The following is a 72089-nucleotide window of genomic DNA, read 5'->3' as shown; positions in this document are numbered from 1 at the left end:
AGTCGTTAAGAACACATAAAGGTATGTAAGGCTAGTCCCTTTCTTTCAAAAAGGCATGACTCTTATATTACCATCTCTTATATGTTTCCATGACCTTCTTACATCCCCCAAAAGCTGAAAGTTTATGATTCTTAAGAGTTTCTTATGAGCTAAAGATGATAATGATGATGCTATTATGAACTTGATGATCTTATTCTCATGATCCCGTTGATTTCATTTCTTGTTGAAGTCTCACCTCATGATATTATCTCCTTCAAGGTGAGACATAGCAATGATGATTATTCCATAATGTGATCGGAGGTTACAGACCTTACGTCACTCCGATAGAGTTATGGCTTTTACTTGAGCTCCCATGAATTCTTTATGTTATGTATATGATGATAATTACACCATCCCTAGTTGGCCGGGCAGACACCACTACGATAAGCGTAGTGGGCAGCTATAATGATAATTACACCGTGCCTAGTTGATCGGGCAGACACCACTAGTGGGCTGCATGATGAGAATTACCCCGGACGCGGGCTAAAGCTGATCACACGGTACCTATATGGTCGGGCAGTTTATCCATGTACATATGATATGATGTTGTTTAATATAAAAGTTAGCATGCATGACTCCGCCTTAAGAGGCAATCAGTTACAGGTTGTCTCTTCATCTTATGCTCTCTTATTTCCTTATTATGTTGTTATACATACTTTACATACTCAATACATTGTTTGTACTGACGTCCTTTCTTTTATGGACGCTGCGTTTATGCCCGCAGGTAGACAGGGAGACGACACCGATGCCTAGGAGCTTTATCAGCAGCTATACAGGAGCACTCCACTACTTCGGAGTTGCTGCTCATTGGTATATTCTTTTGTGTACATATTTGTGGCATGGCGGGGTCCTGTCCCGTCCTTTTGATTTCAGTACTCGGGAACATACCAGACCAAACTTCAGGAATCATAGTTGGATGACCCGAATAACACTTCCACGCTTCTTAGGGACCTCCAATTAGTGGATTTGTACCAAAGAAATATTTTTGGAATGGTTCAATTTGGACTTGGAAATTCTTGGTCTTGGCCGAATGGGGTGCTTGTTGTTCTTCAACTTCTCCTTTTTTTTTCTAAGTGTATGGAATGAAAAGATGACTACTTAGTCATCTTTTGAGCTTATATTGAGTATTTCACAAGTGTCCATGGCCCACACATGGGTTGGACCAATTAAATTTGGCCACCAAAATGTGTGGGCACCACTCCAAGCCACATGGCCAACATGGCTCATTTTCATGATTTTCAACTTTCACATATTCCACTTTTGGTCCCAAATTTTCTCAAATGTTCCATGCCAACAAATTAATGAACAAATTATGTCCCAAACCAAAATCGAAGGTCAAAAGTCCCGACATTGTATCCCGGAATGATTTTGTCTCTAACCTATCATAGTCAATCCGGGTTGTCTCAATGTACGAAAATACGTGATATAACATCCTTCCCCCCTTTAGGACATTCGTCCTCGAATGTTCAACTAGGCTTATAAAGCCGTATAAAGATCTCGGGGGAAGTTCCTTTTATTACCATAGCCTCGTTGTACCGTATCTACCAGTCATATTCCTTCTTTCCTTCTTTATCTCGTTGTCAGTTTCTCAAATCATCTTTTTATCTTAACTCGAACTCTTTTATTGTTCCTTTGCTTAGATCTCGCCTTTCAACTTCCCGGTCACACATTATGTTGCAATCCTTACATCTTGCACTTGCATTTCTCGCATCCGCTTCCCCCCTTTAGGGGTGTGCTTATATCATTACCCGAGTATATTTGCCTTATGTCCGCATTTTCCCATTCTAAGTAGGCGGTACTTTGATCCCGACGTTCTGACTCCCTGACCTTCCATCTAGTCATTTTCTTCCCTTTTCCACATGTCATTGCATTTGAACTGTCCAAACTTGACCTGTAATAAACACAATATCAGCTTGCTTTGTAGCATTTGTGCCATCTATACACTGTTGCTCACTTGAGCTTCGTTACTCTGTCCAACTAATGTCTTCCCTATATCGCTACGTTGGTTGCCGGAATACACATATCTGCTAATAAAACCAAGTATGAGACATTACACACATACGCAGACATGTAGTCGCTATCGTCTCACTTACAAAATATTTCCAACACTATTCGAACTCACCCCAATTCCAAAATTGTAATACATCTTCTTCCTCTTTACCGGTCTAATCTGCCTCGTTCTACGTGACCACTGAAGGTTCCGACCCACTCCGCACACTCTAACTCCCTTTGGATTATTCTAGCTTCTCATTTGCCCCTCTCGTTCGAATTTGTGAGATTTTCAGAAAACTTCCCGTGGGTCACCCATCCCAAAATTTCTCTCACTCAAAGACGCTTAACCTCGGAATTCGATGAAATACGGTGCTTTAATATTAGTCCGATAGCGTTCACGTCACCGCATGACCTTCAAAGACACAACCCGGAATAATTTGAAGTCTTAACGCTTTTCAAAACGTTCTTACGACACAATTACCGTTTTACCCTTCTCGATCCCCCGCGTTCACCTTTCGCTTACGAATACGATTACCTTCCGTCCTCGACTTCCAGATTCACTATAATGGTAAACATACCTTAATTTATGAATACTCGGGTATCGGTCCTTAAATTTCTGCTTACGGCTATTAAATATCAACCATACAAACAACACACATATATAGAACAATTTCTAATAAGTACTCATATACCTGTAGACGAGCTGTCTCCAACCTGATCTGGTGGGCTATAGGGCGAAATATACTCCTCCTCGTCATCCCCCTCGTCTGAATCCGAGGGATATAGGTAGTCCGGCGACTCCTGATTCACCGATGGCCAGGATAAAGGGCTAGAATAAGGTGTAACGCTCACTGAGGAAGCTGGCCGAACATAGTGCTCCACCATAGAAGCGACTGGCACGATGTCGGGAAGCTCCTCTCCCGGTGCCCCCGCCCCATACTCGGACGGATCCGCATCATGCCCTTCTCCCCGGGGGTCCTCCTTGCCGGGGGTCGCGGACTCCGAGGAATCGTCGCGGGGATCCTCCGAGGGACCGCCCCGACAGAACAACCGGGGCTCCTCCCACCGGGCCCCACCTCCTCTCAAACACTCGGGGGATCGTGGCGGGATCCTCCGAGGGGTCCGTCTCGAGAGTAACCGGGGCTCCTCCCCGCCGGGCCCCGAGCCCGAGGTCCCCGAGGATACTCTAGGGGCCTTATTAGCACCCCCACTGTCCGAAGCTGGTCTCTTCATCTCCTCGTCAACCGTACCGCCCGGCAGAAAAGGGGTCGAGGATCCGCCCTAGACTCTGGCTCTATCGCACGATCTAGGATCAGAAAGAAAGATAACATCCTAAATGCCCCGTAGCCTCCTGTTTATAGATGTGGTGCACAACACATCGATAAACAAGACTCTACTGGACACGGTCTGTAGACATTCCGAGGACGAACTGCTCTGATACCACTTCTGTCACGACCTAACCCCGTAGGCCGTGACTAGTGCCCGAGCTGGGCACCCATACGCGCTCATTAACCAAATTTGGCATACAAACGACTTATACCTATATAAATATCAAACGTGGCTCCAAACAAACGCATACAAACATATGTACCGTATGTGCCGTAAGGCGTCATAATATACATAACATGTCAAAACATATATACACGCACCGACAAGGCGGCCACGGCGGATGGGCCGCCCAAACACAACTCACACTACGCATCCGAACAAAACTGTACATAACCCACATCTATGTCTACGTACTCTAGTACGTAACAACGTAATCGTATGACGGGACAGGGCCCCGCCGTACCCTGAACAAACATAAACATATACATCGAAAGAGTATGTACCCAAAATATCGGCTCCAGAACAAAGGGAGCACTCCGAACAGCAGAATGAAAATCCTACGCCGGTGGATCACCAAAACGCGTATCTGTACCTGCGGGCATGAAACGGCCCGAAGAAAGGGGTCGCACGGGAATATGTACTGAGTATGCAAAGCAGAAGTACAGGAACGAAGTCATAATCGAAGTAAGGTATACAGAACGTGAGCATAACAACCTAAATACCAAAGTGCTTATCCGAAATGCATATCATACATAGGCAGAACAGGAGACAAATACAACCATCAGAATGTCCAAAATGCTTAGCTTTATTTCGAAAAACATTTCTGTCTCACATACACGGAAAATAAAACATATCATATAAACTGACATTAACCGAATGCCGAGGAACGTACGGCCCGATCCATAATCAATATAATAACCATAAACATACCGTAGCGCATCGTAACATCATGATCGATCATATGTGATGCCATTATCCGATGTGGGATTTGCCTAAACCAATGTGGGATTGGCCTAAACCAGTGTGGAATTTTGCCTCATCGCTGGGTTTGCCCCACCATTGGGTTTGCCCCACCACCGGCTCTGATTCCAACAAATCACATATTCCAGAATCCATACATATAACATATAACGTAGCATACATACACAAAGACCCGACCGAAAGGGCTCTTGCGCATCGGACACGTCATAACAGCATAATATATATACGGTTCCCGGCCAAAAGGGGCGCGGCGAACTGGACCCATCATACATCAGAATATAGCATAGTGCACACAATAACATAACCGGCCCGAGACTTGGCAAAAAAGTAACCACAGAATGCATGAACAGAATCGTAAGTAACCAAGTACAGTTTTTAAAACATTTTCGAAGACTCAATGGGTTAATCAAAATGAACCGCCTTTTATAAGCCAAAATAATAGTCGAATCAGATTTTTCCTTCCGAACATCACTCGGGAACATACCAGACCAAACTTCAGGAATCATAGTTGCGTACCGAAATTTATGTGCATAAGATCATTATCACAAACTTAAAAGTACGTAAACTGAGCATACTTGAAATCGGGATAGTAGTCATATTATATCCTCTCAAAAGTCGTCAGAAGTACATAAAAGAGGGTCGCGGGACCCACGAGCGGGTGTCGGCCCGAGCTGGGCCCGCCTATGGAAAACATAGTCCTCATACATCATGGAATCATTTTTGAGCATATCGAAGCGATCCGGTTCTGTCTGTGAAAGTTACGAACTTTCGTAGTTTTCGGAATCATTTAGGAGCAAAACTCTTTTTTTAAAAACCAAACTTTTATGCAACTTTTGAAACTTATTCATACAAAGGACATAGGGCCAATATTTCATCATATCATGCATACGAAGGCCAAGAAACAAATAATAATCACAGACATTGTCGGATCGCGAGAGTAGAATTTCCTCGAGGCTCGTATCATAGCCTATTTACGACTAAGGCATGCCAAAAGAAAGAAAGGTTGCGCTTTACATACCTCGATCGCTTTCAACGCTAATCTAACTCAAGCTAGTCCAACTCAAACTTATGTCTCGGGCTGCCCAAAGTCTACACAACAAGTCATAATATGTCAAACATTAGCTAGAGATATTTAGGCATTTAATTCCAATTTAGCCCTTAATTCTACGTAATTTGGGCAGCATTTCCCCTGTAAATAGGCCACCCCGAGAATTTAACTCGGCCAAAATCAACAACAACAACAACAACAACCAACCTAGCAACATCAATAACCAATCCGAAAGGCAATATAACATTAACAACTCTCTTTTATACCATTCGACAACATTCATAATATTCGATTCAACGGCTTACATTCAAGCCAACATCAACGCTTATACATTCAAATACCAATCCGAATCCATACTAACAACATTCAAGAACATCTTAAACAATTCATACAACATTTCCAACAATCCAAAAATTGCTCCAATTTACCCGAAAACTGTCTCCAAACCCGAGAACACAACTATGGCCTATTTCTAACTTCCGAATCATGATTCGTATCAACAATCTACACTATAATGATATCATTCTCATAAATATACAAATTACATAAAATTCGTATAAATTTCCAAATCATCCCATAACTAACATAACACTACTTAGAGTCATTAAACTTGCATTTTTCCTCCTAGAATCCATAACGACGACAACGGAAATACTAACGACAATTCGTTCATTCTCAATCCACCCAAAGGGGGCCTATTCGGCCAACACCACTTTCACACATAAAGATGATTTTCATTCTTTTCTTCACACTACAACAATTAACATACTACATAGAACTTAATTCATCACTTAAACACAAAACAACATACACACACCTCACACGGCCAAACCTCCTACACATGGCCTCAATTCCAACTTACTATATTTCATGATTTTCATCCATTTTAACATACTACAACATGCACACAACCTTCATAACACATAAAACATGATTAATTCTTACCTTTCTTCTTCAACTTCCCAAATAGGTTAGGGTTTGCAAGGATGAAAACGGATGGTTGGATGACCCGAATAACACTTCCACGCTACTTAGGGACCTCCAATTAGTGGATTTGTACCAAAGAAATATTTTTGGAATGGTTCAATTTGGACTTGGAAATTCTTGGTCTTGGCCGAATGGGGTGCTTGTTGTTCTTCAACTTCTCCCTTTTTTTTTCTAAGTGTATGGAATGAAAAGATGACTACTTAGTCATCTTTTGAGCTTATATTGAGTATTGCACAAGTGTCCATGGCCCACACATGGGTTGGACCAATTAAATTTGGCCACCAAAATGTGTGGGCACCACTCCAAGCCACATGGCCAACATGGCTCATTTTCATGATTTTCAACTTTCACATATTCCACTTTTGGTCCCAAATTTTCTCAAATGTTCCATGCCAACAAATTCATGAACAAATTATGTCCCAAACCAAAATCGAAGGTCAAAAGTCCCGACATTGTATCCCGGAATGGTTTTGTCTCTAACCTATCATAGTCAATCCGGGTTGTCTCAATGTACGAAAATGCGGGATATAACAACGTATCTCACACATACCAAAACTCTTTTGTCTATCTGATGTAACTTATCTCGTCATGCTCTTTTCTCTCCTTTATTAGTCCCCTGATTATCACATCTTATAATCTATTATAGAAAACTTGATGTCCTTTCTTAATTGTCACTTATAAATAGCAATATCATTAACAATGACTCTACTCTTAATTTCCCTCGCCTCTATTCCAGTATAGCATCGCTATCCATTACAATATTCCTCGAGTTATTTGTTCTCAATGTCATTTTGTTCGAGGCCTTCATGAATGATTTACCGTACAGTCTCAGATACCCGCTCAATTCTTGTTCATTTATTCACTAGCTATTAGACTCCTTTCTGCATAACTCCCACTTCCTGTTTTAGAGTCTATATCTATCACATCTTAAGATTCATCGTTTCAATCAGAGATATCGGTATTTTCCTCACTCGCTTCCCCCCTTTAAGGGTCTTACTTCTACCATTATATAATCTGTTTCCTCACTTTCAACTCTTGATTTCATATGTATCCCTTACTATACTATATCTTGTCCATGCCGTTTTCCATAATTTATAGCCACGATAATTCATATATAAAGTCTTAACATACTCATCTTGCAGTTTTGTAATCAAGTAGTACAACCGACATAGCAATCCCAACAAGGATGTATTTTACTTAGCTCAACCGTCAGTTATGAGTCAATGTCTACATCCACTCCAATAACTTCTGTCTCATAGGGATACTCAGCTAGTAGTCTATCTAGCTATCCGTACCATCCATGTAATGTCACGTATCCCATCCTTCGATGCCCAGAGTTCACTCATAGCATCATCTTTCCCTTCTCTTCCCATCTCAGGTTATTCCTCTCTTCCTTATAATCGACCTATAGTAACCGTAAAATGCATTTTCCCTTAAACCCGCTATTTTTGTGTTCAAGGATCTAAGTCTCATGCGCCACTAATACCCCTTATTGCCTCATACTCTTTTACTCTTGTGTTACGCTCAACATTGATTCCGAAACCAATCGTAATCATGTCGTATTCGTTGTTGCTAATAGCCTTACTCCATCGCTTTATCATCGTACGGTAAACTCGTAATTCATGGCCACATTTTTCTCTCTAACTTATTCCTTTATACACTTTACTCGTTCTGTCTTAATGGAGGATATTCGTAGGAGATGCGTCTTCCTTTTCTCATAACAGGACTATTTTCTTAAGCACGCGTACTTCGTATATTTCCTCTTCCTTCCATACCCGTACTTATTCCTCTACATTCTTTCCTCTTCAATTTGCCTTATTACCTCCCTTTTTATAATCAGTCCTTTATTCCTCGAACAAGGAATCCTACTCTTAACTCAGTATTGCTTTGTCCTTTAGAATATATTGCCCTTATACACTCCATTCTCAATCACTCATTGCTGGCCTTCTCTCCTCTTCGCGATAATTCTGTCTACGGTTCCCGCAATTTCTTTTAAATTCCTGGGAAAATTTCAGCAGGGTTTCTCTTGTAAACATAACCATCCCAAACCTGCACATAGCCCAAAAGAAAACACGTCCCATGCCTTAATAGGACATATATCTGGACACACACAATACACAACTCAGCAACACAAGATCACTTACCATTAAAGGATATAAATAATAGAGCTTGTCTCATAAGTTGTGCCTGCACACTCGGTCTAGAATTCCAATATATATTTATACCTTCACAATATTATATATATATCCCACACTGTCAATCAGCTTACTTGTAAATCACGATTCCGGCTATCATTAGGTCACTAACAAATATAGTCATCTCAATTGATTGGGTTGGCTCAATTTTTATGTATACATATATATTTTCACAATCATCACATCGGGAATAATATATGACGGCGTAGGACCCGAATCAATCGGCGCATACATATCATAAGAGATTATTGAAAATATACCTGGGACAATATCGGAGGGATACTCAAGATTCTGTCGCCCAGCTAATGCATAAGTATGGCGCTGGGATCCACTAAGACTGGACATTTCCCTTTGATCTCTATCACCTCCTGCTATTATCAGCGGCCTCCGCCTAGGAGGGCGTACTGATGATGAAGAGCCAGCTACCACTCCCATAGACCGGACCTTATCTTTACCACGTAGCGATAGACAATCGCGCCTAAAATGGCCTGGCCGAGCACAGGCATAACAAACATCCGAACCCAAGCGGCACGGTCCCCAATGTAACTTCCTGTATTGACTACATCGCGGTACATGTGATCTTATCTGGCTTGAATCACCCCTAACCCGAGAACTGGGGACTCTGAGACTCTTGGGCAGACTCGAATTAGTAGATCCATCAAACCTGGGTCCAGGAAACTGTGGAGGAGCGCTAGTTGTTGAACGAATTGAGTGCTTGGAAAATTGCTGTCTCGGAGCGCCCCTGAACTCATGATCAAACCCTGAAGAATTAACTCTTTTTCTCAGACCCCTGTTACCGTGGCCCACATCCTGCTACTGAGCTTGAGCGGCCACTAACTGAGTCAATAAAAGAATGGCCTGTCTCATCTCTTGGCTCGAGGCATCTGAAGGAGGGACTGGAGGTGTGAGAGCTAAAGTTGAGGCTCCCCTCTGATCCTCTAAAATGGGTGAGGTACGAGATGACCGAGATAGGGCCTTATTTTGGGGTTCACTCTCCCCCATATCCGTAGATAGCCCCTGTTCAAGCCCTTCTGCAATCACTGCCTTGCCCTTCTGGGCTGCAGTAGCTTTTTCTTTCATCAACTTTGCTGAAATCATAAACGCACCATTAGGGAGGGGAAAATCTTATAACATGGCTCTATAGCACGATCTAGTAAGAAAAAAGATGGTCATTTTTCCTAGATGCCCTGTAGCCTCCTGTTTATTAGCGTGGCGCGCAACATACCATAGACAAGACTCTACTAGACACAGCTCGTAGACACTTCCTAGGACTGAACTGCTCTGATACCACTTTTGTCACAACCTGGCTACGGGCCGTGATAGGTATCCGGGGCTAACCACCGAACACCGCTCATTCTGTTAGTCATCCGCTCTCATTCATAATATATATACTCATAATCATAGAAAACTATTATCATTCGAAACATATTTACTTTTACAAACACAAGCTACTTTCGGCTATCAAAATAACATATCTACATGCATATACATGAAAGACTGTGGGACTATACTACCCACACTGCGTATCTACGAGCCTCTACTAGAGTACTAGACATATGGACGGGACAGGACCCCGTCTTGCCCAAAATATATATATACATATATACCAAAAGAATAACCAATGGCACCTCCGGAAAAGTGGAGTGCTCTCAATCAGCTAATAGCTCCTATGGATCGGCACCGTCTCCCTGCCTACCTGTGGGCATGAACACAGCGTCCAAAGAAATCGTACGTCGCATTTAATATTGTACCGAGTATGTAAGGCGTGAACGAAATGAACATAATAGAGAATTCATAAGACATAAGATGAAGGCATAACCTTTGAATAGATACATTTTATACACATATCATACGTAGCATATCATATGAATCACCATAGCGTATACATCATCATACCATTCATACATCATCATCGTTAACCCGCGTCCGGGTAACCATCATATGCAGCCCACTAGTGGTGATCGTGTCCGGCCTTCCAGGCGCGGTGGAATCATAGCAGCCCGCCGTAGCGGTGACATGTCCGGCCCTGTAGGCACGGTGGAATCACAAGCAGCCCGCCTTTGCGGTGACATGTCTAGCCAACTAGGCGCGGTGGAATCGCATTTTCGTATACTCATCATCATACATTTCATAGGTATATTATAAGCTAAACATCATCATACATATCATAGACTTATCATTATTAATTATCTTATAGGCATATCATGACTTTATCATAACTTAGCATCGTTACATATATATATATCATCAAAACATACATTAGGGCTTGAAGGCGACTATAGCTATATCGGGGTGACATAAGGTGGTAACCCCCGATTACGTTATGGAGTAATCATAGTCATTATATCTCACCTTGGAGGGACTACATTTTAAGGTGAGTGTACATAAGGAAAATATCAATAATTCGTAGTTAACACCATTAGCCTTGTAGGTAAATCATATCGTAAACTCTAGAATCTTTAGACTTAAGCTTATCCTCATCATTATCGTACTCATAGTTTTCTTGAAGATAGGAAATTCATGAAGAAGGAGGAAAATCATGCATAGGATTCATGCCTTAGGAAGAAAGGTTGAGCCTTACATACCTTTGTCGTTTAACTACTCTATTGCTTGCTCATTCTCCTTTAATGCACTCGTTTATACCTTCAAGGGAATTCGTATCGACATTAGCTAAACAATCATAAGAACGTACTTACTAACGCTAGAGAAAATTGGGCAGCATTTTATTTGTTTATACAACTTCCTCCATATTCCATATCAACTCCCAAACATTCATAATAACAATTACCATATCGTATACAATAATCATCATTCACTTGCATTTTTCACATTTCACGATTCCACTCCAATTCTCCATAATCATGACCAAAGTCCATTATCGCGTTCTTTCTCATACAATACTTATTCCATGTTCTAAATTTCATTTATAACGTATTTATAATCTCAACATATCCATTTTCATGATTCATTTCAACTACTACTCAACTTTGACACTATTCACCCATTTATGACCCATTCTCTGTACTCTTCTACAATCCGAGTGTTTCAACCTATAAATACTTCAAACAACATGGAAAGGTCATGAAACTCACCTTAGATGATGTAGGAATAAGCCTTGAATGGTAATACACCTCTTGCACCAAAACCCTATTTCACCTTTCTTGGGATTTCTTGACTTGGATGACTTTAATGGGTTTCACACTCTTGATTATTGTTGGTTTGATGAAGTTGATCATCAATTTCCTTTGGATTCTTGTGGGTGAAGTATATGGAATGTTCTAGAGGATTCTTGACTTGTGTGGAATGAAAATGAAATGAAAGAGAGGTCCCTTATATTAATTCAAAACCTGTCCCGACCGAGATCTACAGACCAACATACGGTCCGTATGTTTTCTACTGGCCGTATGTCTGGCCGTAGATCCGGGTCCAAGTTGAGACATGTTATACTCGGGCTGAATCTATGGTTGGACATACGGTCCGTAGATTTTATACGCGCATGTCCGGCCGTATGTTTGCCCAAGTTTTCCGAGACTTGTTCTCGTCGACTCGTTTGATCTCCGATCCTTATGGAACCTTCTTAACACTTGTTTAACACCTCAATACCAATCTAAGGGATGTTATAACTCTTCCTCAAAGCATCATTAAAACATCATTAACTCGATACTCGTAAATCATGTCCGACACACGACATGTGACTTGCTTTCCTTAACAACTTCCTCTCCATATCTTGAATGTCTTTGGAATTCTTAATTAGGACCCTCAAATGCTATTTCTTTCTTATCAAAACATCGTATACATCATACTCTTCGATGGCCTATTCACTGTACGCTAACGGGGAATTTTCCAAGGTGTAACATCACATGACTCGGGCATAGTCAACCCAAAGATGGAGGAAGAAATGACAACCTTTGAGGAAGATGAATTTGGTTTTCCCAGGTCGTCCGTACTTTCGGATGATTTAGACGCAACCAAATCGACTGTGAAGGAATTAGAACAAATCATCTTGTTCGTACATCTGCCGGATAGAAAGGTATACCTGGGCACAGAGCTAACCCCGGAGCTTAGGCATAAATTAATTAAATTTCTTCAAGCTAATGCTGATTGTTTTGCATGGTCCCATTTAAGCATGACAGGTATTCCACCGGAGGCGACGACTCACAAGCTAAGTCTTGATCAAAATTTCTCCCCGATGAAGCAGAAAAGGAGACCAATGTCCGAATTTTAGTATAAGTTCGTCAAAGAGGAGGTAACAAAGCTTTTAAAATAGGTTCCATCTAGGAAGTCAGATACCCGGATTAGTTAGCTAATGTAGTGGTTGTACCTAAGAAAGGCAATAAATCTAGGATGTGCGTAAATTATAAAGATTTAAATAAATCATGCCCGAAGGATTCATTTCCTTTACCAGACATTGATCTAATGATGGATGCGACGGCAGGGCATGAAATGCTAGAGAGAACTTTCTTTGTAACAAGATATGGCACATATTGCTACAGTGTTATGCCATTCAGACTAAAAAATGCTGGGGCAACTTATCAACTCCTAGTTAACCGGATGCTCGAGTAACAAATAGGAAAAACAATGGAATTTTATATTGATGATATGCTCATTAATTCTTCGGAAACAGAGGACCATTTGAAGAATTTGCAGCAAACCTTGGACATACATTACAAATACAACATGAAGTTGAATCCCGAAAAATATGCCTTCGAAGTAGGCTTGGGCAAGTTATTGGGCTTCATGGTGTCAAATCAAGGAATAGAGATCAACCCGGATAAATTAAGGCCATCAAAGATATTGAGGTGGTCGATAATGTGAAACCAGTGAAAAGGTTAACCAGGATGATTGCAGCCTTGAGCAGGTTTATCTTTTGGTCTTCGGATAAAAGTTATCGGTTCTTTTCACTATTAAAAAAGAAGAATGACTTCAAGTGGACACCGGAATGTCAACAAGCTTTGGAAGAGTTGAAGCAATACTTATCGAGTCCACTTTTGCTGCAAACCCCGAAGGCAGACAAACAACTATTTTTGTTCCTGGCAGTATCCGAGGTTGCGATAAGTGGCGTTTTGGTTCGGCAAGAAAAAGGTAGGCAATACCCAATTTATTACATAAGCAGAACTTTGGGGGTGCAGAAACGCAATATCCGCATTTAGAAACTTGGCTGTAGCTTTGTTAAGTGCATCTAGAAAACTGAAACCTTATTTCCAATGTCATCCTATATGCGTAGTAACCACATCCCGTTAAAAAATGTCACGCATAAACCGGAGTTATCTTGGAGGTTAGTAAAATGGGCAATAGAAATTAGTGGTTATGATATTGAGTATAAACCCAGAACGGCTATAACGTCTCAAATTTTAGTAGACTTTACACCCGCAATGGCTCCCGAGGTGGAAAAAGAACTTTTGTTAACTTCGGGAAAAACCTCGGGGGCTTGGACCTTACACACGGACGGAGCATCGAACGTGAAAGGGTCCGGACTGGGAATCGTACTTAAGTCTCCCGCAGGTGATATTATCCGGCAGTCAATAAGGACTTTAAAATTGACTAACAATGAAGCCGAGTATGAGGCTATGATTGCAGGTTTAGAGCTAGCCAAAAGCTTGGGAGCTGAAGTCATCGAAGCAAAATGTGACTCGCTTCTAGTCGTGAACCAAGTTAACGGGGTTTTCGAAGTAAAAAATGAAAGGATGTAGAGATACTTGGAAAAAATCCAAGTGATTTTACATCGATTCAAGGAATGGACCTTGCAGCATGTACCAAAAGAACAAAATAATAAGGCTGATACATTGGCCAATTTGTGTTCGTCATTAGGAGAGAAAGAATTTCTCTCCGGTACGATCGTTCAGTTGATGAACTCTTCAGTAGAAAATAGCTAAGCCGAGGTAAACACAACGAGTTTGACTTGGGACTGGCGCAATAGGTATATTGACTATCTTCAAAATGGGAAGCTGCCATCGGATCCTAAGGAGTCCAGGGGTCTGTCAGGCCAAAGCGGTGAGATTTTTCTTGGTCATCGGATAATTATATCATTAATCTTTCTACGATCCTTTGGCTAGATATTTGGGACCTGGAGAAACAGATTATGTGATGCGTAAAGTCCATGAGGGGACTTGTGGCAATCATTCAGGAGCAAAGTCGTTGGTTCATAAGCTGATTAGGGCAGGTTATTACTAGAATTAGATGGAAGAAGTTACAAAGAATTTCATTCGGAAGTGCGACGAGTGCCAATGGCACGCTCCGATGATACACCAAACGTGGGAACTGATAGATTCGGTCCTGTCTCAATGACAATTCATGAAATGGGTAATGGATATTGTCGGACCTTTTCCTTGGGCTCCTGGTAAGGTACGATTTATTTTATTTATGATTGACTGTTTTTCTAAATGGGTTGAAGCGCATGCCTTTGAGAAAGTTAGAGAAAAGGTGGTCATTGGCTTCATTTGGGATAACATCGTCTGTCGGTTCGGTATTCCCACTGAGATAACGTGTGATAACGACTGACAGTTCATTGGCAATAAGGTTAATAATTTCCTCAACGGTTTAAAAATGAAAAAGATTTTACCAACTCCGTATCACCCAATTGCGAAGGGGAAAGCGGAATCAACGAATAAAACCATTATTCCAAATCTAAGGAAGCAGTTGAAGGAATATAATAGCAATTGGAAGGAAATTTTACCAGAAGTACTTTGGGCATATAGAACGACCAGAAAGTCAAGCACTGGTGAAATGCTATTTTCCCTAGTTTGTGGTGCAGAGGCTTTAATTCATGTGGAGGTTGGGGAGCCGACCTTATGATTCCAGCACGCAATGGACGAGTCGAATGACAAGGCTATGGCTGTAAAACTTGACTTAACGGATGAACTTCGCGAGACTGCTTTAGGCCTTTTAGCGGCACAAAAATAACGGATGGGAAGCTATTACAATCGAAGAACGAACCTTCGGCACTTCTAAGTTGGGAACTTAGTTCTACGGAAAGTTACCCTTCACACCAAAAATCCCAACGATGGGAAGTTAGGTCCGAATTGGGAAGGACCGTACAGAGTAACCGAAATAATTGGTAAAGGCTCGTACCAGCTAGAATCTGAAGATGGCCAACAGTTGCAAACAAATTAGAATGGGGAACACTTGAAAAGATATTATTACTAAGGTACGGGTCGCTAACCCTTTGTGAATTTCTTAGGTTGTTTTTCAATTGACCCTTATAGGTACGAACGACGATCAAACTTTAAAAGGTTAGAATTAGGTCTGAAAACACGTGTTGCACTCTTTTTCCCTTAGCTCGTTTTATCCCAAAGTGGGCTTTTTGGAAAAGTTTTTAACAAGGCGACAATGTACAACGCGTTGCTTTCATATCGAAGACCAGCCAAGCGCTGGGGACTGGGGAATGCCCAGCATTGACTTTTATAGTGCTTGACTTCTCATGCTTCGAACACAAACACTAGGGGACTACCATGACCTTGACAAGTTTGAGGTAGCTCAAAGGAGCCCGATAATTTTTTGCACCTACACTGGGATCCATTGTAAGGCCCAAATGATCAAATGAATCGTGCCCGACTAGTTTATTTGTTATGGCAAAAGCAGTAAAGATCTTTCCGTTGTTTTTACGAGACAAATGTTTAAAATGAGAATAATACTTTGGTTAAAATCTGTGTCAATTATACTTTTTCATAAATATTAACATTCCTGAGTAATTTTGAAGCTCACGGGCTACCCTCGACTGGGGACTATCGCCACAAAATAGACGGAACAAAATGAAGGCATTAAAGTCATAATGAGCTAAGCATAATCTGTACAGACTTTTTAGTTTAAAAAGGTTAGACATAATTAAAAATTCAACCCATATGCCCAAGGTGATTTGGAGACATCTAAATTCACAAAAGTAAGGCACTTACATATGTCATCAAAAGAAAATCACCAGTAGAAAAAAGCGTCGGTACAAAATGAACCTAAAACATTCAAGTTGGTTTGAAATTTTGTTCAGGCCAACTACTTTAAAGATTTACTCAAGGTCGAGCCTAGTAGTGGGAGAGTCAAAGTCGAAAAGAGGATTCCTTACTTATTTCTCTCATTCAAAATTGTTCATGAGACTTTCATCTCACGCGGAGGTAACGTTAGTAATGATATCCTATTAAAACTTCATCATTTTAAATCCTATTATGTATTGAAAGAAATGCTTGGAAAGCAAACACCGACGGAATAAAGTCGAACTAAAACTTCCATTTCATATAAACAAAGGCCGGGGTTGACCTTGATAGATTTACAAATAAGTCAAAAGAAAAAGAAAATATAAAGGATTTTCTAAAAGCCTATCTAATCCTCCGAAGAGAAATCAGAGCCAGAGCCTTCGGGATCATCCTCCGAGCTATCTCCGAGGAGTACTTTCAAAGCTTCATCTTCAACTACCCTCGCCTGCTTGATCTTGGCGGCAATATCCTCGATGCCCCCCTGAGCTTCTTCCAAAGTAAGCCTCCAGGAATTCCATCTTATATGCTCAACCTTCAGCATAGACCAAGCCGCGACTGTATCAACATCAGCACGGGCCAGATCTCGTTCAGCTAAAGCTCGCGCCCAGTTAGATTGTCAGTTCGACATTTTGTTGACCCAGGGCATCGAGGGTATAGGTAGAAGTTTCAAGCTCACCCCTCAGCTTTTCGTTAGCCTAGGCCTGATTCTCTGCCTTTTCTTAGGCCACCCTCAAGATCTCTTTCCCAGAGACCTTCTCAGCCTCAATCCGGGTAAAACTGTCCCCAAGGTTGATTGCCTCGACTTTGAAGGAGTCTACTTCTTGCCTCAGTTAGGCGATGGTTGCCTTGCACTCCTCGAGCTGCTTGGCAGAGGCGGAGACATCCTCAACGAGCTTCTTGATGTCCGTCTCAAGGACCTCATTTATCTCAATCATAAGCTTGAGGTCATTCTCGACTCGGAGGTTTTGTTTTTTAGCCTCATCGAGCCTAGCTCTGAGGACTGAAGGATCATCGACTTGCTACAGCTGGTCTTCTTTTTGCTGCAGGAGAAGCTTGAACTTCTCGGTCTCTCGACATTGGGAGTCTAATTGGCCCTGCAGATCATCCATCTCCCCCATGACACAAACGAAACCTTCGTTCTCAAGTATGATACACTACAAAGGGAAAATAAAGCTAAAGATCATTAGACTGTTAGAATTACTATAAGCAAATAAAACTTTTGAAAGAATGGAATGTTTACCCGGTTGGCTGCGTGCATACTCTCATTGAAAGGACATTACAAAGAGACTCTCCCCATCTTCTCTTTATTGAATTCTGACATGAGGGGTCGAACGCAGCAGGCTACCCTGACAGGCCAGGACAAGAAATTGGTATCATCGAGGATAGAGATAGTGGCTGACCTCGTCCTATTCGAATCAACGCTCGAAACCGGGAAGGTTCCCACGAGATTTGATCGCGATCTATATTCGGATTCCTTAGGGGACCTCTTCGACAGTTGTGGAATGGCAAGGTGGCCAAACCTGGAGGCACCCGCCATCACATCGAAAGCGGTAACAGCCCCTTCATCGGGGAACATACTATCGAAATCTTCCTGCATGAAAGTACGGGCTGAAGAAGAAATTGATTCGGCTTGCTTGGCTCTCTTGGCCACAAGCTCCTCATCCAAAGACGTACCATCCTCAACAATGACAGTTTCCTCTTCCGGTACAATGACCTTTAACGAAGCAGGAGTTTAGAAGGTTTTGGTGATGGGGAGTGAGACATTTTCAGTCGTGTCAACGGTAACGGGTTCTGTCAAACCAGCCATGACATTCTCTTCTATAACGTCAACCAGAGCAGGACCTGCCTCGACGGTAGCAGTGGTGGTGGCACCGGTCCTGACTTTCACTACCAGGATATCATCATTCGGGAAGTCTCTTAGACCCCGAACTTGTGAAGAGCCGCCATCGGCTTTGGAACTTTTCTTTCTTTTGTGACCTGCTGAAGGTGACTTCGGGGGCCTGGAGGATTTGGCGTTCTTCTTCTTCTTCTCAGTAATAAGCCGCACTGAGTCCGACAGTTCAAATACCAAACTTGGTGTGGGAGGGGCATCTATTAGTTCAGGCCTTGGGATTGACGAACCCTTCAGTAGACCTAAAAAAGATAATGTCACAATTAGAAAAATGATGAGCGAAGGAAGAAACACGAAGCGAAACAGGAAAAACGATGTTTACCATGATTTTTTGCTATCCACTTTTTGTTGGGTAGATCTTTCCATGTGCGTAATTGGTACAGGTATTGGCATATGATGTTCTCTGTCCAATCGAGGAAGTTCTCTATTTCGTCCAGGATCCATGCAATAGCTGAAGTGTAAGAAAGAGTTAGAGGCATAATTGAAAGCGTGTGGAGAAAATAAAAAAGTTTTATAATACTTACGTTTTGTGTTCCACCACACGGGGAATGACAAAGAACTCGTGGGGATTATCTCTGCAGTTTTAACCATAACAAAATGTTCCAACCAGCCTCGGTCTCTATTCTCATCGATGCTGGAAAGGATGGGCTATTTCCTTCGTGTATAGAGCTTTAAAACCCCCCTCCCCCCCCCACCGCTAAAGATCCATGGACTATATAGCTCGATCAGATGGTGTAAAGTTAATTTCGCATCGATGTTGTTCGCAAAAAAGCAGAGACAAATTACAGTGCGCTAGACGGACGGACCAATTTGTGCGAGGCATAAGTTGTATGTTTTGCACATATCGAGGATGACTTGGTCAATCGGAGGGTCGAGGTTGAGTGTGAAGGAATAGATATATACATTTGAGTATCTATCCCTGAAGATAGTAATGTCGTTGTCCGGACCCGGAACAATGATCTCGAAAGGCTGGACCGTCTAGCCACAATTAGTTCGGACTTGTGGGAGGTGCTTTTTCTTGATTGAGGAGGGTTAATGCTTGACTTCGTAACCCCTGTCAGACTTTAAGGACTTCTTTGGAGTGGTAGGTCTAACCTCGAGGCTAGTCGAACGTGGAGAAGCGGCCGGTGAAGCGTTTCTAGAAGAGGATCTGGAATTCGTTGCCGTTTTCATATGAAGATTTGGATGAAAATATGAAGATCTGGGATGAAGATATGAATATCTGGGATGAAGATTTGAAATGAATATTTGAAGAATGGGTTAGAGGTTCGAAGATTGGGATGAACATATAAAGATCGGCAGATGAAGGTTTGAAGGCAGGAAAGAACGAAGTGGAAGATTTGGAGAAAGCTCGAGGAGTAATTGATCAAGTGGTAAATAGTGAAAAGTGGAAAATTGACCTTTTATAGAGGAGGAGTAATAATGGCAAGACGTTCCGAATTCAAGAACTGAAGGGGCGGACCAATCAGGAAGATACATGTGTCCGAAGTCAAAAAGATGTAACGTGAAAGGGCATCAGGTTTCCCGCCTATTTTCGAAAAGAAGCTTACAAGAGAAGATACCGAGGTTATCATTCCACTTCCCTTCACTCTGATAAACTCTGATCCAAGAAGTGTGGGGACTATCTGCCTATGGTAAAAATTCTAGTAAAAAAGTAATGACCTTCCAACGAGAGGTCGGAGCAAAATAGGAATGTGGACTTCAAAATGTGACGTTGGTTCGAGTTCGGTGATTCGGATGAAATGAAGCTGGAAAGGTCATTATTTCGTTAGGACGAAGTGATGCCGGTTAGCATGAACGCGAGAAGTCTGTGACGGGTCAGATTTCTTGCTGCCAATTCCACCGTTCGTTAAGCTACAGCCATTGCGGCACCGCTAGTAGCAGTAATTGGCGTATTTTACAACATTTTGTGTGAAAATTAGGGTTTAACCCTTGTACTATAAATAGGGGTAAACCCTCTCATTAGGATGAGCTGATTTCTACTCTCCCACTTTGTAAAATCTCTCATTCACGTCATAAAGTTCAATAACAATTAGGCTTGGACACATAGCTAACGCTCTGTACCGGAACAATTACAGCGGCAAACAATAACAGATTCAGGCTATTTCTATTCTTGCTCTTTATATATAAATTGATTGTTAGACATTTTTCCTTGCGTTAATAACAGATTAAATCACGTATCCTTTAAAATGCGTATATATATATATACACACACACACACACACACACACACACACACACACACACGCACACACACACACACACATAAAGAACCCTCACACAAACCCTCAAATACATAAACAAAACAAAAAAATAAGCATGGACTCCTCTTCCTCTGCCAAAGAATCCCAAGCTAATTCTACAACCGTTAAGAGTGGACATGAAAACAGTCCATCATTTTAACTATGTATGACTAATTCATACATCAAACATGATGATTTGATATGATAACAATGGCCTTAAAGTTAATTCCTTTGCATTCTTCACTAACTTGCATCATTCTTTACTATTTTATTTGGTACAAGTCATAATGTTCCACGTTATATTTTGAAAAACATATATGATCGTCTTCGTTGAACAGTGCGGATTGCAATTCTGTATGCCATGGCAAAAGGTGGGTTGCAAATTTGAGGATTGGTCATCGGAGAAAACTTAGGGATGGCTGGAAACTTTTTTTCCTTGACAATCATGCTAAGAAGAGATGTGTCCTTAAATTTGACTTTCTTGATGTTACAAAAGATGTGGCTATCTTTAGAGTTGAAGTGGAAAGACAAGGAACAACTGATAATCTGAATAAGGTTGATTAGTGCTTGTGTTGAGATTGCTGACTTTTCAACTATTTGGTGAAATTTTTATTATACTTGCAATTGTTAGATTATAACCAGATTTGGATGTTTAAACCACTTCCCTCAAACTCTACATTGTGCAATTTATATTTTTATATTCTTTTCTCGATATGTCGAAGAGGTACTTAATACATTGTCCTTTTGAGTTCCTATTCCCTTCTACGAGTGGTGCGAGTGGAGGGATTATTTTTAAATTGTTCAATATTTGTGATATATTTAAACTTTATACGAGTGACATTAAGCTTATTCTTGATAAATTTTGTATTCATGGATATGGAATTCACATGCAACACACGTGCTCAATTATTATGTCACGACCCAATTGGTGAATCGTGATGGCACATACACTGTCCCCCCAGGTAGGTGAACCATTCCCAAATCATTTATAAGAATTATGCAGAAATAGACAATAATTTAGCTAACAGATTCGAATCATATAGATAATAAAACAACCCCAAAATCTGGTCTGGACTGGTACAAGAGCCACTATTACATAGATACAAGTCTAATAAGAAGTACAAATCTAAAATATCAATTCTATCTCAGAAATACAAAGTAGACAGTTAAATATAAGGAAGAGTCAACGGATTGCGGATCTAGCCAAAGCTCACCCTGGAATCTCTGTCAAGTAGACTCGGATCACTCTTGACGATATGAGCTATAGCTAGTAACCAACTCTGCACTCAAAAGAAGAGTACAGAAAGAGTAGCATCAGTACAAACAACACGTATTGGGTAAGCATCATAGGCCGACTAAGATTAGTTCACGCATACAAGCTTAAAATCAACAAGATAAGCAGGTAAGCACATAATACTTTAACCAAGTCGCAGAATATCCCACAACTGAATCACCACCTAAAATGAAGCTTCTAAACCACAAGTCCATCTTATCGCAATAATCTCAATCGATAATCACAACCCAAGTTCTGACCTAGGCAGAGTCACTACCCAGTGATCTAACCCAGTCCATAATCCGATCCATGCCACCATAATAATACGAACCAACCATACCAAATCAGAAATAAAGAGTCATATGATGATGCATGATAATATGTAATGATGTGAAATGCACTGGACAAATACCTCAAACCTGTACACACATGCTAATGTCCACACCCTCACCCTCTGTTAAATGTTCCTTTAGTATATATCAAGATAGGCCACATCCTCACCCCCTGTAAGATGTGCCTTTTAAACATATAATGTATGCAAGATGAGTATTCAAGATATGGTTCAAGTCTAGAACCCCAATATGAAACACCAAGTCAAAAGTAAGCATGATAAATCAATGAAATCAAATGCCAATGAAAATGCAAGTCGCAATGCCATAAGCCATATCAGGACTTAGCTAAAGCATGTCAACCATGGAATAAATCATACAGCCCATCTTAATCGTCATAAAGAGTCTTTGACACTCTTTACTTCCAAATATAGCACGTACGCCTCACAACTAAGTCTTGTGTCACCAAGTGCTCCACTTTCTCATTTATCATCATCAGTACCAAGTCATAATTCGATATCAACATACATGTGAAATGAGAATGTATACCATGCATGATGTCATCCTAATTATACAACACAATTCAGGCCAAATCTCATTATCCTTCCTTTCTTCGATGATAAATGATATAACGAGAGACAAATGAGTGCAACACGTATCACAACACAACAAATTAAGTAACAAGCCTAATCACAATAACAGGGCAACAAGCCACAATCAACAACACGAGTACATATTAACTCCTTCCTCCTCATATCAGAACAAATATATATCCTATTTAATATATAAAGTAAAGGCAACAAGCCCACATAATCAGAAGTCATACCAACCTAGGTAATATCCAACCAGAAATTTTTTCCGAAGACCTATTCATGCTATCTCCCATCAATCCTACAAAATATATGTGTTTCGCTAATCAAAGTCTAACTAAAGTAAGTCATAACTTACCTTGATGCCGAACAGGTGCCAAGAGCTAATCCACTTGAGCCGTGCCTTTTCTTATTTGGAGATCCTTGAAATAGTTAACATCTATCAAGTATGAATTCTACATTAGAATATGAATCTAGGGCTCAACTTGCCTCTCTTAATAAACCTCATAACACCCTTCATGGATGAAACCTTCAATAGATCCTGATCACCAATAGCAAACTTCAAAGCCCGAACATTCCGGTCCGCATACATCTTTTGTCGGCTCTGAGCCGTCGAGCCTGAATAACTCTCACTCTATCAAGGGGCTCTCTCAATAGATCTGTGCTCCTAGGTCGAGCCTCGAACCTATCGAATCAACCAATTGGAGATCTACACCTCCTACCATATAAGGCCTCAAAAGGCGCCATACCAATGCTAGAATGATTGCTGTTATTGTATGCAAACTCCACCAAGGGCAGGTGCTGATCCCAATGACCACCAAAATAAATAACACATGCTCTCAACATGTCTTCGAGCACCTGAATGGTCCGCTCGGACTGGCCATCGGTCTGGGGATGGAAAGTTGTACTAAAGTATAATCGGGTACCCAACTCATCTTGGAATGCTCTCCAGAATCGGGAAGTGAAGATAGTAGCCCGATCAGATACAACAAAAATAGGGATCCCATGTAATCTCACAATATCCCGAATATACATCTTGGCTAATTTCTCCACGGTATAAGAAACCTAAAACATAACAAAGTGAGCGGACTTAGTCAATCGATCCACTATCACCCAAATAGAATCAAACTTGCCAAGGGTCTTCGAAAGACCCGTGACAAAATCCATAGTAATCCTCTCCCACTTTCACTCGAGAATGGGCATCCTCTGAAACACCCCACCGGGTCGCTGGTGCTCATACTTTACCTGTTGACAATTTCCACACTTAGCCCCAAAATCAACTATATCCCTCTTCATACGGCGCCACCAATAGTGTTGTCTCAAGTCACGGTACATCTTAGTCACTCCCGGATGAATGGAATAGCGAGAGATGTGGGCCTCAGATAAGGTTAACTGAATCAGATCACCAACATAAGGAATGCACACGCGTCCCCTAATCCTCAGAATCGATCACGACCTCCTTAGCCTCCCCTCTCGACACCCTATCTTAGATCTTGCTCAACTGAGGATCCTTAAACTGATAAGCCTTGGTCCGATCCAATAACGATGATCTCGCCTCTATACAAGCCAAAATCCTGCCCAAGGTCGAGATGTCGAGACGGACAAAACTGTTGGCCAGAGTCTGAACCTCCATGGCCAACAGACGCTCGGAAACAACCAATCGAGCTAAACTCCCCATACTCACTGCCTCGCGACTCAAAGCATCAGCCACCATATTGGCTTTACCAGGGTGATACAGAATAAAGATGTCATAATCCTTCAGGAGTTCCATCCATTGACGCTGCCTAGAATTAAGATCTCTCTCAGTAAACACATGCTGAAGGCTATGGTGATCGGTAAAAATTTCACAATAGACACCGTACAAGTAATGCCTCCAAAGCTTCAAGGCGAAGACTACGGCCAATAACTCCAAATCATGGGTAGGGCAATTCTTCTCGTGAACTTTTAACTGAAGAGAAGCATAAGCTATCACTCTAGCCTCCTACATCAACACCACACCCAAACCCATACGGGAAGCATCACAATAGACCGCGAAGTCCTTTTCCTCCACAGGTAAGGCTAGGATCGGGGCTGTGATCAAAAGAAGCTTGAGCTTTTGAAATCTCTCCTCACAATCATCCGTCCACTGGAAGGGAATATCCTTTTGAGTCAATCTGGTCAAGGATGAAGCAGTGGCAGCAAAACCTGTAACACCCCGTAAAGTTGAACTAGGTTGAATGTGTAAAAATCTAGTGTTAACATCATATTTTATCTATATGAATTCATTCTTGATGAATTTGAGTGGAAGATGGTCGTTTTGAAGTCAAAGCAACAATTGAAGTTCTTAAGGTCTTCTAAATTCATCTAAATCTGAGACAATCTGTACTTATGGCCAGTTTTAGGCTATTTGTGTTGGGAATTTGAGAAAACTTATAAATTTAAAGTTGTAGGCCTCTGAAATACCTTTTCAACCATATAAAGTAGGGCTCAAATGGAGCTATGTACAGGGAGTTATGATCGTTTTACTGAGCAAATATCGATTGTCAGAAAAATGTGCTGGGCGTGCGTCGCGGACCCAGCATGGAAAAATTCAGCTGCAGACCAAAAAAACATGATCAGGTGCTGAGCTTGCGACGCGGACTCAGCAAGGAGCGGGGAATATTTTCTGGTTCCGAATTTTCTTTAAGTCCTACTTCGTTGTGTTATTTCCCACTTCGTTTCAAATCAATATTTCTGAGGAAAAGAACCCTAGAAAAGTCTCTGTAACCTTAAGGTAAGTTCTCACTCAAGCTTGATCATTCCCGCACCATATCCATCCCCTCTTGATAGCAAATCATCTCTCTAAAACCCTAAGTTCTTGTATTCTCAAGAAGAAGAAGAAGATAGGGGCGTGTGGAATTCGTCTAAAGGTGTGATTATGAACCTTGGGAATTTTGTTTAGTAGCTTTTAGCGGGATTGAGGTATGTCTCTTTTAAAAATCCTTTTTGACTATGAAGGTGATTTGTATGTCTCTCTGTTAAAAACCTTTACTATGGATGTATGTCGCTTTTGAACATACTCTTTTGACTATGAAGGTGATTTGTGTGTCTATATTTCAAAATTCGTCTTTTCAAGTTTGTCTATATTTTCCCAAAAATCTTTCTTGAAGTATGTTATATTGCTTGAAACGTGTGGATGATTGTTTGTGACTTGAAATCTTCCTTTGGAATATGAACATGATTATAACTCTTGTTTGGTGGAAGTTCTTTTGGAATTAAAGATGATTTCTTTTAGACAAGGTCATGCGTGTGTAGGGTCAAGCCCGCATCGAACCTTATACGAACTATACTACTTTGTGAAACTCGCTTTTGCCATTATTTGATGATTTAACTCATTTTTCTAAAGGTAGGACCTTAAACTTGTTTTGTTATTGAATGGGTTTCTTGAACTTGAAATTGAATAAGAGATTTCAATAAGATTCTAAATCGGTTATGACTTGAAATGCCTCTATTTTGAGATGATGACTTAAGAAGTGAGAGTCGGCTCTAAGCCATGATTGATGATTCGGTAATATGCCATGATTTGTATTTTGTTTGTGTTTGGGCCTGTATGGGCAAGTTGTGCTAGTCCAGAGGATGATTAGCCGTTATGGATCCTAACGTATTGATACAAGTATTGTTGTGCTAGTCTAGAGGACGATTACCCTCCGTTGCTTCCTAGCCCGGAGTATCTATTGTTGTGCTAGTCCAAATGACGATTAGCCTCCTTATCTTCCTAGACTGGAGTATTTATGGTTGTGCTAGTCCAGAGGACGATTAGCCTCTGTTGCTTCCTAGCCCGGAGTATCTATTCTTTGTGCTAGTCCAGAGGACGATTAGCCTCTGTTGCTTCCTAGCTCGGAGTATCTATTGTTATGCTAGTCCAGAGAACGATTAGCCTCCATGATTTTCTAACCCGAAGTATCGATTTATTGATCTGCCTGTGAGTGGCTTGTTTCATATCTTGTTGCCTGTGAGTGGCTTGTGGTGATTTGAATTCGTCAGTGAAATACTTGGCCTGGTAAATGGTAAGGAGTTAAGTTAATGTGTCAGTCATTGTTGGATTCTTTGATGACTCTTTAATGTTGCTGACTCACTTATTCTTAGGTTTGAACTGTTATTTTCATTGATATCATTTTATTGATTTTATACATTATATCTTGTTTTGTTAACAATTGCCCCTTAGACACTCACTGAGTACCCAGTACTCAGGCATACCATTGTTATTTTTTATGGTATGTTAGGTATCATCGAGGAGCAGGTTCGTGATACGCCTACGATTTAAGAGAACTTGCTGCTTTCGAGACTATTCGATCAGCCCACATGATTGTTCGTGGGGGGCACCATTCTATCTTTACTTTTCGTATTTTAGTTTCGGGCTGCGTCCCGATGATTTAGACATTGATCATTATCTTAGAAGCTCCATAGTGTATGTTTTTGTGGGTAGTTGTTGAGTTATTGATTAACTCCCGGGCATGTTATTACATTTGACTAAGTATTTGATGAATAAAGACTTCCGCTGATTTAATTCATATATCATGATTTGATTGTATTTATTTTATAAAGTGTTGGAGGCGAATATTGAACCTGGCGGGTTCAAGTGTTTTTATTACATCTTTTAGGTTCTTTCGATGTTGTTCACGACATCGGATACCGGTCACGTCTAGGGTGGGTTTTGGGGCGTGACAAAACCTTTCATAAAGTGACGGTAATAACTGGCCAAACCCACAAAATTACGAATCTCGGTAATAGTAGTGGGCCTCGCCCAACCCCTTACAGCCTTAATCTTCTGTGGGTCAATCATAATTCTCTCTTTGGACACCACATGACCCAAGAATGCCACAGACTCTAGCCGGAACTCACTCTTAGAAAATTTTGCAAATAGGCTATGTTTCTTCAACAACCCAAAGGCGGTACGAAGATGGCTCTCATGATCCACCCTACTCTTGGAATACACCAAGATGTCATCAATAAACACAATCACAAAAGAATCAAGGAACGGCCTAAAGATGCCATTCATCAAGGTCATAAATGCAGCTGGGGCATTGGTAAGCCCGAAAGACATCACTAGAAACTCATAGTGGCCATATCTCGTCCGAAATGCTGTTTTCGGAATATCCTCCGCCCTAATCTTCAACTGGTGATAGCCGGAACGCAAATCAATCTTAGAAAACACCGAAGCACCCTGAAGCTGGTCAAATAGATCATCAATACGAGGCATAGGGCAATTGTTCCGGATAGTGACCTTGTTTAACTGGCGGTAATCAATGCACATCCTCATGGTCCCATCTTTCTTCTTCACAAATAACACTGGAGCACCCTAACGGGAGACGCTCGGTCTAATGAGCCCCTTGCTCAATAAATCCTGCAATTGTTCCTTAAGCTCTCTCAACTCGGCAGGTGCCATCCAATAAGTTGGGATGGAAATAGGACGAGTACCCGGGTTCACGTCGATACAGAAATCAATGATCGGGTGGCATACCTAGCAAATCTAACAGAAATACCTCCGCGAACTCGCTCACAATAGGAATAGACTCAAGGGATGGAGATGCAACAGTCGTATCACGAACATGCACCAAATACGCTAAACACCCCTTACTTACTAACTTCTTCGCCCGAAGGAAGAAAATAATCTTCTTCGGAGCGGGACTAGGAGTACCTCTCCACTCAAGCCTAGGGATGCCCAACATGGCTAAAGTGACTGTCTTGGCGTGACAGTCCAAGATCGCATGATAAGGAGAAAGCCAGGACATACCTAATATAATATCAAAGTCCACCATATCCAGAATCATCAAATCTACCCAAGTGTCATACCCCATAAAAGTAACTAAACAAGATCGATAGACTCGATCAACAACCATAGAATCTCTGACTGGAGTAGACATATGAACAGGTATATATATATATATGCTATCACAGGGTAAATCCCAACCAACGACATGAAATGCAGATACATACGAATAAGTGGATCCAGGATCAAATAACACAGATGCTGCTCTATGACGGACAGAAATGGTACCTGAGATCACAGTATCTGAGGCCTCTGCCTCGGGCCTACCAGGAAATGAGTAACAATGGGCTCCACCACGCCCAGTCTGGGGTCCTCCTCTTATACTCTGAGTACCACCTCTAGCTGCCGGGGACCCACCTCTAGAACCATGGGAAGTACCGCAACCTGATTGAGCACTGCCTCTATGAGAAGTCCCTCTTCGGCCACTGGATGATACAGGAGTCCTCGGCAGCTGATAATCCCGCCTAGGCCGGGGACATCTCCTGGCAACATGCCCAACCACTCCACAAGAGAAACAAGTAAGAGGAGTCGAATACTAAAACACAGAAGCTAAAGACCCGAATGAAGCAGCCCGGGCCACTACTCAAGAGAACGAACTCTCAGGAGCACTTTATCTAGGCGGCTCACTGGAGGAAGCCGGTAATGCTGAATGCATGTGATGACCGGAATAGGGCTGAGGTGGCCTCGAAAAATGACTGGCACCCCTCATACTAGTACTCCTAAAACTGCCAGTCTGACGTGGCCTCTTGTCACCACCACTAAAAGTACGGGCCTTGGCGCCCTCTACCATAGAAGCATGCTCAATAATGGACTGGAAGGAAGCCCCCATAGACTCCATCTGAAGACAAGGAATCTGTAGAGAACCTACTAGTCCTTCCACAAAGCGTCTGATCCTATCGGCCTCAGTACGGATCAACGGAGTAGAATATTGGGCCAAGTAGAGGAAATGGGTCACATAAGACTCCAAGGACATGCCCCTCTGCTCAAGGTGTAAAAACTGCTCCCTACGAGCCTCTCTCAAGGACCGGGGCACATAATTCTCAAGGAAGGCGCGGTAGAACTGAGTCCAAGTCAAAGGAGGAGAACCCTCAGGTCTGCATGCCATGAAATACCTCCACCACGTCTTCGCGTCGCCGCAAAATTGGTAGGACACATAATCAATGCCGTGGGTCTCCACTGTACCCATACGTGCAGCGGCTCATGCATATCAAGAATAAACTCATAGGCATCCTCAGATGAAGTACCAGAGAACCTCGATGGCTCCAACTTTCGTAACCTCTCCACCAGGTCCTTATCAGCAGCAGTCATAACGGCGCCATCCATGGGCAAAATATCCTCCCCAGGGGCGGGTATAGCATCAATGCGGGGGGCCATAGCTGCGGCGAGATGTGCTACCCGCGTGGATCCCTGCTCAGGGGTCTGCACCCTAACCCTAGTCTGTGAACCCCCACCGGGAGTACTAATACCGGCGGCCACCTGCTGGGCATCAAGGTGAAGTAGGATCCTGGCCATAATGTCATGCACGGCTTGATCAGAAGTAACCTCAGGCTGTGTCCGTGCTGGGGCCACGTTATCCTCTACGGTCTGGTCTCTACCCTGCTGATACTCGGGCTTCGGAGATGGAGACCTCTCTCGTCTCTAGCCCACCGTTGGAGCTTTACCCTTGGCTGGGGCAGCTTTGCGGCCTCTAGCGCTGCCGCGCCCTCTGGCTGTTGCTCACCCTTGGGTGCCAGCCGTAATTATTGGCTCTGGCACTTGACTTCGGGCCATACTAGCTCGAGTCCTGGCCATCTGTGTGAGAAGAGATAAGAGTCAGATACCAATTTAGTATTTCCAGATACCAATTTGAATAAAGTATCACGATGGAAAGAAAAAAGGTGAGATTTCCTAAATGTCCCGTAGCCTCCCGCAGATAAGTACGAAGCTCATCGTACCAATCAACGAGGCTCTACTAGACATGCTCTTGTATTAAAGAGCGGGTAACCTAGGGCTCTGCTACCAACTTGTCACGATCCATTTCAGCCTAGGTCATGCGGGCACCTACTTTTCCCACCTCAGTAGGTGAACCCTTAACTCAACATTCACAATAACAGAAAATAGCGGAAGGAAGTAAAATAACGTAAGTCTCACAATATCATATGATGTTAACAAGTGCGAGTAAATGAAATCCGCCGGTATCTGGTCTAGTCATACAAGAGCATCTAAATCCGAATACTAAAGTCTGAATAATAATACATAAGTAGTCTCTGAATGGAAAGCAAGAAATAAGTAATATAAGAGTCTTCAAGGTCAGTGGACGCCATGCTCACCTGGAAAACTTGAGTCGAAGCTAAAGAGTCGATCAGCCATGAGTCAGAGAAGTAGATCCGACCTGGTACTCTGTATTCATAAAAGAATGCAGCAAGTGCAGGTCAGTACAAACAAAAGTACTGGTAGGCGTCAACGGCCGACCAAGCATAGATAACACAATTTAAAAAATAAGTAGATAGCAAGGAATCCAACAAGTATAAGATAATAAGATCACAACCAAGTATTCGTCATCGCCTACGTAAAGACTCTAAACCAAAGTACACCAAGTCTGAAATATGTATATATCCAGTTCAATCATCACAATAGAATCATCATGATCCATCATCATAACAGGGTCATCACCATCCAATCATCACAACATCTCAATCAAGTCATAATGCAATGCAATGCAGTGCAACATAATAATGGAATGGATGAGATGTAATGCCATGCAAATGAGGTGTACACATGTACTCCGGACGAAAATATCGACGTCTCGATAGCACAACCCAGTGTGACTCGCGAAGTCTAAGTGCCACCCGTCCCGGATCTTTGCCGAACAGACAGACGGGACCCTAGCTAATTTCTCACAGAAGGAGTCTCACCGGCACCACTCTAGGGGACCCGCGGAGCCCATGCACTAACAATGATTTCGAAATAACATCAGAATCATCCATGCAACAACGATGTCGGAATAGATCGTCAGTTATTGGCCTCTCACAATCACTCAAGCAAAAGAGTCGCTCAATAAATGATATCAGACACTTACCGGCTATCGGCCATGCATCATGAATATGAGGAAATGTATGCAATGCACTTATCAACGATTCCGGAATCGAACCGCGGACATCGGCCTTCTCACAATCACTCAAGTAAAAGAGTTTATCAAACATCAGTTTTATACAATCAATGATTTCGGAATGGATCTTCGGACATCGGCCTTTACAATCACTCAAATAAGGAGTTTATCAAATATCAATTTATTCAATCAACGATACCGGATCATCACTGGGTATCGTCCATGCATCATGAATTTGTGAGAATGAGTGCAATGCGTACATCAAGTATCAAAAATAAGGTTCAATATCAAAAGTACCACGAAGGGGTATGCCATCAATTTATCATATCACAATACCATCAAGGGTATGCCAACAATATATCAATATTACTAGTACCAATAACGGGTATGTCAACAATGTATCACAATGCAAATACCAACAACGGTATGTCAACTATATCTCAGTCATAATAGTAACACAGATTCTGATATTCACGATTACTCGTAGCATCAGACATCAAAATGGGACAATAAACACATATAATGGTGTGGCTAGTCCCAACACACAACAGGCCCAACCTAAGGCAATATCCATCCCAACTTCATGACTGAAGGTTCGCATGCTGTCTTCGACATTATATTCTAAATATGTGATTCACTATGCATAGTCTCACTAGAGGTAAGCCATTACCTACCTGGACTGCCGAACCGCAACACCAACAAGTCACTCTATCGCCTTGCCCTTCCACTGAACCTCAAAAACAAAGTAGTCTAAGCATAATTGAATTCTACATTAGAAATCATGGAGAATGATACTAATATTGCTATGACATCAATTAGGTCCATTTTAACCCTAGAAATTGGGGAAACGGGCCCACAAGGGCAAAATGGGAAATTCACGAGTAAAATACCAAATTAAGTACTAGGGAATCCAACCCAACCATTAATTGTTGAATTAACTCAAGAATTGTCCCAAATCTGATTTCAAGTAAAGCCCCCCAAATTGGGTATGAACCCTAATTCTCCGAATTCGAAATGCAACGTTAAAAGTGGAATATATGAGGTTACTAAGCCTAGATTCATCACATTTTAATATTAACATCATCAATTTATCAAGTATAATCTTAGAGAAAAATCTCCCAAAATCTTCCTTCAAATTCCATTTCTAAGGGATTGAAAAGGGAAGGGGAAAATATAAGATAATTGTGGTTAAAGAGGAGTAAAGGATTAGACAAAGTTCTACCTTCGAGAATTCCTTCAATTTGTCTCCAAGAACAGCTTTCCCAAGCCCCAATATCAAGATATGAAATAATGAGGGTCTAAGACTCATTTAAGACTCATTTAATGGATTTAACTGCCGACGACCCGCTTCAGCGGCACTGTGACCGCCCCAGCGGCCACCTGACCGCCCCAGCGGCCAAGCCGCATCAGCGGTCAAGCCTAAGTGGCTAGGACCACTACAGTGGCGGAGACTCTTGCTCCCGGCGATGCCACTTTCTGCGGTCTTTGGTGCCGCCAAGCCAAGCACCAAACACCAGAACTTGGCCTAAGTTTTTCTTTTCGATCCAATTTTTCGACTAACTCCCGAGGCCATCTGTTCACATACCAGATACCTACTTCCGCATAAAAATGTGCTAGGAACTCACCTGTGGCCTCATAATTCCCAGCGGAGGTCTCGTTGACCTAGTCAACCACCGATGCCTTCATTCCCAATTCCCATCCAAGTCCCGGAATGCGTTCGAATGCATTGGGAATAGAACCAAATATACCTATGCATTGGGAACCGAACTAAATATACCTACAGGTCCTAAACGACCATCCGAACCTCTCGAAATTGATAGAATTTTGAAAAAGGTCCGTTTACCCAAAAGTCAATCTCGGGTCAACCCCTTTTCACTTCAGGTCTATATTTTCCCAAAATTGTCCGAATCCAGTCAAGACACCTCGGGAAGCATGTCAACGGTCCCCTCAGGTCAAAAGTTAGCCAATCAATGCTCGGGAATGGGTGAAAGTGCCAAAAGAACTATAACGACCAAATGGGTCGTTACAATTATAGTGACTCATTTCCCATGACCTAGTCTAGACTAGTAAGAGTGACTAATTTGAAGAGAGTGTACAATGAAAATAAAAGACTTAACGTCCATCTAGGAATAAGATGATGGATGTCTTCCACATAGGCACTGCATATCACCCGAAAACTCCAAAACAACCAATAACCTACAGAACTCTACCCCCTAGAAGAATGTAGCAAGAGTAGTATTTGTACAACACTACTGTAAAAGTTTGCATAAGCATCATATACTTTTTATTTGGTTAGAATAACATAACGGTAATAGAATCCACAAATAAACATGGTAGGCGATCTTAAGTTGGTTCATGAATATAACCTTCCACTCTACCCAACACTATAAAGCCTTATCCATTAACGCTCTTCTAGTAATCCTTTTGCTTAACTTTTATCATTCCTCATGTTGTAATTCATCTAGCCTACTAATCAGGTAGCCATGCTAAAAATACCGCAACATTATAATGACTAACAGGGTCAATCCTATGCCAATACCGCAATGTCAACCTATCATTCATCATTCGTAATTTGTTTTAAGGAAAAACCCTCTCGTCATTCTAATATTCATCACTAATTTATGAACCCGTAAAGTCATACACACGTATTAAGGTCATTTAGCGGGGTTTTTGTTTACCACACTTTCTCAATCAACTTCCACGGCATCTATGGTTATAACCTAAGCCTAATCTCTCTCAAGTTCAATAATATTCATCCAAGACGCAAGTATAACTACAATATACCGTCCCTATTTAGTCACATACAAGGATCCCAACAAAATCCATATCAAATCCAAGCAACAATCCAGATCACGCTCAGCACATAAGAGAGACAAAAAAATGCGATCGGAATATATGCCAAGTCTCAGTATATCAACTATGAATCCATAAATCATAACCGTATCATGCATCTAAACCCAATTGTGCCAAGTCTATTTAACGATACGAAAAAGTATATCACAATAATATCGGCACCATGTCAAGCCACACAAACCAAGAGGTACAATCAATGCAATAATGTATGAAAGATGAATGCAATGCATACGCACCGTACATATGTCTTACGACTTTTTGATGGAACATCATATCTCGAAAAAACAACCCATATGTGAGACCCGCAAAGTCCATGGATATCTTGACACTTTTGGAGATGACTCCTTCCACCCAATACGCGTCATATCAGTCTTTCCACACACAACCTAGAGATGACTCGAAATACAATGTGTTTCAATAGAATCTGTATTTCCTTTTCACTTTCCATCACCAGTATCATAGTAATACAATATCAATGTATCATGGAAATAAGTATGAATACGATGCAATGTAATCTCAAACAACTAATTCAATCCCAAACAGTACCACGCATGGCACACAAGCAAAATCAATAATAAGGCTACACAATAAGCCACAATGGAATCACAATTCTCTTCTCAATATCAAATCAAAGTCCAGTGCCGCAATACCATAATCATGATATATCACTAATCACCAATATCCAATGTCTCAACGTGGCAACGAGCCAATAAATAAATAGAACAAGATAAGTCAACAACGCAACGGGGTGGCTAGCCCCTAAATCATTCAACAAGGCCTAACCTATGGCAATATCCATCCCAAACTTCATACCCTAAGGTTTTCATGCATTCTCCGACAATATCTTCTAAACATACGTCTCGCTAATCGAAGTCTCACCATAAGATCATTATAAATCTGCAACTATATTAGTAATACTCAATAACTACCATTTCTTATACGGTATCGATCTAAATTATCCATCCCAATCTCTAAAATCCTATGCATGCATTCTCTGCTACATCTAACACGCATATATGAAAGTCTAAACAGAGTCTACTAAGAGAGGGAACGGCTGCCTCAAGGCTGAGGAAGTGCGTGATCATCCACTTAGACTCCATCTTCCATCTTTGTAGGGAATTTGTAGATTCAAGAGGTCTAGGAATGATGGATAATTTCAAGTAAGAAACAATTTAGGACTTTAGTTTCATAGGGGTAAAATCGTCATTTCTCAAATAACATATATCTTGATTCTGAATTTATTGCTATTTAACCTCCTTTTACAGAAATCAAGGTTTACCTCAGTCAAACTTACCTCACTAATTCACATTTCTTAATATCAAATCCTAACAAGTTAACCCATTTGGAAATAGAAGGATTTAGGTGTAGAACTTGTTATTATTCTAGGTTTTGAAATAAATAAGCCATTTTTGAGTTACAAATTACTCTAGGTCAAGAATACCTCTTTTATCTCAATTAGCCTTTTAGAAAATGAGAAGGTCGATCCATTTAATGACTTTCCATTACCATAAATCATCTAAGAAGGGATGTAGAATTAATGAGAGATGAAATGGGGAATTAAAGGGTGTTACCTTCCCAAGCATTCAAGTCTCTAGGGCTAAAAATCCTCCCTGTGGCGGCTATAACTTTAGGGGAATGAAATATTAGGTCAAATCCATAAATGGGGCTATAAATAGGTCAACCACTGGTCGTCTAGCGCTTCAAAAGTCAGGGTACCGCTATAGCAGCACTGCTTCAGCCGCATCGAGACCACGAAAGCGGTCTAGTGAAATCTTTCCCGCCTTAGCTTTAGCGGGGAATGGGTCGCTGAGGCGTGACCACTATAGCGGTCGTCCTAGCGCTAGAGTGGTCTAACTGGGTTAGAGGGCCGAATTCAATATTTTAATTTCTACTCACACGATGGGTCCAGTTAGGCTAGATGTTCACCGGGGATACGTAACGAATCGAACAAGTCTAGGATGTCAAAGTTCCAAATCTTTTGGAATTACAGTGATGAATAAACGGGTCATTACATTAGATACCAGTTAAACAACAATTCATCCTCGATCGGCAAGGGGCGGACCAAGGCGCACGAGAAGGTAAGCACATGTAATGAACTTAGTAGCTTCGATTTGGAACAAATTTATCTTGTGGAAGTCTATGCCGGCTATATAATATGGAGTATTTATTTAAATTAGCTCGAGTAAACAAAAGGAGCTAAAGAAGTAACACCCAACTGAACAAATCATCAAAGATCACATTATCATTCCAGTCTAGACTTATCAATAAAGGTCATCATGCGCGAATTTAATTCTAGAAACTTACAATTAGTGATGGCTCAATTAATATTTTCCACGAGGGAATTTTCAAGGGTAATAACTCAATAAATCAGATTTTATGAAAATCGAACGTCTACCAATCGTAGGTCTATCAGGGACACATGGCTAAGGGCATTAAACCCGGGTTGCAAATTAAATGAGGTACCACTTCAGTGGTCTAAAGTAGCACTACAGCGGTACTGCGGGCACGATCAGACAGCCGCCGAAGCGGCCATCGCGAAATCAGAAAATAAAAGGCCTTTCACCCTTCCACCTCCCCATTTCACCAAACACACTGCCCTAAAACACCAAAAAATCTCTCCAAATCCTATCATACCACAACCTATCCACTCCCTTTTTAACACAAATAAAGCCTCCTTAACACCCCACTATTCCTTCTACACCATACCACCACAAATTTGCTCTCAAAGAAAGGAAAAGGATTTTCAAAGGGCCACTCTCAATCAACACCAACGTTAGTTGGATCTTGAAGTTTAAGGTAAGAAATCACTCTTCTTGACTCATAATAAGATAATGGAACGGGGATTTTGAGTTTTCGTGCTTCAATAAACGGATTTGTAACCCCAAAGTTAAGATTTTTGGGTTTTTATTGATGGAGTTGGTGGGTGGTTATAATCCAAAATTTATGACTTGTCTGGCATTAGATTAACCTCTACTTCGTGGGTTGCACAATTAATCCTCATATTTGGGTTGCAAAACTTAAGCATGGTGAAGAACCTTGCTTTTGAATTGGGTGTTAGATGTTCATCGATTTAGAAGTTGTTTGATGCTACAAATTGCTCCTCATAGGTTGTAAACATCATGCATGCATGATTTATGTCCAATCCATGAATTAAAAATGAGTTTTTGAGTCAAAAATTGCAAGTGTAAAATATGAAATTTTTGGGTTTCTGTGGGCAAGAAGAGACCGCTTCAGAAGCTCCTTGACCGCTGGAGCGTCTCGACTGTGGCGCTTAGGCATGTGTAGAAGAGGTTTGGGAATATTGCACAGGCACACTGCAGCGATCTGAGTGACCTCTATTTCAACAACGCTAAAGTAGTTTGAGTACCAGCTATTTCGGCACCGCTATAGCGGTCTGAGTGACCGCCACAGCGGCGCTTGCAACATCAGGCACCAGAAATCGCAGCTTAAAATTTCTGATACACTAGTTATTTTGTTGAGTTATTTAAACCGTAACAAACTAGAATTGATACTGAACTTAGGGTGACATGAAATCTAGTGTTGCTTTATTCTTGTAGGCACTATGTGTCAAAATCATGGTGACGAACAACAAAGTCAAGAGGTACAAGCTCCCGCGTATGAGACCATCCCAACTCCCCAGTACTGCCGTTGATATCTAGAGAAAATGCATATGCCCCTACTGCTGGAGCAGGGCTTTGATATGACAAATGTGGATAAGCGTGCTCCAGAATTTTTAGAGAAATTGGTATCAATTAAGTGGATGAGCTTGGTCAAAGATCCGATTCTTTACTGCAACGAGACTTGGGTTAGGGAGTTTCATGCAATGTTGCCCATGGTGAACTGGGATTCTTCTAACCCAAGGATTGTTATTTGCAGGGTTGCCGTGAAAGTGGGTGCTAAGGCCATCAATCGATTGTACAAGGTAGATAACAACCCGGTAGAACTGTTAGAGGCCAAGGACAATGATGACAATTCAGAGTGGCTGGTATCGAATTTGGTAGTTGAGGAGGATTGGGCAGGTACTACTTGCGGCCGTAGTAAGGGTGGGATTCATAACGACAAATTTATTGCTAAGGTGAAAAAGTGGCTGAATATCATCTCTCATCGGATACGCCCTTTTAGAAATGTTTGGGACGTGACCTATCCCAGGGATTTTTTGGTTGCTTGCATCGTTGATAATGTGTCAGTGAATGTGGGTTCACATATAATCCAGGAGTGGAGGGAGTTCTCGAGAGATGGTGCACCGAGTTTGATATTTCCATCGCTGATTACTTCACTGTGCAAGAGGACCAAGGTTCCGGAGGAGGATGGTAATGAGTGGGTCAACTCTGATGCCCCTTTCCACCCGCTACGGGTGAAAGGTCATGGTACCGCTATCACTAATAGAAAGAGGAGGAAGGAAGAGATTGTTGAGGCCAGTGCCGATGAGAGAGTCAGTAAAGCGGGAGTTGATGTTGAGCCCCCCTATGTTCAGGGTCCATTTGAGTGCATTGGTTCTCGCTTTAATGAGATAATGGCGATGTTCTAGGGTATGCCCAGGCCTTCTGGGAAGTCTAGTTCATCCGGTGCTACTATAGGTTTTTGTACCAAGGAGGAGATGGAGGGGTACTATAAGACCCAGAAGGAGATGGGCGAGTCACTTTCCACCCTACAAACCATCTACATCACTCTGGCCAAGGATCACAGTGACATTCGCATGGATTTTGATAAGGAGAAGGCGAAGAACAAGTCTCGTGACAAGCTTCATGTCACACCCCGACCTTACTAGGGTGTGATGGGCACCCGACTCTCCTCAGAGTCGAGCGAACCCTTAAGCGTTCGCGTTACTAAAACCTGTCATTTCAAAAACCTTTTGAAACATGAAACTTTTCAACATAGAGATCTTTGTTTTATCCAGGTTATGAAAACCTTCGATCACTCACATAAATTTTTACCATCGACAACATCCGAAAATACGCACTCTTCTAACATCTATAACCGGTTCGCGTTCCTCGACACTCTCTCCACGGGACACCGTCTACGCAAAGTCTCTAGGATATACACAAATACCATGACATAAGTGCTTGACTCGGCAACACTCCGAACCGAATTTGGAGCTCGCCAATCCCGCGGAACAACTTCTAGCAAAGTCTTCTCTTCATGCCGGGTGTACCTGCGCGGCATGAAACGCAGCCCCCCAAAGAGGGAGGGTCAGTACGGAATATGTACTGAGTATGTGAAGCAATAACAAGTAATAACCATAGCTTAATTTGGAAGAGAAGAAATCACAATCGAGCTCATTACCCGGCCCTCGCCGAGGAAACATAAAGGTACCCATGGGGTCTTAGAACAATCCTTAAGTAAATAACACACATCCTTTAAGCACACACATAATAAACACAGAGCACACGAAGTCTAGAATACACAATCTAAACATAGCATCACAATAGTCCCTTCGGACAGCCGCTTCCGGCGTAGGAATGATGACGCTTCGGGCATGCCGCTTCCGGCATAATAATAAGGATGGCCCCTTCGGGCATTGCCGCTTCCGGCATAATAATAACGATGGCCCCTTCGGGCATTGCCGCTTCCGGCATAATAATAAAGATGGCCCCTTCGGGCATGCCGCTTCCGGCATAACAATAATCACGGCCCCTTCGGGCATAATAGTAATGATAATGTAAACATAAGTAGTAAGTGAAATGAAGTAGTAAAATCTCGCACCCCTTTCGGAGTGGTTTTGGAAAAATAGCTCACTCGGATATAAGAGAGAGAGCCATAGTGCTCCCGGACGTGAGCGAGGCCATAGCACACTCGGTGATCACCGAGGCCGTTTCGCTCGGACACGTACCGAGGCCATAGCACACTCAGGCATAAGCTGAGGCCATCGCACCCCCTTCGGAGTGGTTTTAGAAAGTCTAAATATTAAAATCTCACACCCCCGTCGGAGTGGTTTTAGAAAAATCGATTTTGTGTTTCTTTGTATAAAACTAGTTCTTTAAAAATCATCGGTGAACCACAAACGCGTTTCCGAAGCCATTTTTGGAAAATCGAAGTAATAATTATATTAGGAAAATTGTCACACCACCACGTACATTATAGAACATAATGAGGTAGCTAAACCACTGGCCTTTGGTGGTCGGGTCCTACTCATGCAAGTTCTAAATGTTGTGGAGTTCTTCCATCATTTCACACAATTTCTAATTCAATTCTACTGAATGAATGGTAGTTAATTTCAATCTCGAATTTCTAAGAAAGGAATTGTCCCCGAGGCACATATTCAAGCCTATTACGTCTAAGGCATGCCAATGAAAGAAAGTGAAGCCTTACATACCTTTTCCGCCGTTTACGCTACTCCAAATCCCAGCTCCAAGTTTACCAAAATCTGCAATTTGGTCGCATTTACCAGTTACTATTCATGAGACTTAAAATTCCAATCTTGCCTCAATACTTGTTTACCGAAATTTCGGCAAAGCATTTCCCCGTAAACACACCATCCGAGGATATGGCTCGGCCCAAATATCAACAACAATACCAACAAGCACATCAACGATCGATTAGAAACGCATTCTAGCGCAAATAGTCTTATTTTCCAAATAATGCAACAACAACAAATCCGAGAATGAAACTCGGCCACGTATCAACAACCATGCACTAACAACATCATTTACGCAAGTATAAAAGAACTTTCCAACATTGCATCAACTTCATCATTGACCTACAACCAACTTTCATTTCATTTCTAACCATTAAACTTCCATTTTTCATCATGGATTCCGCAACGACATCAACTAAAATATTAAATGAAATCAACTCACCATAGCTTGCCGCAACCTTACCCTTCTCGGCCACAATACAACACACCCATTTCCATGAATTTTTCATGCATTATCATCCATTTCCATACATTCCAACAACAACTAACTTACTACGTATATTTAAGTCATCCTCATTTTCCACCGCGAAATTCACAATGCAACAACTAGAATATCAATTAGAATCAATTCACTACCACTTGCCACATTACCATCCATTCGGCCCTAACAACCACCAACATATATATATATATTTTTCATGAATTTTCCATCCTTTTCTATACATTACAACAACCAACATACCATATAAAATTAATTCATCATTCTTGCATACAACAACCCATACACGGATACACACACAACATGCATACGACCACTACGCAACATCCATATTCTTCATGAATTCCATTCGTTTTTTTTTTCACACTATAACATGCACCATCATCCACAACATATAAAAGGGAATGAATTCTTACCTTTATCCTTAATTCTTCACTTGGCTAGCACTTGCAACTTGTATGAACACATGCCTTTCTTGTTCCAAAAACCACTTTACTTTGCTAAGGGCTCTTCAATGAATTGTTTGGCTAGGAGGGAATAATTTTTGATGAAGTTTCTTCCAAGTTCTTGTTGAACTTGAAGGTGGCCGAATGGCCCCTTTATTTTTTTCTCCATCTTCTTTTGTTTTGCTTCTTTCTTTCTTGTTATCTTCCACTAGAAGATGACTTCATATATATATATATATATATATATATATATATATATATGTGTGTCACATGATCATGCACATGCCTTGTTTTTTTTTATTACAAATTTTCTCTAGACTTTTCTTTCCTTTTCCTCCCCTTTTTTCTAGAATTTTCTTTCCTTTTTCTTTTTTCTTAAAAGATGACTTATTATTTTAGTCATCCTTTTTCCATTCTTTTTCTTCACATGGCCAATATGGCCCCTTTTGGAATTTTCTTGAATCCCGTGAAATGACCATTTTGCCCCTAGCCTTTTTAAATATTTCCATGAACCATTTTGCGAATTTTCCTTTTTTGCCCTCAACCTCTCACAATATTCCCATACTAATATTGTTCATAAGCAACATTCATAGCCACTTGCATTAAAATAATTTTTGAAAATCGTCTCGCCCGTAACTTTCCACGACAGCCTTGAAATTTCCAAGCGTACAAAATGCGGGCTATAACATCCTCCCCCCCTTATAGAACATTCGTCCTCGAATGTTCAACTGATCTCATGGGGTAGTATGATACTGGGAGGGGAGGATCCTTCTTATAGTTGTCCTTTTCCTGCGTACTCATTCTTATTTAGTCCGACATGATATATTCACCCCCCCTTTAAAGGGGCTCCTTACACGCCAACAGTCTTCACGTTGGGACACACGTGTCCACTAGTTCAATCACACATGAGGCATCATACGCATTCACATGTACATGCATAATGGTTATCAACTAATCCACAAAATACTTCCAAACACAGTTCAAGCCTATCCAAATTCCAAAGCCATGGCGTACTTTCTGTCTCTTCTCTAATCTCGCCTGTCGCGTGCTAGGTGGCTCCTTTCATAGTCTCCAACTATCTCGTACATTCTATCTTCCCATTTGTCTCTTGGATCAACATTTGTGAAAATTTGGCATACTTCCCAGGGGGTCACCCATCATGAAATTGCTCCCACCTGAGCACGCTTAACCCCGAAACTTTGGTGGGATTTGGTGCCTTAATGCTGATATAATCGCGTCCACTTCCTCATATGCCCTTTACTACATAATCTGAGCCGGTCAAAGTTTCATATTCCGAGGCATTTTCGTAACACGTCCTTTCTTGTGCAATTACCGTTTTGCCCTTTTCAATCTTCCCTGTCACCTTCACAAATTTTTACTATCCGAAATCTGTACACCACGAATGCCATCAATACTTTACAGAGTATATAGCTTCATATCACATTCTTGCCATCCGGAATCGCCGGTCTCTTATGGCCGATCAAATATCCACACTTACCTCCTTCCGTCGTATGTAAGGCTTATAGATGGAATTTCTTATTTCTTTTTCCTATGACTTGGCTCTATCGCACGATCTATGACAGAAAGAAGGTCGACAATTCCTAGATGCCCCGTAGCCTCCTGTTTATAAATGTGGCGCGCTTCACACCATAAACAGGACTCTACCGGACACGACTTTGCGTACAACCCCTAGGACGGACACGCTCGATACCACTTTGTCACACCCCGACCTTACTAGGGTGTGATGGGCACCCGACTCTCCTCAGAGTCGAGCGAACCCTTAAGCGTTCGCGTTACTAAAACCTGTCATTTCAAAAACCTTTTGAAACATGAAACTTTTCAACATAGAGATCACTGTTTTATCCAGGTTATGAAAACCTTCAGTCACTCACATAAATTTTTACCATCTGACAACATCTGAAAATACGCACTCTTCTAACATCTATAACCGGTTCGCGTTCCTCGACACTCTCTCCACAGGACACTGTCTGCAAAGTCTCTAGGATATACACAAATACCATGACATAAGTGCTTGACTCGGCAACACTCCGAACCGAATTTGGAGCTCGCCAATCCGCGGAACAACTTCTAGCAAAGTCTTCTCTTCATCTGGGTGTACCTGCGCGGCATGAAACGCAGCCCCCCGAAGAGGGAGGGTCAGTACGGAATATGTACTGAGTATGTGAAGCAATAACAAGTAATAACCATAGCTTAATTTGGAAGAGAAGAAATCACAATCGAGCTCATTACCTGCAGCCCTTGCTGGAGGAAACATAAATATATATGGGGTCTTAGAACAATCCTTAAGTAAATAACACACATCCTTTAAGCACACACATAATAAACACGAGCACACGAAGTCTAGAATACACAATCTAAACATAGCATCACAATAGTCCCTTCGGATTGTACCGCTTCCCGCGTAGGAATGATGGCCCTTCGGGCATGCCGCTTCCGGCATAATAATAAGGATGGCCGCCGGGCATTGCCGCTTCCGGCATAATAATAACGATGGCCCCTTTCGGCATTGCCGCTTCCGCATAATAATAAAGATGGCCCCCTTCGGGCATGCCGCTCCGCATAACAATAATCACGGCCCTTCGGGCATAATAGTAATGATAATGTAAACATAAGTAGTAAGTGAAATGAAGTAGTAAAATCTCGCATCCCTTTCGGAGTGGTTTTGGAAAAATAGCTCACTGACATGCCGAGGCCATAGTGCTCCGGACGTGAGCCGAGGCCATAGCACACTCGGTGATCACCGAGGCCGTAGCTCGGCTGGACACAGACCGAGGCCATAGCACACTCAGGCATAAGCTGAGGCCATCGCACCCCCTTCGGAGTGGTTTTAGAAAGTCTAAATATTAAAATCTCACACCCCCGTCGGAGTGGTTTTAGAAAAATCGATTTTGTGTTTCTTTGTATAAAACTAGTTCTTTAAAAATCATCGGTGAACCACAAACGCGTTTCCGAAGCCATTTTTGGAAAACCGAAGTAATAATTATATTAGGAACATTGTCACACCACCACGTACATTATAGAACATAATGAGGTAGCTAAACCACTGGCCTTTGGTAGTCGGGTCCTACTCATGCAAGTTCTAAATGTTCAGGGAGTTCTTCCATCATTTCACACAATTTCTAATTCAATTCTACTGAATGAATGGTAGTTAATTTCAATCTCGAATTTCTAAGAAAGGAATTGTCCCCGAGGCACATATTCAAGCCTATTACGTCTAAGACATGCCAATGAAAGAAAGTGAAGCCTTACATACCTTTTCCGCCGTTTACGCTACTCCAAATCCCAGCTCCAAGTTCGCCAAAATCTGCAATTTGGTCGCATTTACCAGTTACTATTCATGAGACTTAAAATTCCAATCTTGCCTCAATACTTGTTTACCGAAATTTTGGCAAAGATTTCCCGTAAACACACCATCCCGAGGATATGGCTCGGCCCAAATATCAACAACAATACCAACAAGCACATCAACGATCGATTAGAAACGCATTCTAGCGCAAATAGTCTTATTTTCCAAATAATGCAACAACAACAAATCCGAGAATGAAACTCGGCCACAGTATCAACAACCATGCACTAACAACATCATTTACGCAAGTATAAAAGAACATTCCAACATTGCATCAACTTCATCATTGACCTACAACCAACTTTCATTTCATTTCTAACCATTAAACTTCCATTTTTCATCATGGATTCCGCAACGACATCAACTAAAATATTAAATGAAATCAACTCACCATAGCTTGCCGCAACCTTACCCTTCTCGACCACAATACAACACACCCATTTCCATGAATTTTTCATGCATTATCATCCATTTCCATACATTCCAACAACAACTAACTTACTACGTATATTTAAGTCATCCTCATTTTCCACCGCGAAATTCACAATGCAACAACTAGAATATCAATTAGAATCAATTCACTACCACTTGCCACATTACCATCCATTCGGCCCTAACAACCACCAACATATATATATATTTTTTTCATGAATTTTCCATCCTTTTCTATACATTACAACAACCAACATACCATATAAAATTAATTCATCATTCTTGCATACAACAACCCATACACGGATACACACACAACATGCATACGACCACTACGCAACATCCATATTCTTCATGAATTCCATTCGTTTTTTTTTTCACACTATAACATGCACCATCATCCACAACATATAAAAGGGAATGAATTCTTACCTTTATCCTTAATTCTTCACTTGGCTAGCACTTGCAACTTGTATGAACACATGCCTTTCTTGTTCCAAAAACCACTTTACTTTGCTAAGGGCCCTTCAATGAATTGTTTGGCTAGGAGGGAATAATTTTTGATGAAGTTTCTTCCAAGTTCTTGTTGAACTTGAAGGTGGCCGAATGGCCCCTTTATTTTTTTCTCCATCTTCTTTTGTTTTGCTTCTTTCTTTCTTATTATCTTCCACTAGAAGATGACTTCATATATATATATATGTGTGTCACATGATCATGCACATGCCTTGTTTTTTTTTATTACAAATTTTCTCTAGACTTTTCTTTCCTTTTCCTCCCCTTTTTTCTAGAATTTTCTTTCCTTTTTCTTTTTTCTTAAAAGATGACTTATTATTTTAGTCATCCTTTTTCCATTCTTTTTTCTTCACATGGCCAATATGGCCCCTTTTGGAATTTTCTTGAATCCCGTGAAATGACCATTTTGCCCCTAGCCTTTTTAAATATTTCCATGAACCATTTTGCGAATTTTCCTTTTTCGCCCTCAACCTCTCACAATATTCCCATACTAATATTGTTCATAAGCAACATTCATAGCCACTTGCATTAAAATAATTTTTAAAAATCGTCTCGCCCGTAACTTTCCACGACAGCCTTGAAATTTCCAAGCGTACAAAATGCGGGCTATAACACTTCACATCAAGGCATAGAGTGGTATCAAAGGAATGTGGAAGGCAATGCAGCCTCGTGAGTAGATCCCTGTGGAAAATGATGATGATTCGGAGCAGTACTCCTTTAATAGCGTGGCCCAAGGTGATGGTGGACACGGTGGTCATGGTGGACATTCTATCAGCACCGATGATGAGGCGACGAGCCAGAGGACTGCTTAGAGGCCTTCCCCTCCTTACGATGATGCATTTGGTTGCCTTTGTAGGGCTTTTCATTTCAAACAATATATCATTTGGTTTTGTGGTTTGGTTTCATGTTTTAGAAAATTTCTTTCTTGATTTTGGATAATTTGGTTTGTAATAAGTTTTGGATGGTTTCCGCCTTTGTCGGGCTTTATTTTATGCGACTGGTTTTCGTTAAATAGTTGTTCTATTTGAGTTTGATTGAAATTGCACAGGTTGGATAATAGAAGAAAAGGCTACTGGTTTGGGGCTTCAGGTACACCGCTTCCGCGGTCGAGTCTTCACTGCAGCGGTCACGCTTCAGCGGCGGCTGCTGCGCTATAGCGGTCGAGAAGGAATTAAAGGGTCCACTTTAGTGGATGAGTCCCCGTCATAGTGTTACCGCTAAGGCAAATGTACTATCGCAGGCGCTACTTATGACAAATGAAAGCAACGCCCCAGCAGTCCTCCCTTCGTGGAAGTGGGACCGCTGGCGTGATATACCTGCTGCTTCAGCGGCACCACTGGTAGTGACACATCTTCAATGCCAACTCTCTTGAATAATTCTAGGAACCACGTCGAGAATTTACCAAGTTAGGGTCAGTCCAAACACACCACATGTTCACAATGTTAAGATACCAATTGGAATCACCTAGATACCAATTAGACACACCGAGATATTAATTTGACCGAAGTAGCACGGTTAGGAAGTAAGGAGGGAAATTTTCCTAAACGTCCTATAGCCTTCCGTGTATGGGCACGGACATCTACGTACCATTCCATGAGACTCTACTAGAAATTGCTCTTGTTCTTATGAGATCGGTAACCTAGGCTCTAATACCAACTTGTCATGACCCATTTTAGGATCGCATGGGCACCTGCCATTCCCACCTCGGTAGTCAAACCCTTAACCCAAAACAAACTCATTTGCAATAATAGAACAAGATTCATTAATCTTCAAGTTATAACATAAACTAAATGCAGAAGTGAACTCATTTATATAAATAAAGCGGAAGTGTTCGCAAACAACCTTTATTACACTGACTCCTTTCCCAAGACCTGGTCTTGACTAGCACAAGAGCAATTAATTTGAAGAAAATGTACAATTAAAATAAAAGACTTAACCTCCATTTAGGAATAAGATGATGGAGGTCCTCAAGATAGGCACCACATGTCTCCCAGAAACTCAAACACAACCAATAACCGCGCAACTCTTCCCCCCGAGAGAGTTTAGCAAGAGTAGTATCAGTACAACACTAGTATTGGTAAGCATCACAGGCGGACAATGGTTAGAATAACATAACGGTAATAGAATCCACAAATAAACATAGTAGGCGATCTTAAGTCAGTTTATGAATATAGCCTTCCACTCGTCCCAACAACTATAGAGCCTTATCCATTAACGCTCTTCTTGTAATCCATTTGCTTAACTTTTATCATTCCTCATGCTCTTATTCATCTAACCTACTAATTAGGTAGCCATGCTCAACATACCATAAAATTATGACTACTAACAGGGCCAATCCTACGCCAATACCGCAATGTCAACCAATCATTTATCGTATCCGTAATTTATTTTAAGAAAAACTCTCTTGATATTCATCACTCACCCAAACCTAGCAAGTCATACACATCCGTATTAAGGTCATTTAGCACCACACTTTACCAATCCAAGATCATAGCCTATGGTTATAGCAACTAAGCCCAATTGTGCCAAGTTCAAGAATATTCATCCAAGACCCAAGTATAACTACAATATCCCGTCCCTATTTAGTCACACACAAGGATCTCAACATAATTCATATCAAATCCAAGCAACAATCCAGATCACGCTCAGCACATAAGAGAGACAACAAAATGCGATAGGAATATATGCCAAGTCTTAGTATATCAACTCTGAATCCATAAATCACAACCTTATCACGCATCTAAACCCAATTGTGCCAAGTCTCAGTTTAACCAATCTGAACCAGTATATCACAATAAATATCACAACCATATCACAGAAAACCAAGAGGTACAATCCAATGAAATAATGTATGAATGATGAATGCAATGCCTATGTACCATACCCATGCACTCTGACTGATGAAACATCATATCTCAGCAGCACAACCCATAGGGGACCTGCGAAGTCCATGTACTAGTCACTCCGCACACAGCCCAGAGATGACTCCTTCCAACCAATACGCCTCTTATCAATCTTTCCGTACACAACCCAGAGATGACTCGAAATACAATGTGTTTCAATAGAATCTGTATTTCCTTCTCACTTTCCATCCTCAGTATCATAACAATGCAATATCAATGTATAATGGAAATAAGTATGAATACGATGCAATGTAATATCAAACAACCAATTCAATCCCAAACAGTACCACGCATGGCACACAAGCAAGATCAATAATAAGGATACACAATAAGCCATAATGGAATCACAATTCTCTTCTCAACATCAAATCAAAGTCAAGTACCACAATATCATAATCATGATATATCACTAATCACCAATATCCAATGTCTCAACGTGGCAACGTGGCAACGAGCCAATAAGTAAATAGAATAAGATAAGTCAACAAGGCAACGGGGTGGCTAGCCCCCAAATGATTCAACAAAGCCCAACCTAAGGCAATATCCATCCCAAACTTCATACCCTAAGGTTTTCATGCATTCTCCGACAATATCATCTAAACATATGCCTCGCCAAACGAAGTTGTTGAAACCTGATTTTTTACCGCCCATAAATTTATTTTGATTACTCAGGGTCCTTGGATAATAAATAAGATTACTTTTGCACACTCACATAAATTCTGAATAATTTTAAAAATATTATTCAGGTCAGTATTTTACTTTCATAAATTAATAGGGGAACCTTCAAAGCTCTATTAATTATTCAGAAATTTATCAGCAGTTTTACAGCATTTTACAATATTTCTTATAATTTATCAGCAACAGAACAATTTTAAACAATTGTTCATTAATTCAGTAAAATCAGAAAAATAGATAAAAGGTGATTTATTTTATTTTTTATCCAAGGAATTTGAATAATTAAGAGAATATACAACTTTACCCCTCAAGCTTTAAATTATTTCTATGTGTATGCTTATGCCAATTTTGGCGAAATTGTTTTAAAACTGTGATTTTAGTTTAATTAATGTTATTCTTGCATAAATGACCACCTCATAATTAGCCAATTCATGGTTCAATATAGCTGGGGTCAATTTTGTGAATCTTTGAATTGTAAATGACCTTAATTGAAATGACCAAGCCATGGGCACATTAATTAAGCACATTAACGCAAAATAAATTTAATTAGTTAAATTAATTATCAAAATAAGGCTATATTTGCGAATGCTTAATTGCAAGGATATTTCTACAATTGATTTCAAAGGTTGGCCATAATTGCAATCCTCACTTCATTGAGGGTTAATTGGGGGGCTGTTTCTGCAAAATGAGTTTAAAATGCTTTGTTAATTTTATTACGTCCTCATTCGACCTCGTTTTAATTATTTCTTTGTATGACTGCGTGCCTTAAACAACGACCTATTTTTGCTAAAATTCCTATTCTATCCTTGCGAGTGTATATTCATTAGATATGCGCTCATATACGCCCATGATATACGAAACAAAGAAAATTTTCAAAAAATAAGAGGCCAGACCCGGCCCAACAATACATCATACTCCCTTTTAATAAAAAAAATTGGGGAGGGGTAATAACAAAAGAAGGGGGAGGGGTCACATTGCAAAATGGAGAGGGGGCTAAGGTGAAACCCTAGCCGCCCTACTCCACCACGCGCCTATCCTCCGCCACCTACCCCGCTTTTTCGGATCCCGTCCCATCGCCATTTACTAGTGGCGCGAGGAGAGGAAGGGAAGCCATTAGCTTTGTCCTTCTCTCCACGAAAATCAGGCCAAACAGCCCCTTAAAGGTATGATCCTTGTTTTATTTTTTTATCTCTCTTTTCTCAGTAGTTTCACTCGATTTTTAGCCGTTGATCTCTTTAGGTGTAATCTCAACCACCCCCTTTGTTAAATCTGAGTAAATCTGTTTGCTACCACATCTCCATTGAAAAATAAGTTTTGGTTGCTTGAAAAACCAGTAGAAATATAAAGCTTTTGACTTGATATAATTTTGAGTTTTTTAAGCAAAGTTCTTTTTTAATTATTTTTTTTGTTTATTTCCTCTGTTGGTGAGTAAAAAACTAGTTGTTTTATTTTTTGTGGGTTGTTGGCTGAGGCAAGAGGTGGAAAGAGTGCTCTCAAGTTGGTTGCAGGCTGCACACAAAAAAGGTAAACCTTTATCTTGTTTTAGTTATTACTTTGTTTTAGCTGTTGTTTAGTCGTTCTTTATGTATTTATGTGTTTGGTTGTGATGTTTGGGTTGATTTTTGTTTATATCTCTATGGTACAAGTATAAGTATGTTTCAATAGGATTTGTCTCTTGTTTGGTTATGGGAGTTGTTAATAAATTATTAGTTCCCTATAAATGTTTCAAAAATAAACTTGTTCTCCACAGTCTTGTTAGTTACTTAGATTGTTAAAATTCCAGTTATCATGTTAGTGTAGGGGCTTGGATCTCTTACTTTGGTTATTTGAATCACTAATGCTAGTTTAGTAAGTTAAAATCAAAATGATCTTGTTATTTATCCACCTAGGATTGATTGTTTGGTTCCCAGTTACTCCCTAATGTGAATTTATTCTTTTTGTTTAGTTATTCAAGTTGTTATTACTTAAAGTTAGCATTTCAATGTGATTTGTTGTTCCTTTAGGCTTATTTGGGTTGTCAGTTTGGCTTTGTGATTCAAGTTGTAGTGGTTTCACTCTTTGTACCTCCTCTCTTAGTTTTAGCTTGATTTGAAATATTCCATATTTGTCTATGTTGTCACCTATTTAGAAAAATGAATGTTACACCCCGCAGTTTCGTACGTGAAAATTGATAAGTGTTGGACGTTCTAAGTATGGATACTGGAGCTCCCTTCAAGGATATATGATATTATACGAAGTAATCCTATGGTCATGACGGTTTAAGTTCATATAATAAGCTATGGAAGATTCCGCGATCAAGCAAATCGAAGAAAATAAGTCTGTCGAAAATTTGAAAAAAGTTGACAGAATTTTGAGTCAGCTCTGGAGGGGTATATCTCTTAGTATATTAAGAGTATTAAGGTGTTTCAAAAGCCTAAAATGAAGTTCGTCGAGTCTTGTTTCCAACGCAACAAACCGCTCGTCGATACAATATCGAAGTAGAAAATTATGGACGTTACAAGTTCAGCTGACCGAGCAGAAACGCGTGCTACGATCGCTACGGTAACCGAGATCGCTCTCATACGGTGACCCGTTCGAATTTGAACTAATAGAAAAGGGGCTTGCACTCTCTTTTTCAGCCAAAACCTCTTCCAAAATTTTCCCAAATCCTCTAGAAATTTCTCCAACTTCCAAACCCAAATTTCAAGCCTAAATCAACGATAATTCCCGAATTCTGGTTCATGCAACATATAGCTGCGAGTATAGAATCGTATAGCGACGTGTGTGGTTCAAGTTTAAGGTGAAAAAAAGTGAAGATATAGCGATATTATCAGGAGTAAGGTATGAATCTCCTATTATTAATGTTTATTTTGGTTTATTTACGGAGATAAAACTGCCAAATAGCCGTATAATAGTTTTGTTGGTGGAAATATGGGATAAACCCCATATGGGATGTTTATGGAGTATTTTGGTGTTGAGAATATTATGATTAATGTTGGTATTGATGTTGTTATTGTTGGTTGCTGAATTACTATTTTGGGCTAGGCATATAAACAGGGGAGATGCCGAAATTTTGGCAGATTCCAAAAAGATTTATTTGAAGGACTAAGACAAGTATTGAGCAGTTAAAGTTAAGGCGACCAAAAAAGTATGTTAAGGCTAAACCCTTTCTTTCTGAAGGCATGATTCTTTTGTTATAAACCTTTGTGCCATATCCATAATATCCTTGCTTCCACAAATGCTAGAAGTCTATGAATCTCATGATCCTTAGGATATTATTGAGCTTATTCATGATCTTGAGACTATTCCTTGTGATTTATCTTGCCTCATAATACTTGTTCTTTCGAGGTGAGATATAGCGATGACGATTCTATTTCTAACGCTATATAAGTTCATGATTCTCGAGACTCCCACGACATTATCGATTTCATCTTACGATAGTTGATCTGCTAAGGAAGGATATAGTGATAGTGATAATGCTAATGATGATGTTGATTTCATTTATGTATTTTTATGTATATATGTATGTATGTATGCATTGCATCCCACTGATCAGTTGGGCATAACATCGAGTCCCACAAGGGCCGAGTACGGATAACATCGAGTCCCGCAAGGGCCAAGTACGGATAACACCGAGTCCCGAAAGGGTCGAGTACGGATATGACAGATGTATGTATAGTAAGTGTATATGAATACATATGTATGTATGTTGCGTATGGATATGTATGAAATGTTTTTCCTGTAGACGACTAGTTTACATGATAGAGATCTTAAGAAGAGTACGAGGTATAATTACTTACTTTATCTTATGTTATCTTCATTCTGATATCATACTACTGTTCATGCCTTACATACTCAGTACATTGCTCGTACTGACGTCCCTTCTTGTGGACGCTGCGTTCATGCCCATAGGTGTAGATAGACGAGATGAGGATCTTTCATCGTAGGCTGCCTTTAGGTACCTGTTTTGATTAGTGAGCTCCACTTCTTCCTGGAGCATTGCTGAGTCTGAGTTGCATATGTTTTTTTTATGACAAGAGGGTATGTCGGGGGCCCTGCCCCGACTCATATACTCTTACCATGTTCATAGAGACTTTGCGGAGACTTCGTGTTGCCTTAGTCATAGTGTGACAATAGTAATGTCGGCATCATGGGTCTATTGTACATTTACTTATGCATAATATTATGTTCATATTTAGCCTCTTGATCTTATTGTTTCCATTCGAGACATAGAGGATGTGAGTTGTAAGTTGGTTCGCTCGATTTCCGCAAGGTGCCAAGTGCCAATCACGCCTTACCTAGGGTGGGGTGTGACAATGAACCCTTTTACTACTAGTTGTGTGTGTATCACTTTGTGGATCAAATTTCCTGAGTTTGGCTAAGTTTTTGGTTCTTGAGTTCTGTCATTTGTCACTCTCCTGAAACAGTTTGGTTCCAAGTACCATGTGTTGATGTTTTGGGTTCTAGGTCCATTCTCTCAACTTTTCTTGTGTTTGTTGTATTGAGTTTGTCTTGTTGATGCCTTGTATGGATTTACACTGACTTGTATTATATTGGTTTGGCTTCACTTGAATGAGTTATCACCTAGGTTTAACTTATGGAAGTCTTATACTTGTTTAAAATTTGTTTTAAGAGATGAAATGGATTTCTAAGTGGACTAATGTGGTCTTTTTTGCAAGTTATTTGAGTTCTAAGTGTTAGTACTATTACTAGTAACATTTGTTTTTGACAAATTGAATAACTTAAGTGTCATATTTGAGGTCTAGTGTGGGTAAATAGTTTGAAATGATCATGTGGAGTCAAATTTGGTCCTCTGTGTGCTAAATGACCATGGTTTCTTCATTTTGCATTATAAGTCCAAAAAATGATTTGATAAACTATTTGGCATTCCTTTAAAATGATTATACCTGATAAGTTCTTATTTTACTAATAAGTAGTGAAGAATGTATCTTATTTTGACAAAGGTCAGTGTGGTTTTCAAATTTGTCTTAGTTGGTTCATTCTTTGTTCACTAGTCCTGCCTCATGGCTGTTCGTTTTTCCCTTTTAAAACTGATTTTTGAAAATAAAGGAGTGGTATCTGGTTTAAATTTTGAATTCAAAAAGGGGCTCTATGGTCCTGATTCATGCTGGATTTGTCTAAGTGTTTATGTGTCCTGTGTCATCCACTCCAAACTATTTTTTCAAGATGAGTATGTGGTCTGAGAATTTGAAGTTGATATTTGTGTGCTTTCTTTTCCTCATTTAGTTGAAATAGGAGTTTGAAATAAATAAGATAGATAACATGAAAGTGGTGTGAATGATAGATTAAGTTCTGAACCCTTTTGAGTTTTAGGTGACACTGTGTGGTGTTTTTTCAAAATCTGTGTGTGTGTATTTGAAATGATATGTCTTCCTCCTTGTTAATTTGGTTTGATAAAACTTGTCACATTCTTTTCAAAACTCCAATCTTCTTTGTGTTATGCCTACCAGTCCTTACTGAGTGTTGGAAAGTTTTCTTTTATAAATGTGAAGTAAATTCTGGCCTTTTCGGCTTGAATTTGAATGATGCTTATGCCATGTTTCAAGGCCTATTGTATGTGTGTGTTAGAAACAACTTATTTTACCCTTTTTTTTCAATTTGATTTGTGTTGTGTTTTTTCTTTGTGTTGTGTTTGCCAACCTCTCCTTAGTATCTAAGTAGATGCAACTTGATTGTTACTAGACTTTTTTTTTTTAAAAGCTATTCCTTACTATGCTGGGATGTTGAAACCTCTCATTAAGAATCATTCTTGTTTTATTCCTGCATTTAACACCTAGCTTCAAGGAAGTTGTAAAAGTTTGTACATTCTGGTAAAATGACAGGGTCTCACACAGTCACTAAGCCTAAAAAGAACAGTCTTGTGTTGGTACTTTGATCACCATGAATCTATGTCTATGCTTGATTCTGGTTCATCCCTGTCAACCTTTGGTGTTAAGTTTGGTATTATTCAAACTACATAGAAACAGGTTGTGATGCTGTGAACATTTGATTGCCTTAGCTGCCTCCTCAAAGTGAATTTGTTACTCAAACTTGCTTCTTCTCTCTTGTTTGTGTCTGGTAAAGTTGTTAAACACATAGGGATTAGTCTGGTCGAACAATTTTGTGTTGCCTTCTCTGTGCTAGACTGAGTACTTGCCCTCCTTTTTTTACTTAGCTGAATTATGCAGATTGATTTAGTTAGAACTGAGGTGTGTTGAAACTGTTTTCTCTCCTTACCCAATGATCAGGAAATGTTTTTGTTCTCTCCCTAGAATTTTGAACTAACCAGAATCTATATACTCTTTTTTTCCTAAAAACCCAACATAGTAAAGTGATTTTCTTTTCCAAAGTTGTTCTACTTGAATGGAATCTGCCAGCCTATTTACTCTTGTTTTGCTTGACTTTTTTCTTCAAAACTGAATTGCAAAAGGGTTACTTTTTCTTTTCATCTCAATAGTTCTTGTGAAAACCAACTATGTGTGCTATCTTGTGCTTCCTTTTGGAACTAATTGGGAGTAGTGTGCATTTGCTGTTAAATCTGTGTGTCTTCATATGAACAACATGCCAGTTTCTATTCTTGTCTTCATGTGCAAACAGGTTTCACATGCTTATCAATCACCCTACATTCTATAGCTCATTTTGTCCTTTCAAAGCTGTTTTTGACTAAGATTTTTCTCTCAATTGTAACCATGCCTTCTATATAAAGACTGAGATCTTGTAAGGCAAAATAACCTCTTTACTTGACTGGTGTGTTCTCTAATGGTCCATCTCATGACATTTCAAGGAGTTCAAAGCAGTTTCTTGTTTAAAACAGTTTCTAATTCAAAGATGTGTGTTCAGTTCCTTCTTGCCATGACAATGTTTTGCTTCATCTCCCAAGATCATGTCTTATATAATTAGACATTGTTTTTCCTGTTTCCCAGTCTTGTCTTCTTAGATGAAGTTCAGTTCTCTCCATGTTCTTTCAATCTAAACTTCTTTTCTCACCTAGTATAGTACTTAACTGCTATCATGTGTATAATGTAGCTATGTATTCCTCCAAAACCCAATTTGTTTATGTGTTTTACCTTTAGCTTGACTGTTGACTTTCAATGCTTATTTGCCTTAGATTAAGTTAAGGTTCTGTTTGTGCTATCACTCCTTAGAGATGTTGGTTGGTCTCTTTGTATTTCTGCTTACTTTGATTCTTTGTCCAACTAATTTCCTGTCCATTGGAAGACTGTAGACACTTCACATTTTTGTTATACATTGTGAAATAAGTTGGGTGCAGTGCTGGACTTAATCATTTACTTTCTTGGGCCTATAACTGGGCCTGGTTGAGTGAAATGGGAGTTGGAGTAACAGACTTAGCCATTTATCTTAGCAAGTCTATTCATGTTTTCATTTTTCAGTTGTAATTTATTCATTATTTGTAATTTGTAATTAATTTCCAGTTTTAATCCCCTCCCCTTTCATTTGTCTATCATGGACTTAGATTTATGAATGTTGTATGTATATAACCTACATACTCTTCACATATATTAGACTATTTGGGACTCTAATTTGAGACTTGGGTTTGGTAATTCGGAGTTGTTTTAGTCTCCTCGGTGTTAGCCATGCCTAGGGTTCTTAGAAACCCCTTGGAACTTGTGCGACATCCGGAATATGGGACTAAAACCCAATCCCCATGCCAAATACTAAGTTGTGAAAAGGAAATCCTATAGGCAGCCTTAATATACGAGGGAAAGTATTATGGTTACTTTTTTTTTTAGTGTTTACTCTTTATATATGGTTATATATGTTTAATTATGTGAGTATAAGAACAATTATTCCTAAACTAACCGCCCTCTTTTTTCTTTGTCCACCCCTCTCCACATGGCCATTCAGGTCTACCAAGCCTCTGTTGGGCCAAGGGACCAACACAAGAATTCTTTTGTCGAGTCAAATTTTTGATTTGGAGTAGCTAGGCGTGCAAAAGGCCCAGCCATGGGTAAAAATTGCTACTAGGGGTCTGGTACACCCCTAGTACGAATTACGTGGTTATTTTTGTATATATATGTATATGTACGTATTTGTGTATACTCGTAATATGGTGGAACCTAAAAAATGGATTAGACATCTTAGGAGCGATTTCAAACTCAAACGCTCTAAAGTAACTCTTTCCAAAAGGCTAAGTACAGATTCGTTCTTGTTATCAAATGAGCTTTGAGATAATTGATATAGGCAAACAATTAGGGAAATTATTCTTTCAAAGTGATAAACAGTTTCCTTCAAACATTTTCTTTATCATTTCTTGTCTAAACAAAATCAGTTTTAAATGGGTCCAACGCCCAAACACATCTTCTTTTGAAAAATAAGCTAAGTATTTCATTTTCATGGTATCTCAATAAGTCTCTTTTCAAGAAAACTCGTTTATAAACAAGAGAAATTCTTTTTGCTTAAATTGGTCAAATCCTGCTTTGATTGAAATATGCCATAAGCTCTTTTAGACTAAAGTATTCAAATAATAACACCCGCCCAACCCCTTACAATTTTTTTCGCCTAAATGGCCACAAAAGTGATATTTTCATACCAGATATATCACCTCTTTTCTAAAAAAGTAGCTATAATAAACCTCGTAATATAAGAATTCTGGATAAAAGCTGAACGTATTAAGACGGAATAAACCTCGACAGAGTATGAGTAGCATGGACCAAAACCACTTCCTTTATAAAAAACCAAAATATACTCCTAATATACATAAAGGAGAACTACTTATATCCAGATATTATATATCCGAAATTACTTTACCTTATATATAAAAGGGACTTATTCAAACTCTTTTATGCAACAAAATGACAGTTTCTCTTTGCGGGAAAATAAACACTAATATAAGCACTTTAAGCAGATACTCATACTCTGGAACCCGAAGGTCAACCGTATAGTACGGATCCTTATTACTGGGGTGCCTGACACCTTCCCCAGGGGATCACCAGAACCGTTACCTAAAACTCTGGATTACGAAGGTTTTGTCATGGCGTTCGAATAAACCCTTCGACCTGGTTTTCCTAATTTCCTAAAAATTAGGTGTGAATCTTTTCAAATAAAGTCCAAAAGAGCACCAACAAGTTCGTAGTTGTTATATCCCGTATTTTGAACAACAGGACAATCCAAGTTAACTACAATAAGTTAGGGACAAGACTATTCCGGGATACGAAGTAGAGATTTTTGTTTGTTTCAAAAGCATAAGTTGTGTATGATTTTATTGGCATGGAAATATTAGGGAAACATTTGGGGTCAAATGTTATTTTTGGAAAATATTTATTTGGGAAAAGTATTCAAAACACACTCAAACTATGGCCAAAATTGCCATAACACACCTCAACTTTGCGGGGGTCCTATGACCCCCCTGGACTTATTTTTTGTGTATTATTTTCGCTTTCAACCGGTGACCTGGACTAGCAAGTGTAGCTACTCTCCTTCAGCGCGTAAGAGATGATAAAAACTATATGGACCAGTGTATATTTGCCACATGGCCGTCCAAATAACGTTTTTAATTCCCCAAATCCAATCTTAAATCCCCACAAACGGCTAGATCTTCTTCTCTTCTTCCACATTGAGTTCTTCCCCAAATTTTTTGGTAAATTTCTTCTCTTCATGTTTCAATTCTTACCCAAGATTGGATTCTTACAATTTCTTTCCCCAAATTTCTGATTAAAATTCGGGTTAGCTATGGAAGAAACAAGATTGGATTTGAATAAGCTTTGTATGGACAATGAAGATCCAATGTTGAATGAGGAGGTGCGATGCAGTCATGGTGTGTTGCTCCCATTGAAGACTTCCTGGTCGACAACAATCCGGAAGAAGATATTGGTCTTGCCCTACTATGGTTCGAAGAAGTGTAAATTTTTTCGATGGAGGGATCTTTCCAAAGTTGATGAAAGATCGAAATACATTATTCCAAAGTTGGTGAACAAAATGAAGGAGATGCATGGAGAATTAGCTTCAAAAGAGAAGAAAATTAAGGAGATGGAAGAAGGATGTGGAAGTTCCGAAATTGCCGAGATGTTGAAAGAGATTGAAATGGAAGAACAATCTATCTCAAGTGATATGAAAATGAAGGAGATGGAAGAACAATCAAGTGTGATTAATACGGGCGAAATTGAAAGTGCAAAAGAGATAAAATCGAAAAAGAAGGGGATCAACAACTTTAGCTCTAATTTGATTTTCACATTTTGTATCTTGTTTTGTTTTGGTATTTGGATCAGTTGGTTAATGCGAGGAAATTCTTCAACTTGTCATGACCAATTGCCTTAGTGTTTCTTGTATTTTTGAAGTTGAATGGTTTAGTTTTGTGCTTGATGTTAGGTAGGCAGTGCTTGGAAAAATGTCTTTTGTGTTGTGGTTAATGTTAGGTAAGAACTACTTTTCCATTTTATTTTGTCTTGTGGTTAATGTATGTTAGGAATCCTTTCTAGTTTTCTTTTGTTTTGTGTTTAATGTAAGTTTGAAATTGATGAATGAAATCCCTTTAATTTAGAAATCAAAGGTGTTACATGTGCTCCAACATAAACCTTGCTTAAATTGAAAACACGGAGACCGATCTAATCTATTTCTATGATCTCCTCGTTTTTTTTTAACAAGGAAGTGTATCCGGTCTCTAGCAGCGACACGGAGCCTTGAAACACAATATATCCCCCACGTCCCGAATCCGTTAGCATCTATAAATTCTTTCCATCCTTGATAGAGCCGCGTATGAGCACCAACTTTGTATTTCATTTTGTATGAAGTTCTGGGTTCGAACCCCCGCTCAGGCATAAAATAAAAAAATAATTTCGCAAGGCAGGACTGGGGAGTGTATGCCGGATCCAGCATACAATCTTTAAGAAAAAGTTAAAGTTATGCCGGATCCGGCATAACTAAATGTCTGCCCCTCAAGACAAAGTCTGCCTCCTCCGGCAGACTTTTAGTTAAACATAACTAAAAGTCTGCCGGAGGGGGCATACAAAATTTAAACTTTGCCTTATAAGGCAAACTTTTTTTTTTTTGGTTGAAAGTCTATTTTATTCCATCCAAAAAACTTTTACAGCATAATACTTTTCCATGTAACTTTGGTTTATATGCTTGAAAAAATACATATATATGCTTCAAGGCAAAGTTTGCCCATAAGGCATAAGTATGCCCCCATCGGCATAAGTTTGGTAAATCCTTAACAAGTTTATGCCGATGGGGGCATACTTTTAAAGGGCAAACTTTTATGCCGGATGGCATAAACTTGTGAAGGAATTATCAAAGTTATGCCGGATCCGGCATAAACTTGTGTAAGTGAAAGCCTATATTTATAATGTCTTTTGCAATAAATTCCCCACTACTTAACCCCCAACCACCTTAGCTGTTTTTGACCACCTTTAAATCCGGTCAAAAGCTTGACCACATTTGGTTTGCAACATTAATTTTGTTCAAAATGCTTGACGTATTTGGTGAGCAACATTAATGCGGTTCAAATGCATGACCAACATTTCACTTGGTCCATAAACTGCAGTTTGAAAAAGAAATTTGCACCAACATAGGTTGCACATTACGGACATTAAACATGTGCACCAACAATTTCAAATAGAAAGAGACATTCGGACCGGACATTAAACATGTGCCCGATATTCTTCTTTGAAAGAGACAGGACTTAATAATAGAAACGGTCTCGCTATATATAAACACTTGCACCAATATAAGTTTGTACAAAAGTAGTGCATCACATTCATGATGATGCAACATTCAAGTGCAGTAGCATAATGTCACAAAACAAGCATCTAAGCCACAGCTACTTTAGTTTGTTTATGAGTGCAAAAACTAACAACTACATTAACTTGTTCTACCAACTACCAACATATTAACACTACTTTCATGGATCCTTTGTCTGCGAGTTCTGGGTTGTTGTCACTTTTTTCCTTTTATTTACCCTCATCTCTTCAAGCTGGCTTGATGTCATTGCTGCTTTGCCCTTCCACCTCACTCCAGTCCTTGCTTTGTGACCAAGGTCCCCAGTACATCGACTCGATCTTATATGCTTTCTTGGAGCGACATCAATTATCCTACTACTTGGCAAGCCATGCTGTAGACAAAGCAAAAAAATTGTTTATAGTTAGTAAACTCACTTGCAACAAATATACCCAATCAACAAATATTTCAGCTCTCTTACATTGTATGTTGTAAATCCATTTTACGCATGACAAATATACCCATTCCAACGATTCTAGGCCTTTTGTAAGGGGTAGTTCTTCCTCTTTCATTATCAACATTTTGTTACACTAGAAGCTTGAGAGGTTTTTCTTGGTCTTCCCCTCCTCACATTAGACTGAGAAGCAGCAGGTTGATCAGGTGCATTGGCTGCAACAGGTGCAGCACTAGAAGCTTCAGAGGTTTTTCTTGGTCTTCCCCTCCTCACGTTAGACTGAGAAGCGAGAAAGTTGATCGGTGCATAACTTGTTGCATTTTCAAACCATTTAGCACTAATGGTTGTCCTCCTTGTTCCCATACCTCTTGTTGGTGCTTGAGAAGTACTCTTTGGCCTTGCACCTGCTGGTGGTGGTGCTTGAGAAGTACTCCTTGGCCTTGCACTTGCTCTTGCTGGTGCATCAGAAGTTAATGCATCAGAAGGCCCTACAACTGCAAGTTCTATTTCTCAAATCAACAGTATGTTGATATGGCCCATCACTAATTTCAAACCCTCTCTCACCATTGAAATCAATATTACATTCCATTGACTTCTTTATGTTGATTTCTAGTACCCTCGATGCCATTGGAGATATATTAGTTAACCATGTTTTTGGAAATTGACTCAACCGACCTAATCTTATACTTACGTATACGGTACCCGAGTGACACGTCGCTAACCCGATCAACGCACGTACGGATATACGTATACAAAATTCAAACATCGAGACCGTAAATGACATAATCAAATCTTAAATAAATGTACATAAATAAATGTACACATATATAACACACCCCGCGGTCACAACATCCGGCGGAGGATACCAAACAGAGCCGCAAGGCCATTATCATATAGGGGCGTACAGAACACAGATCACACAGACACAAGGAGCAGAAACTACCCATAACCCACACGTATATGTCTACAGACCTCTAAGAATCATAACAGAATCATATGACGGGACAGGGCCCCGCCGTACCCATGAACAAGCATATGTACAGATAACAGAAATGTCGGTACCAAAATGTATAGGCTCCGGATCAAAGGAGCACTTCAAGTAGCAAGAACGTATGTCCTAGACCGACGGACCTCCGAAGCGTGTACACGTATCGCGCGGCATGGGACGCGACCCCAAAGAAAAGGGGTCGCACGAAAAATGTACCGAGTATACAAGGCATGGAAATAAAATATAGTAAACGAGTCATAATCAAAATCCGAGGTGCGAGAAAATAAATGCAATGTCGAAATATCAAAATGCTTTCAAAATATTAAAAATGCTTACTCAGAAAACATAGATCATGCATAAGGCTCTTAGAACTGTGGTCGCCCGCCCGTCATTGGCGCCACAACACATCATACTCCGGAAGGTTTTATATCTCCGTATCCCCGTCACACAGCACATCATATATACCACGGTACCCGGCCAATAGGGGCGCGGCGTACCGGACACATCATAACACCATTATCCACGGTTCCCGGCCAAAGGGGCTCGGCGAACCGGACACATCATACTCCGGAAATATAACATAATGCGCACGATGACATCCGGCCCCGGGACTCGGTGAAAGAAGTGACCATAGTGCACGAGCAGAGTCGTGAGAGACCATATGCAATCTTTAAAACATTTTCCAAAAATATAATGGAAAAATCAAAACAAATTATCGTTTAAGGATCAAGACTTAGTCATGTCAAATGTCTTTCGGACGACCTTCGGAAACGTATCAAATATCTTAAACATATCACGGAATCGTAGGAAGTCCATATGCGGAGATCGAAATGAAATAGTATTAAATTTTTCCGAAAAATCATTATGAATAGTACAAAAGAGCCGCGGGCCCCACGGACGGGTGCCGACCCCCATCCGAGCCCGACTACGAGAGTTAGGGGAAAGTTATGTCTTATGAGTTTACCTATTATGTTTTGGGGCGTTCCGAGCTCGTATGCAAAAGTTACGGACGTTTGAAGTTCGGACCTTTTTGTAGCGAAATTCTTTCTAAGGCTTTTAAAATCTAATCCTTTAAAACATAAGAACCTTAGTTTAACTAAATGACTTGCGAACATCAAGAAATGAATAAACTCATATGGTTGCTCGGATTACAGGAATGGAATCACCTCGAGACTCGTAACTTATCGTAACTTAATCGTAACTAAGACATGCCAACAAAGAAAAGGGTAAGCCTTGCATACCTTGCCTGCTTTCCAAGCTAATCCAAATTTACGTCGCGAACTCTCCAAGATCTACAATACGTCATTAAATATTCAACATTAGCTAAAGGCATTTAGAAACTCGATTCCATACGTACACCAAATTCTACAGAAATTTCGGCAGCACCTCCCCTGTAAGTGCGCCCTCCCGAGAATATGGCTCGGCCCAATTCATCAACCATAATACCAACAAAACATTCTAATGACATCAACCATTGATTTCAAACGCATTCTAGCATCAACAACCTTCTTTCACATAATGCGACGATATTCACTTATATTCAATTCAACCGCATAAAATCAAACTAACATCAATATTCACACGTTCAATTACCAATCCGAGATCATTCAAACAATATTCAAGGACACTATAAACAATTCATACAATATTTCAAACAATCCAACTACACCACCACCTTACCCGAAATGCTCTCCAAACCCGAAAACAATGCTAATATATTTTCTTCTTCCAAAACTCATAAACTACATCAACAAACCTATGCATTAACAATGTAACCATCCTAAATATAGAATTCACATTAAGAATTACATTCTCCCAAATCAGCCCACAACCATCACAACTTCAATTTGGGATTCATTAAACTTCATTTTTACCACATAGAATTCATATCGACGACGATCAAAATACTAAATAACATGACTTCATTTCTTACATAACAAACAGCCCCTATTTTACACCTCAACAACTACAACATCCTCCATGATTTCATTCATTTTCTACACATTACAACAACACAAAAACATGCTAAATTCATTAATTCATCACCTTACAACACACACATACATGCACGGCCAACCATGCTTCCACACGGCCCACTCCAACTTCCATTTTTCATAATTTTCATTCATTTCCACACTTAACAACACACATAAACTATGCATAACATACAAAAGAAGAGATTAGAACATACCTTCTTCTTTCTACTTGTTCCACACGGCTTGGAGCTTCCTTTGCAAGAATAAATGTTTTATTTGTTTCAACAACTATCCCACGTCGAAAAGCACCTTTCAATTAGTAGGAAAACTAGGATGAATTATTTTTGGAGTGAAAGTGTCTTGATCTTCTCCTCCCTCTTGTCATGGCCGAATATGGCCATGTCTTTCTCCTCTCAAAGTTTCTTGAAATTTCTAGAGTGAAGTGAGAAATAAGATGACCAAGTCATCTTTTAATTGCACTTTAGCCAACCATGTGGCCATGGCCCACCTAAGGTGGCCGGCCACATGGCCTTCATTTCTCCTTCTTTTTTTTTTTTTTTTTTTTTTTTGTTTCATGAATTAATTTCCCTTCCATAATTAGAATACTTTCCAAAAATAAAATTTGACCCCAAATGTTTCTTTAATATTTCCATGCCAATAAAATCATGCACAACTTATTCTTTTAAGACAAGCAAAAATCTCTACTTCACATCTCGGAATGGTCTAGTCCCCAACTTATCGTAATTGACCCGAATTATCCCGACGTGCGAAATACGGGATATAACATCCTTCCCCCCTTTAGAACATTCGTCCTCGAATGTTCAACTAGTCCCGTAGGGTCTTATAAAGATCTCGGGGGGGTTTTTTCTCTTATCACCATATCGTGCCGTTCCATCTATTGATTACATTGCTTTTTTTTCATTTTCCCTTTTTCCTTCAAGTCATCTCCTTTTTCGCTACTACTTCTTATCTTAACACGAGCCACTCTTCAATCGCAACATTCTTAACACAAGCCACAACATTCTATCAAGATCAAGGCCTCGTATCCGCTTCCCCCTATTAAGTATTTTGGGCGTACTTATTTTATCCGCTTGCCATTCACCTCACGTGCCTTTCTCTCTCTCGTATTACCGTTATTCCTCTCTCTCTCGCATTTCTTTCTCTCGGTCGTATAGTAGAAACAATATCAAATTGTGATCTCACCGATCCCCAAACACTACTTTTTCCTTTACCCTAATTCTTCGTGTTATACTCCCTTTTTCCGATTCCGCCCGCCTACGCGGTCTCTTAAGATTCCCGCCTATTCAGTATATCCTAGGTCCTTTTAGACCACCCTAACTTCCCATTTGCTCCTTAAGGCTGAAGTTGTAAAACTTCCAGAAACTTCCCAGGGGGTCACCCATCCTAAGATTTCCCCCACTCCAGCACGCTTAACCCCGGAACTTCGATGAAATACGACGCTCTAACGTTGATATAATCGCGTCCGCCTCACCGCACGACCTTCGTCACGTAATTTGGAGTAAAATAAAGCCTTGACAGGTTTTCGAACGCTTTTATAACACAATTACCATTTTACCCCTCTTTCGGTTCTACAGATTCACTCATCACCTATGGGTACTATTACTTTCCATCCTCAACTCCCAGGCCCGTAACGACCATGAACACGTCTTAATCACCGTCACTTATACATACTTGGTTATCAACTTTGAATTTCCGCTTACCGCTATCAAACAACAATTATACAACGAATACACACATATAAGAATATAAATGCTAGTAAGGATTCATGTACCTGCGGCCGCATCTGGTAGTGCCTCCTGATCCTGCCTGCTGGCCAGCGCATATAGGCGGTTCGATGGACCGCTAATACTGGAGGCTCCGCCGCGACCTCTGCCACGGCCCGCTGGTGCCGGTATGCCCCCGCCCGTAGGGCGCATAGCCCCGAAGAAGACGGACCGGCAACCGGCCGGTGGGGCCGGGCCGTACGATCTGAACCACCCCCATACGGACAATCTCTCATAAGGTGGCCCTGACGGCCACAAGTAAAACAAGCGCCTATCGCCCGATGGCACTCTCCAGGGTGACGTCTCCTACAGTGTGAACACCGAGGTATGAATGGCCTCGACCGACCGGAACCTGTGTCCACCTGGGATCCCGAAACCCTGGAGCTCTGACTCGCTCCTGAGTACCCTGCACCGTCAAATCTCCTACCCGGGAATGGTGGGGGTGCGCTCCGCGCTGACAACGAAGAATACCCCGTGTGCTGCTGAGGCTGCCCGCCTCGAGAATCTCCAAAATACCCGGCTGACCTAGCCCTCTTGGGCTGGCTCCCGTCGTATCCCCTGTCGGGCTGACGCCCTCTGTGTCGCTCCTCCATGCCCTGGGCGTACGCCTGTACCCGGGCAATATCCATGCCGGGCTGGGAAGCCATCGCCATACAACTATCGATCAGGTAATCATCCAGACCCATCACATACTGATGCACCCGGTCAGCCATGTCAGCCACGATATGAGGCGCGTATCTGGCCAGGGAATCAAACTCGAGGCTATACTCTCGGACGCTCCTGCCGTCCTGCCTCAGACGTAGAAATCTGTGAACCCTGGCTCGCCTCGTCTCTGGGGGCAGAAAATGGCCAAGAAAGGCCTCCACAAACTCTTCCCACACGGCCGGAGGAGCATCCTTGCCCCTGGACAATTCCCAAGACTCGTACCAATTTGCAGCGATATCATACAACCGATACGATGCGAACTCGACAGACTCGGTCTCAGAAGCATTAACCAACCGCAACGTACGCCGCATCTGTCTAATAAACTCCGGGGGTCCTCGTCGGGCTTTGACCCGAAAAACTCTGGCGGATTACAGGTCAGGAAATCGCGGGCCCTCGAGCTGTCACGTCTGTCCACATAGTCATCCCCAAATCTATGCCCGCGAACCTGCCCCGCCACAATCTCGGTCGAGAATCGGACCGCATCCCGCATGGCCCTATCCTCTGCCCCTGACTGTGGGGCTGGAGGCTCAGGTACGCGGTCCTCGGGGGCTGGCGGTGGAGTCGCCCTCTGACCTGCCGCCGCTGTTGCTCCAATCCCCTCTGGTAATGGCGGCGTAACCTCGGCACGGCTGAGCACGAGCCCTGGTAACTCCCCGGGCCTGACTAGTCTCCCCAGCTGCGGTAGATTTGCCCTTCTGGGCAGCTGTCGCTTTTCTCGGGGGCATCGCTGAAATCACAACAACTCGTTAGGGAGGAGTCATCCTAAATAAGCAGCTCTATCGCACGATCTAAGACAGAAGAAAGGTCATTAATTCCTAAATGCCCCGCAGCCTCCTGTTTATAAATGTGGCCGGCTTCACACCATAAACAGGACTCTGCCGGACACGGTCTGTAGACATTCCGAGGACTAACCGCTCTGATACCACTTTTGTCACGACCCAACCCCGTAGGCCGTGACTGGTACCCGAGCTGGGCACCCAGACGTACCTATTAACCAAAATCAACCTACAAACAGATTATACGTATACAAAATTCAAACATCAGACTATAACTGACATAATCAAATCTTATACTTACAGAATAGTGACACGTCGCCCCCGTAGTTGTCATAAATAAATGTATACATATATATATACATTCCGCGGTCACAACATCCGGCGGAGAATATCATACGTGAGCCGAAAGGCCAACATCATATAGGGGCGTACGAACACGGATCACACGGACACAAGGAACCGAAACTACCCATAACCCACACGTATATGTCTACAGACCTCTAAGAGTCATAACAGAATCATATGACGGGACAGGGCCCCGCCGTACCCATGAACAAACATATGTACAGATAATAGAAATGTCGGTACCAAAATGTATAGGCTCCGGATCAAAGGAGCACTTCAAGTAGCAGAACAGATGTCCTGGGACCGACGGACCTCCGAAGCGTGTGTACCGTATCTGCGCGGCATGGGACGCAGCCCCAAAGAAAAGGGGTCAGTACGAACAATGTACTGAGTATACAAGGCATGGGATGAAATATAGTAAACAGAGTCATAATCAGAATCAGAAGTGCAGAAAATAAATGCAATAGTCAGATTGTTAAAAATGCTTTCAAAATATTAAAATGCTTACTCATAAAACATAGATCATGCATAAGGCTCTTAGAACTGTGGTCGCCCGCCCGTCATTGGCGCCACAACACATCATACTCCAGAAGGTTTTATGTCTCCGTATCCCCGTCACACGGACACATATATATATACCACGGTACCCGGCCAATAGGGGCGCGGCGTACCGGACACATCATAACACCATTATCCACGGTTCCCGCCAAAGGGGCTCGGCGAACCGGACACATCATACTCCGGAAATATAACATAATGCGCACGATGACATCCGGCCCCGGGACTCGGTGAAAGAAGTGACCATAGTGCACGAGCAGAGTCGTGAGAGACCATATGCAATCTTTAAAACATTTTCCAAAAATATAATGGAAAAATCAAACAAATTATTGTTTAAGGATCAAGACTTACTCATGTCAAATGGCTTTCGGACGGCCTTCGGAAACGTATCAAATATCTTAAACATATCACGGAACCGTAGGAACCATATGCGGAGATCGAAATGAAATAGTATTAAATTTTTCCCAAAAATCATTATGAATAGTACAAAAGAGCCGCGGGCCCCACGGACGGGTGCCGACCCCCATCCGAGCCCGACTACGAGAGTTAGGGGAAAGTTATGTCTTATGAGTTTACCTATTATGTTTTGGGGCGTTCCGAGCTCGTATGCAAAAGTTACGGACGTTTGAAGTTCGGACCTTTTTGTAGCGAAATTCTTTCTAAGGCTTTAAAATCTAATCTTTAAAACATAAGAACCTTAGTTTAACTAAATGACTTGCGAACATCAAGAGATGAATAAACTCATATGGTTGCTCGGATTACGGGAATGGAATCACCTCGAGATTCGTAACTTATCATAACTTAATCGTAACTAAGACATGCCAACAAAGAAAAGGGTAAGCCTTGCATACCTTGCTTCGCTTTCCAAGCTAATCCAAATTTACGTCGCGAACTCTCCAAGATCTACAATACGTCATTAAATATTCAACATTAGCTAAAGGCATTTAAAAACCCGATTCCATGCGTACACCAAATTCTACGAAATTTCGGCAGCACTTCCCCTGTAAGTGCGCCCTCCCGAGAATATGGCTCGGCCCAATTCATCAACCATAATACCAACAAAACATTCTAATGACATCAACCATTGATTTCAAACGCATTCTAGCATCAACAACCTTCTTTCACATAATGCGACGATATTCACTTATATTCAATTCAACCGCATAAAATCAAACTAACATCAATATTCACACGTTCAATTACCAATCCGAGATCATTCAAACAATATTCAAGGACACTATAAACAATTCATACAATATTTCAAACAATCCAACCACACCACCACCTTACCCGAAATGCTCTCCAAACCCGAAAACAATGCTAACTTATTTTCTTCTTCCAAAACTCATAAACTACATCAACAATCCATACCTTAACATCATTATTCTTACAAATTCAAGAACTACATTAAAGCCATATTAATTCTTAAATCAGCCCACACGGTTTTAGCTTCAACTTGGGATCATTAACCTTCATTTTTACCTCATAAAATTCATAACGACGACGATCAAAATACTAAATAACATGACTTCATTTCTTACCCAACAAACAGCCCCTGTTTTCGGCCAACAACTACATATGCATCCTCCATGATTTCATTCATTTTCTACACATTACAACAACACACAAGCAAGCTAAATTCCATTATTTCATCACCTCAACTCACACACACATGCACGGCCAACCATACTTCCACACGGCTACCACTCCAACAATTATTTTCATAATTTTCATTCATTTCCACACTTAACAACATACATAAACCATGCATAACATATAAAAGAAGAGATTAGAACACACCTTCTTCTTCCAACTTTTCCACACGGCTAGGAGTTGTTTTGCAACAATAAGAGTCTCTTTCGTTCCAACAACTATCCCACGTTGAAGAGCACCTTCCAATTGGTAGGAAAACTAGGAGAAACTATTTTTGGAATGAAGGTTTCTTGATCTTCTTCTCCTCTAGTCATGGCCGAATATGGCCATGTTTTCTCCTCTTCTCTTTTTCTTGAAATTTCTAGAGACCAAAGTGAGAAATAAGATGACCAAGTCATCTTTTAATTGCAAATTTTAGCCAACCATGTGGCCATGGCCCACCTAAGGTGGCCGGCCACATGGCCTTCATTTTCTCCTTTTTTTTTTTTTTTTTTTTTTTTTTTTTTTTTTTTTTTCATGAATTAATCTCCCTTCCATAATTAGAATACTTTCCAAAAATAAAATTTGACCCCAAATGTTTCCTTAATATTTCCATACCAATAAAATCATGCACAACTTACTTCCTTAAGACAAGCAAAAATCTCTACTTCACATCTCGGAATGGTCTAGTCCCCAACTTATCGTAATTGACCCGAATTATCCCGACGTGCGAATAATCAGCTCGCCGAAACTTGAAAATCCTAATGTTTGGTCTGTTACGTAATTCTATTCTTGTAATGTTTAGACAAGAACTTAGCATTGCACATGTAATTTCTAGTAGTCTTGACACACCTATGTTTAGGATTGTAGGTTTTGATCATGAAATCATTAGTCTTCTTGTCAAGACTTGCATATAGCAGCCATGGGCAGCCATCCCTACACCTCACCCTAACCTTTTTGGGCTCATTGACAAATTTCTCTAACTGCACACCCCTGAAGTGCATATTTTGTAACAAAGATCCCTAAACTCATTCACATCCTCAAAAACCATCCCCAACTCCCACATCACTTTTTCAACGTTTTTTGTCAAAAAATTATCCTTCTCCTAGCCCTCCTAGACCTCGACTCATCATCTGTGATTCCATTCAACACTATATGTGGAACCGACATACACTCGGGCTCATCCCCACAACCTTACCTTTCAAGCTTGTATCGGCGATGAGCGTTTTTCATCAAAGCCCAGATCCGGACCAACTTCACCAACGGAATTTTCTCCGGGTCATTTGGTATCCTTTCTCTTCTTTTCTCCTCTCGATATGACCTCCTTTCGAAACTCGGGAACAATTTATGCACTCTTCATGAACATCATCACTTTCATGTTCGCATCATGTTCATTAAAGAGTTCAGCTTCGTCGGACTTTAACTATCATCGTTGACCGTCA

The sequence above is a fragment of the Lycium ferocissimum genome, chromosome 4 (assembly GCF_029784015.1).
Source record: "Lycium ferocissimum isolate CSIRO_LF1 chromosome 4, AGI_CSIRO_Lferr_CH_V1, whole genome shotgun sequence".
Lineage (NCBI taxonomy): Eukaryota > Viridiplantae > Streptophyta > Magnoliopsida > Solanales > Solanaceae > Lycium > Lycium ferocissimum.
Note: the sequence above shows the minus strand (reverse complement) of the source record.